The sequence below is a fragment of the Piliocolobus tephrosceles genome, chromosome 4 (assembly GCF_002776525.5).
Source record: "Piliocolobus tephrosceles isolate RC106 chromosome 4, ASM277652v3, whole genome shotgun sequence".
Lineage (NCBI taxonomy): Eukaryota > Metazoa > Chordata > Mammalia > Primates > Cercopithecidae > Piliocolobus > Piliocolobus tephrosceles.
Window position 1 is genome coordinate 159,072,339 of NC_045437.1, and position 72,089 is coordinate 159,144,427.

The window sequence follows — 72,089 nt, forward strand, 5'->3', positions numbered from 1 at the left end:
CAATGCAATTGTGTTGGGAAGTGGGGCCTTTTGGGAAGTATTTAGGAGATGAGGGATCTACTCTCAGGAATAGATTAATGTTGTTATAAAAGGGCTTGACAGAGGCAGTTTGGCCTTCTTGCCCGTTTATTCTCTGCCATATGAGGACAAAGTATTCCTCTCCTTTAGAGGACGCAACATTTAATGCACCATCTTGTAAGTAGAGAGCAGCCCTTGCAAGAGGCCAGACCTTGATTTTTTGCTTCCCAGCCTTCAGAATCATGAGAAATAAATTTTATTTCTTTATAAATTACTTAGTCTGTGGTATTTTGTTATGGCAGCATAAATGGACTAAGACAGTGATTTACAAATAAATGTACAGGTTAAAGGAAAATGGTAGCAAAGGCCAGAGTCCACCATCCTTAGCCATTACTTTTGACTGAGTTTTATGCTTTGTCACTTTTCAGCCCTCTCTGCAGTGAACGGGCTGTAGACTGTCTGCCTTCTGAAAAAGGCTTTAGTAGTTTTTTTTGGTCAAATTTGAGTAATGTACAGTCTTTTTTTGAGAAAAATTGTAAATATCCAATGTTAAACTATACTCTGTATTAGAATAGTACTTAAATATAAACAAAATAGAAATAAACAAAACTCTTCTATTTGGTTCACTGATATAACCCAGCGCCTAAATTAGTGTCTGGCATATATTAACTATATCAGTTCATTCACCGGGGAATGAATGAGTGGAGGAATGATTTTAGTTCTTACAGAACTATGAAATTCAAAGCAAATTTCAATATTAAATGTATGAAAATCCAATAAACTGAGATATTTAATAATTTTAATTTGGTGTATGATATTGTTCTATAAAAATTAAATTTCTGCTTTCAGTCTGAATATGGTACTGTTGTTACAGTTCAAAAATGTTTGACTTTAGCATTTCTGTTAAAATCGCATGACTCAATTCTTTTCCAGTTTTATTTTATCCTGAATTACTATAGCAAAATCTATATTCACATGTTGTCTTTTGGTCTTTAGTTTATATCAATGCATTATTTTAATGTACATACATCCAGTGGTGTGGTGGCAAATGTTTACTAGCTCTTTGACAAAAACCAAAGTTTGATAACATAAAGGATGTGTAGCACACATAATCTTTATTGTAAATTTTATATAGCTAATTGATTCTCACAGAATTTTTTTTTTATTTTGGGGGAGTTCTTTTATCTTATATAATCGATCTGTGCAATTCATGAAGTGTAGTTCCTATGTGAATATTGAATGGTATTTTTGTTTACATTAATGTAACATCAAAGTGAAATGATAAAGATGTATGTTGGAAGTTCACTTTTAAAAAAATCAATACTGTGAGCAACTTACTTACTGAATCAGCTAATAGTGTTTGAATACTGGAGGAATATTTTTTAATTAAAAAAATTTAAGACACACTTTGAAATTTAATCTCCATTGTTAACGTTTTTCTACCACTTTCTTAGGTCTAGCCAATCAAGAAGCAGTAAGTCAAATCCTGATTTGCAATGTTTGCTGATTTCAAGCTACCAATGTGATGTCACTGAATAAAGAATGGGAAAAAATGAGCAATAGCACACCATTCCATGTGTTTCTACCATACAGACACATTAGATGTAAATAATCTCAAGGGTATATATAATAGTAAAATAATTAGGAAGTGATAAGCTTTGAGTGTTTATTACTTTTCCTTTTAATATAATCTATTTAATTTTAAGTTTATGCAATTTGATTTTTAATAAAAGTTCTGCTCAAAAATGAGATCTACCATAATTATGCACCTCTCTCACTATCTCATGATAATTAAAGTGATATTATTAGATGCTAAAGAGACCATAAATGCAAACAAAGGCAATACTGTGGGGCAATACTTCATAATATGGTGGTCATCCAGAGGCTCTACAATGTGCCTATGTAATTCTTTTTGGAATTTAAAAATCGTATGGGAACTCTAGAACCCCAGGGAATACATGTATGAATCCCAGGGCTCTTTGGCTTCTCACTGGCCCAATGCTGAATTTTCCTTCAGAAGGCAGAGGAGTGCTATAAGGGGACTCACATGTGAATGTGATGCAGCAGCATCTCCCTTTAATGCTGCTGCCAGGGCATCATCTGTGGAATTTAGAAGGGCCCAATAGTATCTTACACTTTGAAGCAGCCAGAAATCCCATTTAACACCCTAATCAATAAAGAAACTCTTGAAAAGTGAGAAGGCTGTGGCAAAAGCCAGGTGAAATTTAAAAATTGCATCCTTCATAAATTATTATCCCAGCATGTCATTTCTAGGACAGATTCAGATATACGAGCTGAGTTTTTTCTTACAAATTCTTTGAACTAGGGATCTAGATCTCAAGATTTAAAAAAAGTGACGGGCATTCCTAAAAAGGAAGTGATGGGCATTCTTCTTGCAAAGAAAAGGAAGAAAGTGGAAGTAAGAGGAACTGTTTATAATATGGACAGCTTTTAGGCAACGTCCTTTCTGCCTGGAAACTACCTATTTGCAACTGAATATTTGATTCAGAATAGTGTGATGTGTGATATACTCTGGTGAAGATCTTTTCTTGGAAAGAAGAAGGACAATGGATGGTTGCCTATGATAGAGAAGTAATTGTGAATATGCCTATGCTTAAGTAACTTTATATTGGAGGACTTGGTCACCTAGATATTTAGATTATTTGCTTTAATGAGAATTTTAAAATCACTAATAGATTTTTGAGAGTATACATTTTGTATGCAGTCTTGAGGTTGGTGATTTATATTCCTGCATCAGCACTTCAGAAGATCTCTTAGCATCTTCAGGAATATGACTCAATTTTTAAAATGGTATTTTGTATTAATTTTTATTTTTAAATACATTAATATGTCAAATTTAGAGAAGAAGATTTCAAACTTACTAAATAAAATCAGTGCCCAGTTAGGGTTACAAGAAGGATGGAACTTGCTTTCTCTGCCTTGAACACTTTTTGCTCAGATGTCTTTCATGGCTAATTTCTTTACCTCCTTTAGGCTTTTGCTCAAATGTAGCTTTCTTATTCAGACTTTTCTGCTGTATTAATCTGTTTTCATGCTGCTGATAAAGACATACCCAAGACTGGGCAATTTTACAGAAGAAGGAGGTTTATTGGACTTACAGTTCCACATGGCTGGGCAGACCTCACAATCATGGTGGAAGGCAAGGAGGAGCAAATCACATCTTACGTGGATGGCAGCAGGTAAAAAGAGAGCTTGTGCAGGAAAACTCTGCTTTATAAAGCCATCAGATCTTGTGATGCTTATTCACTGTAATGAGAACAGCATGGGAAAGACCTGCTCCCATGATTTAATTACCTCCCACTGGGTCCTTCCCACAACATGTGAGAATTCAAGATGAAATTTGGGTGAAGACACAGCCAAACCATATCATCTGCCTATTAAGAAAGCATATACCCCCAGAAAATCCTGTTCCCTTCCATGATTGATTTTTCATCTTAGCATTTATTACCACGCAATGTACTATACCCTCTCTGTCACTCTTTCTTATGGTCCAGATATAGGAACATAAAAATACATTTTTAAACAAAATTATATTTAAATAATAAATATCAGTTTGTATTTTTTTTACTGAATGATGTAACTCTGGGTATTTGTCCATGTTTGCAAGTCACTATTCCTAACTGCTGTTTATTAGTATTCCCAATAAAGATACACCATAATGGTTTATTTATTCTCTTGCTGATGAACATTTCTCCCCAGTTTTTTTGCCGTTGCAAAAAATGTTGCAATAAAGATCACTTTGCAACCTTCCTTTTACATAGTCACAGGTTTTTCTAAGAATATTTAAAAGGGAGTAGAATTTTGGGGTCTTGGGATATTGTTTGATTTGATCTATTATCCGTAAAGAAAAATCACTTCAAAACATCCATTTATTATTACAGTTATATTAAAATAAATTTATTATCTCTTATAGTTCTCTTGGTTGCTTGTGCTCACTTGAGTGATTCTCATCTGAGTCTTCTTGTGGTTATAGTCAGATGGCTATTGGGTCTGGAGTCAGTCATCTGAAGGCTTGAGTGGGCTGATAGGCAAGAAGGCTTCTTTATTTACATGTGTGGAGCCTCATTTGGGATGACTGGAACTGATGGGCGTTAGTCAGACATCTTTCTCTTTCCATGTGTCCTCTCTACATGGCTAGCTTGTCCTTCCTTATAGCATGGTGATCTGAGGATAGTCAGACTTCTTAGATGACAGCTAGCTTCCCCCAGAGCAAGTGTTCCAAGGAATAATGTGCAAAGATTCTTATATCCTGGACCTGGAAGTCCCTCAACATCATTTCAGTTGCATTATATTGGTTAAACAGGGAGAGAGGGGAGGGGACTACATAAAGATGTGAACAGTGCAAGATAGGGCTCATTTAGGGGCCATATTTGGAGATTAGCTACCAAGGACATAGGTTTCTCATTATATTTTAGCAGGTTGGGATTAGAACTAATGTCAAATTAAAATGGAGATTTAGTGAAAAACAAGTGGCAAATTAATAGAATAGGTGTATTTAACCTTGTAATGCTACTTATATAGTGACTTCCTATAGTCCCTGAAATGATTTTGTGTTCCCAGTTGGTCCACACAAGGTGTTTCCAGGGAATTAAGCAATCTAGATCCAAGAGTCTAGACATGTCAGACCTGGAAATGACCTATATGTGTTTTTAGTTTCCTTTTAACACTTTATAGATGAGGGAAATAGGGTTCAGAGAAGTTAGGGTAACAGTTCAAGGTAATTAGTATAAGCATTTGTAGCAGGACCAAAAAGTAGTACTGAGGACTCTTTCAGTGTTCTTTCCCTTATATTTTATTTTATTATAAATCAGCTTCAGTGAGTAATAGTGCATCTACTCTAGGAAGATGTTTGTATTCATGTAAGTTTAGTAATACTGGAAGTGGTGTAGGTGGTAACTTTTATTACTTAGTAAGTAGGGTGTAAGTTTAATCCTTTTTTATAAACTATTTGCAATGTTTTTAAAATGACCTATCCCTTAGAAATACTACATGCGTTGCTTCATTTCACTTGGTAATATGTTCCAGGGAATAAAATAAAAGTTTTAACATATGTTTTGTGGTTGAAAAACCAGGGATCAACTTGTTTCACAAAACTGAGTCTAGAAGCTGGCTGGGAATGATTTTTGGGTCCCAGTTCATGGTCCACCACTGGGTGGTGAGTGTTGGAACTGCCAAAGAAGCAGGGATGCTTGGTACCTGGGATGAGAAATAATTGAAACATACCTGGCATGATACTTCTAAGAAATCTGTTTTGGTTTTTGGAATACAAATATATTAATTTCTTCTAAAACTTTCCTAGGAGATATGATGCAGATGTTATGGAGGATAGGTGGGCACTAGGTGAGTTCCATGGTTCTCATGGAGTTCAGATGCTATTCATTGGCATATCCCAGATTCAGAGCTTGAAGTGGAACTGAGCTATTGAGCTCAACTACTCATCAGGAATTCTGTTGGACTGGCAGGAGATAAACCTGGATGATTACCAGAAGCAGCTGTGGGCCAGATGGGACTGGCAATGCTTGCTGCAGCCTAATTCCCAGGACCTTCTGTGCTCAAGAAGAAAGGCATATGCTTTGTCTCCCTGCTGCCTCCACCCAAGACCAAGCTAATTCCACCCTTCGTTCCCTTCTCTGTTCTCTGTCTTCTCATCCCACTCAAACTTCATTCAGCATCAGTGCCAACTTAAGAGTTCCTTTGCAGCTTTCTCTGGCAACTCCGTCCTGCACTCTCAAATCTATTTCACCTGTTAGATTTTTTTTTCAAAACAGCATAAAAAAGTGAGTATTTAATCATACCAGCTCATAATAGAGCAAATTGATGAATAGATTAATAATTCATGCTCCAGCATTAACTGGCAACAGAGAAAGTTGGTCACAGGAAGGCAGAAGAACTTCATTTTCTAAGAGTTAGAAACTCTTAGAAACTTAGAAAAGGGGCTCCATAATCATTTGGCATCTACTTGATGTTGTATCTGTGTTTAGAAATCTTCTAGGTTCCTTAAGGTCTCGGTCAACTGTGGCCACAATGTAACACAGTCGTTTGGGGTTACTCTCTGTACTAAACTGTCATCTGCATAGGTTCCTTTGTGTGTGTGTGCAAGGTAATCTTGAATCCTTGATGATCCTTAGAGCCACCCAATACTTCTGCCCCATTTCCCAATTTTAGCCATTACACAGTCAGTTATACAAGGGATACACTTGGTATAGACAATTCATCATTAACTGTGCTAAATCTAGTTTGGCATTAATGGAAGAGTTGATAAACTTGGTATCAATTAGGATGTGCTAAGGTGGGCCCAGCTGTGTATTATATTGTAAGAATAAGCAAGAAGAGGGTTGGGAACTTCTCTTTTCTTCAGCGTGCTGGTATCTTTCTTTCCTTTCTTTTTAGGTTTTAATCTATCCTTTTTTTAAGCCTCTGATCTCTGAGACTAAGCATTCACTTTATAGTTGCATAATTCCTTGCTTTTTGTTGCTTCTCTATGTTCACGCCATACTCTTACTTCTTCCAGAATCCTTACCTGTTAGATTATTTAGGAAAATGTTTGGAATAACTTTTCCCCTTGGGTTAATAGTTGCTCTACATCAGTGGTTCAACTCAGTGGGTGTGTGTTAGACTCATCTGGGCAGCTTGCAAAAATGCCTATTTCCAGGCTATGGTCCAAATCAATCAAATCGTAGTCTCTGAAGGTGAGACTCACCCACTTGCATATTAAAAAAAATAAATAACTGCCTAGGCACTTTGGGAGGCCGAGGCGGGTGGATCATGAGGTCAGGAGATCAAGACCATCCTGGCTAACATGGTGAAACCCCATCTCTACTAAAAGTACAAAAAATTAGCCAGGCATGGTGGCGGGTGCCTGTAGTCCCAGCTACTCGGGAGGCTGGGGCAGGAGAATGGCATGAACCCGGGAGGTGGAGCTTGCAGTGAGCCGAAATCGTGCTACTGCACTCCAGCCTGGGCGATAGAGTGAGACTCCATCTCAAAACAAAGAAACAAACAAAAAACTCCCCAGGTGATTTCAATGTTTAGCTAATTTGTATACACTGTAAGTCCGAAGGGGGAAAGGATGGGAGTTAAACTCTTTTTTGTATGCCTCATGGTCCTTAGCACAGGCTTGGTCACAGAGTGGTGATTCACAAGCCTTAGTGCTTGGTTCATTGCTGGGAGAGCTCAGTGCTCACAGGTGTGATGAATAAGGTACTTGGTTGCCACACTTCTTTAGCAGTCCAGAGAGGTAATGACCAAGGTGTTAAGATGTAGGCTCTGGATTGAAATCTGGGTTAAAATCCTGGGTACCACTAAGTAGCTATATGACCTTGGGCAACTGAATTGAACTCTTTCTGCTTTAGCTTAACCATCTGTAAAGTGGGGAAAATTATTCTGTTTACCTCATACAATTCTTTTGTGGATGAATTTTTTAAAATTGAGGTAAAAAACATAAAAATGGACACATTTTCAATTGTATATAGTACAATATGTTTAACTGTATGGATATTGTTGTACAGCAGATCTCTAGAATGTTTTTCATTTTTGCATGATGAAGCTCATACTCATAGTATGGCAATTCCCCGTTTGCTCTTCCCCTCAGCCTCTGGCAATCACTATTCTAATTTTTGCTTCTGTAAGTTTCACTGTTTTAAATACCTCATGTAAGTAGAATCATTTGTATTTGTCCTTCTGTGACTGGCTAATTTCACTTACCATAACATCCTCAAGGTTTATCCATACTGTACCATATGATAGTATTTTCTTCTTTCTAAAAGGCTAAATACTATTCCATTATATATTTATACCATCTTTTCTTTATCCACTCATCAATTGTCAGTGGACAATTAGATTGTTTCCATCTCTTGCTTACTGTGAATAATGCCACAATGAACATGGGAGCTCAAGTATCTCTTGCTGCATTCAAAATTTTCTCTTTGTCTTTGACTTTTGACAGTTTGATTATAATGTGTCTCATTGTGACCTTTGGGTTCATCCGTGACGGACTCCGTTGGGCTTTGTGAATCTCTATGTCCATTTTCTTTCTCAGATTTGGGAAGTTTTGGGCCATTATTTCTTCTACTTCTTTCTTTCTCTGTTTTTCTTGTGAGACCTCATTATGTATATATATTGGTGTGCTTGCTAGTGTGCCATAGTCCTTGGCTTTCTTCTCTCTTCATTTTTCGTTTTGTTCCTCTGTTAGGATAATTTTAAATGACGTGTCATTGAGTTCACTGATTCTTCTGCTTCAAATCACTCTAGTGAATTTTTAAAGTCAGTTATTTTATTCTTCAGCTCCAAATTGTTACATCTGATACTTTGTAGTATTTTCTATCTCTTTGCTGTTTTCCTGAGCTCATGGGGCATCCTTATGAAGATCATTTTGAATTCTTTGATAATTCATACACCTGTGTTTCATTAAAGTTGGTTTCTAGAGATTTATTTTATTCCTTTGGTTAGGCCGTGTTTTCCTGTGTCTTTAGATGCCTTGTTATTTTGTGTTTGGATGCACACATTTGAAAAAACAGCTAACTCTCCTAGTATTTACTGGCTTCTTACGGGGACCTTCACAAATCAGACTGGCTAGTGATTCTGGTGACCTCTCAAAGATTTTTTGGTGATATGTCTTCTCTGGACTTGTGCATGTAAATTCTTAATTACCAGTTTTCTTTTTTCTGAAGGTCATTATCTCTTCCTCCCTCTGGTGTTCATCTGGAGTACTGCAGGTTCTCTGAAGCTGCCTTTGGTCACCCAGGTTTTATTCTCAGTGGCACCCTGTCAGGGTCCCAATAGCATTCTGAGTCAGGTTAGGCAGAAATTCATTTCTCAGGCAGATGCTGTAGAAGCTGGAGCATTGGACACATGTTCCACTCCCTCCTTTACCCCTGAGGGAGAAACTACCAAGTTGCATCAGCCTCTGTCTTCTGCACCATACGTCCTTGGAGTAGCAGTAAGCTACTCAGCTGTTTTTTGTTCTTAGTGATTCCCAAACGTCGAAAATATCCTGCATCCCACAAGTACCCAAAATGGATGGAACAGAAGCCAGGCCCGCAGGCAGCCCTCTGAAAAGCTGGAAATGTCGGATAGAGACGGTAACTCTTTTCCTCCCCAGCAAGAACTCAGGAGTTAGGAGTTTCTCCCACTTGTGCTGTGCTGAACTGGGGGTAGGAGAGAATGGCGAGTGAGTTTGTTATAATTCTTACCATCACCTTTGTGCTTAGTGGCTCCCAACTTGGTGCTGTTTCTTGTCCATGCTCATATTCATGAAAGACAGAAACCCGTCCCTTGGGTAGCCCCACAAAATGTCTGAATATTAGGCCTATGTTCCAGTCTTCTCTTTCCTTCCCCAGGAAGATGCTTGGAGTTGAGAATTACCTCATGATCACTCTGGGCTATGCTGGGGATATGGGCTCTGTTGAGTGATTGCCACAAATTTTCCTGTTGGTCAGTGTGACTGATTTCATGCTTCCCCAGAGTGCAGGAGCCTCTGATCTAGTTTCTGGATTTCTCACAAAGGGATCTGGTCCATGTGTTGTTGTTGAATCATTGTCTGTAGGGGAGAAGAATGGTTTGGAGCTTCCTATTGTGCCATATTGCTGATGTCATCCCCCAAGGAAGAGTGTTAATACATAAATGACTTAGAACAGTTCCTAGGATTTAATAAGCACCCAACAAATCTTAGCCACTTTTATTCTTCTGCCTTAAGAAGGCTGAATTTTTTCTTATATGCTCTATTACCTATGTTACTTTGAAAATTGATAAAATAATGTAATGAGAATTATAGTGTTAATAAAAAAGTACTGGTATGTTGACTACAACTTCAAAAGAGAAAACAGAAGAACTAAAATGAAACCATATTTGTTTCTTTTGAATCATGAACACACTAGTCAGTATAATTACTGGCTCTTTTAAGATTGACATGAGAAGTATTGATGGGCAGTAAGTAAACATCAATGCTGCTTTATGACAGTTTCTGAACAGCAGAAATTTTTGTGGTCTACAAGTACTGTGATCCAGAAGGAATTAGACTAACAAAACTCATAAGACCAATAAATAATACCATCAAACCAGAACCGCTTGGCAAGCTATAACAGTGTCAGTTCTTTTTTTTTTTGAGATGGAGTCTCACTCTGTCACCCAGACTGGAGTGTAGTGGCACAGTCTCAGCTCACTGCAAACTCCACTTCACGGGTTCAAGCAATTTTTGTGCCTCAGCCTCCTGAGTAGCTGGGACTATAGGTGCATGCCACCACGCCTGACTAGTTTTTTGTTTTTGTTTTTAGTAGAGATGGAGTTTCACCATGTTGGCCAGATTGGTCTCGAACTCCTGACCTCAGGTGATCCCCCTGCCTCGGCCTCCCAAAGTGCTGAGATTACAGGCATGAGTCACTGTGCCCAGCCTAGAGTCAGTTCTTATTGAAGTTACTTAAAATGCCACTGGACTTCTATGGTAAGACAGGCACTACCTGGTTTCAAATCTTTGTTTAGAAAGGGTTTGTAGATGGCAATAGTGGCCGTATATATTCATATTCCTCTATAGATATAATATATGTCATTATAGCAGTTTCTAAAGCATTGCTATGGTTAAGACACTATATCTGAACTGAAGTACTTTTGAGAGTAATAGGGCGCCAGGATAACAGGTCTAGAGCACCCCAGAACTTATAGTCACCCTATGATCACCAAGAAACATCAAATCCTTTCATGGTAGAAGGAAGATGTTAAAGCCTATGAGATTGCCCCTCTCTTGGCTCTCATCTGAAGGCTTCTCCATTTTGGCCCTGTTTTCCTATGTGTCTGGACATTTATACACGTCCGGCAGTGGCTGGTTACCATAGATAAGTACAGTTCTTGATTTTGGGCATGGGTTAAAAAACGATTGTAGCAGCTCTGTGGAGTTGAAAATTAAATATACTTTTCTCTGAAGGGAAATAAATATTACATGAAGGATGTCCTTTCCTTCAATTGTAATGAAGAGTGTATTAGATATATTTATATCTATATTTCAATTTATATATGTATCTGACCATCTATTTTTTCTCTTGACCTGATATGCTTTGGCTCTGTCCCCACCCAAATCTCAACTTGAATTGTATCTCCCAGAACTCTCACCTTTTGTGGGAGGGACCCAGAGGGAGGTAATTGAATCATGGGGGCGGGTCTTTCCTGTGCTGTTCTCATGATAGTGAATAAGTCTAATGAGATGTGATGGGTTTATCAGGGGTTTCCACTTGCTTCTTCCTCATTCTTCTCTTGCTGCCACCACGTAAGAGGTGCCTTTCGCCTCCCGCCATGGTTCTGAGGCCTCCCCAGCCATGCGGAATCAGAAGTCCAATTAGACCTCTTTTTGTTTCCAGTTTCGGGTGTCTTTATCAGCAGTGTGAAAACGAACTAATACGTGGTCCAAACATGTTAGAATTTCTTCCTGAGCCCTGCACTCTCTCACTAATTAGAAAGAACTATTCTTTGGTGATAATCTAAAGAGACATCAAAAGTGAGCAACACAGTCGGGGGAAGACCATGCTAGAGGCTTTTTTCCCCCAAATTTTTCTGTGATGTGACATTAATAGCACTTAATCACTTAAAAAATTGTCCCAAAATCTCCCTGGAGCCTCTTAGGATGCTTTTATTTAAAACTAGTAGCTTCTGGAACATTTTCCATGGTTCAGCTCCCATGGGTTCCTATGTGTAGTGCAGAGCTTGAGAAATATGTCAATACTTCCCTTAAGTCAGAAATTAGTTTAGCTTCTTGAGGTCACAGACCAGATGTACTGTTGCAGTTTTATGAGATTGTACTTCTCTGCATGGTTTATGCTCCTGTTTTTAATTTTTGGAAAAAAGATTCTCTGGTTGCTGCTATTCCACACCTGACATGCTGAGTCCTGCTTTTCCTTCTTCACTGTTTAAAACAGGGTGATGTTTTTCTGCGTTACACAAGTGACCTTGAAATGGAGACACTGATCTCAGGGGTTTAGGTTCTATGTATTTTCTCCTGTTAAAACCAAGAAATCTAGTCATGGAATGCATTGGCTTACTGAAAGTTCCCTGGGGCTTTTGACTATGCTGCTTTGAATTTCCTGCATTCTTTGTTTTTAAACCGTATGTGCGCGCGCGCACGTGTGCGCGTGGATGTGCATGTGTGTGTTTTGTGCACCTTGAATATAGCATCAAGGCAAAATTTCTGGAGAGAACAATGCAAAGAACGTACTTCTCTAGAAAAAGGAAGTCTAGATAAAATGGTTTTTCTGGGTTTCCAAATGCATTGTGTTTTATATCTTTTGTTTGTTGAAAATTTTTGCTTCCTAATAGATTACCTCTAAAATCTTTTTATATAAAACTAGCTGCAGCAAGGGCATTAAAAAATCTCACATCTGTATGGAGTTATTTTGGGGGAAGTCAATTGAAAAGCAGAATAATAATTAAATAACCTTTGAATAACTCTTACATTCTGGGTTAATCTGAATCTGCTTTCCCCTGTGTCCAGCAGTTTGAATGTTTTGAGTCAAGTAAAGGCAGTGTGAAAGAGTGATTAGCATGGGTGAACTTTTGGACATGCAAAGCTCTTTTAGGTCCAGATAAGCAGTATGACAAAGTGGTGAAGAGTCCTGGCCACAGCTGGACATTTCCAAGTTTGAATTCCTAGACCTGCTCTTACTGGGGCTACCTTGGACATGTTACATAGATTTCCTGGGTCACAGTTCTCTAATCTGTACAGATAATGATACCTAATTCACATGGTTGTTGTGACGGTTAAATGAAATAAAAGCATAAAGCCAATTAACTGACACATTAAAGTATTCAATAAGCAAAAGACATGTTTTCTCATTTATGACACCAGTGAGTACAGGGGTGCAGTCTGACCTTGTAGAACTACTCAGCTCATTTTTATTCTGCTGCTTTTGCTTTCCCAGTATTAGGAAAAGCAAACCTTCACATCATGATTCAAATGAAATCTCTTGAAAATGTGAGGATCATTGAAATCACTAACCTATGTTGCTCTTTTCCAATACTTGCTCATAATGCTTATACCCTTCAAATAGTGGGGATACAGTTATAGGGCCTTTGTTAGATAAAGTACTTTCTTCCAAAAAAACCCCCACTAAAACTGCAGACAAATACAATTGCATAAATCAACATAATACCTATTTTTATTACCAAAGGAGCTTGTACGTTTCTTTTCAGTATCTTTAAAACTCGTATTACATATTTTACAACATTGATTTATTAAAAGTAATATTTAATATAATTTTGTTCAACTCTGCAATGATAATGGCTAGCATAGGATGCTATGTGTTGGGCATTGTACTACGTGCTCCATGAGGCCTGGGGTCTCACAACTATATTCCTTATTATATCACCCAATTAATGAGTAATAAAATGGAATCTAAAAGAGGCCTAGCAAAACTCCCAGCAAAAGGCAGAACTGGCATCTGGAAACTTGACCTTGAAATGTTCATGGTGCTAATAAGGCCTCTTTACCAGTCTGCCTAGATAATAAGATTGAGGATGACCACCTACCTGCTTTCAATCTGGTAGTATAGAATTTTAGTTGTTGTGGCTATGCAGAGAGTGCCTGTGTGACCAGTCCCCCTATAAAAACCTTGAGATCAGAGTCCTATAATGGCTTTACTGGCAGAAACATTATACATATGTTGCTGTATTTCACTGTTGGAGGGGCAGTGAGCTCTCTGTGGCCCTTTCTGGGAGAACATAGGAAACCTGCATGTGAATGCAACCAGACTCTGTCTGCTGTATTCTATGCCTTGTTGATTTGTCTGTGTAGCCTTACTGTGTTGTAAAAAATCTTTGCCATGAGTGCAAATCTATACTAAGATCCATCAGTTCTTCTAGGGAGGTGCCAAATGTGTGGTGGTTGTAGAATTGCTGAAACAAGTGGTAGTCAAAGTCTGACACAGGTGTGGATGTGACTCTTGAGAGGACAAATTATCCATCAGTTAGGAACTTTATTTACATCATCTTCCTAAAAATTGCAAATGGTATTAGTTAGTAGAGCTGAAGTTATAGCCCTTTTAGGAGCCTCAGCTCCAACACCTCATCTTGGGTCATTGTATGGAGTATAATATGCACTTTGTAAACTATATGCATATAGACATACAATGGTTAAAAATAGGCCACTATGTCCAATGTCTGTCTTCTTTTTGTGTGTATCCTGTGTTTTTATTGTTTTGCAGCTGAATGCCAAACATAGAAGATAATTACAAATATTCAGCTGTGTGAAAGTGAAGATAGGCTTAAGTACAAATAAGAGACATGAATTTTTAAAATAAATGCTTAAATATGACTTGTGTTCTACAAACATCTGGAAGCTAGGTCTGCATAGCTGAGCTGTCTCATCTGTGGGCCCATGATGATGATCATGATCCTTCCTCCCACACAGTAATCAATGCATGGGATCAGAATGCCAATGGCTAAAGATGATCATAATGAACCCCCTTTCTAGAGCTTTTCCTATTCCTCTCCAGACAATTGTTTATCTTCTTAAATGAGATTTTAGATGGTTTTATTTTTTTCTTTGAATTTCCCCCTTGCTTTTAAGCCATATGCAATGTGTCTATATTATTCTTACAATAAAGAAACCTGACATTTATAATCAGTATTATAACATTTTGAATATACCAGTGATATGGTTTGGCTCTGTGTCCTCACCCAAATCTCACCTTGAATCGTAATCCCCACATGTCAAGAGAGAGACCTGGGGAGAGGTGAATGGATCATGGGGGCATATTTCCTTCTTGCTGTTCTCATGATAAAGAGTGAGTTCTCATGAGATGGTTTTATAAGTATTTGACAGTTCCTCCTTCACATGTTTTCTCTTGTCTGCTGCCATGTAAGATATTCCTCCTTCCCCTTCTGCCTTGATTATAAGTTTCCTGAGGCCTCCCCAGCCATGTGGAACTGTGAGTCAATAAAACCTCCTTTGTTTATAAATTACACAGTCTCAGGTAGTATCTTTATAGCATTGTGGAAATGGACTAATACAGTAAATTGGTACCACAGAGATTGGGGTACTGCTATAAAGATAACCTGAAAATGTGGAAGCCACTTTGGAACTGGGTAACAGGCAGAGGTTGGAACAGTCTAGAGGGTTCAGAAGAAGACAGGAAGATGTGGCAAAGTTTGGAACTTCCCAGAGACTTGTTAATGGTTTTGACCAAAATGCTGATAGTGATATGGACAATGAGGTACAGGTTGAGGTGGGTCTCAGATGAAGACACGAAACTTCTTGGGAACTGGAGCAAAGGTCACTCTTGCTATGTTTTAGCAAAGAGACTGATGGCATTTTGCCCCTGCTCTAGAAATCTATGAAACTTTGAACTTCAGAGAGAGATGGTCTGGAATTGAAACTTATGTTTAAAAGGGAAGCAGAACATAAACGTTTGGAAAATTTGCAGTCTGACTATGCAGTAGAAAAGAAAACCTCATTTTCTCGGGAGAAATCCAAACCAGCTATAGAAATTTGCATAAATAATAAGAAGCTGAATGTTAATCACCAAAACAATGGGGAAAATGTTTCCAGGTCACATCAGAGACCTTCATAGCAGCCCCTCTCATCACAGACTTGGAGGCCCAGGAGGAAAAAATGGTTTCATGGGCCAGGGCCTTGGGCACATGTGCTGTATGCAGCCTTGGGACTTGGTGCCCTGCGTCTCAGCCACTCCAGCTTTAGCCATGACTAAAAGTAGCCAGCGTACAGCTTGGGCTATTGCTTCAGAGGGTGCAAACCCCAAGACTTGGTGGCTTCCATGTGGTGTTTGGCCTGTGGATGCAGAGTTTAAGAATTGAGTTTTGGGAGCCTCCACCTAGATTTCGGAGGATGTATGGAAATGCCTGTATGTCCAAGCAGAAGTCTGCTGCAGGGGCAGAGTCCTCATGGAGAACCTCTGCTAGTGCAGTGCAGAAGAGAAATGTGGGGTTGAAGCCCCCACACAGAATCCTTGCTGGGGCACTGCCTAGAAGAGCTGTGAGAGGAGGGCCACCATCCTCCAGACCCCAGAATAGCAGATCCACTGACAGCTTGCACTGTGTGCCTAGAAAAGCCACAGTTACTTAATGCCAGCTCATGAAAGCAGCTGCAGGGGCTGAACCCTGCAAAGTCACAGAGGCAGAGCTGCTCAAAGCCATGGGAGCCTACCCTTTGCATCAGTATGCCCTAGATGTGAGACATGGTGTCAAAGGAGATTATTTTGGAGCTTTAAGATTTAATGACTGCCCTGCTGGATTTTGGACTTGGATGACCCCTTTGTTTTGGCCAATCTCTCCCGTTTGGAATGGGAGCATTTATTCAATGCCTGTACCTCCATTGTATCTTGGAAGTAACTGACTTGATTTTGATTTTACAAGCTCCTAGGTGGAAGGGACTTGCCTTGTCTTAGATGAGACATTGGACTTGAACTTTTGGATTAATTCTGGAATGAGTTAAAACTTTGGGAGACTGTTGGGAAGGTATGATTGTGTTTTGAAATGTGAGGACATGAGATTTGGGAGGGGCCATGGGTGGAATGCTATGGTTTTGCTCTGTGTCCACACCCAAATCTCATCTTGAATTGCAATCCGCACGTGTCAAGGGAGGGACTTGGTGGAGGTTGTTGGATCATGGGGGTGGTTTCCTCTATGCTGTTCTCATGATAGGGAGTGAGTTCTCATGAGATTTGATGGTTTTATAAAGCACTGTTCCCCCTTCACTTTCTCTTCTCTCCCCTGCTGCCTTGTGAAGAAGGTGTCTCCTTTACCTTCTGCCATGATTATAAGTTTCCTGAGACCTCCCCAGTTATGCAGAACTGTGAGTCAATTAAAACTCTTTTCTTTATAAATTACCTAGTCTTGGGTAGTGTCTTTATAGCAATGTGAAAACAAACTAATACAACAGAAATCACAACTAATTTGTACACATCCACAAGATTGTGAGGGGATAAACAATAGCAGATAGGATCTCTGAGTTATAAAATTGTGAAAAAACTGTTCTCACTTGCTAGTTTTTTGTTTTTCTCAATTTCTCAGAGCAAACATTACTTTCATAATGAGGTAATGTATTAACGTTTATTATTTATTTTGAAATTTTGAAAGATGCTGGGATCTTGGGAAGGTCAAACCCGTTCATCAAAATATTTCTTTTTGGGAAGAAGTTTACAAGACCGTATGTTCAAGAACATTTAGGTGTTAAAGTCATGAAAAAGGTTGGGGTGAACCCCTGAGTCCAACTGAGGAGGTGGCAAAGAATGTCCACACTACAATATGTGAATATCCAAGTGCTCTTCGTAGTGTAAGGTAGTAGGATTGATTTTATTGATGAGGTATCAAAATCATACTATTTAATAAACACACAAGCACTTCTAGTCATCAATTAACTACTTTTATTTTGTAGAATTTTATAGTAGAAGCAACTTTAAGAAATACTTGTTTTAGTAAATATTTCTTCCCAAGATGAGGAGGCTTAATCCTAAATAAGTAAAGTGACTTTTTCCTGAGTAGTAATGAAGGAGTGGAAAAATCAGGGTAGAAGTCCATTTGCCTAGGTTCTGGGTCAGTACTCCATGGCTGTGTTTAACTTTCCTTAAAGTGACATTTTCCATTAATTAAATGTCAGGTTTTGGCTTAGCTATCTTTTCTAGGCATTACAAACCCAGCACAGTAAAGTAAATCTGTTTGCTTCTAGTTGCTCAAAGAAATTAGATTAAACATTCTGGATTAACTTTACTCTTTTTGTAAGAGACTACCCAAGAGACATTGTAAGAAACATTAGAGCGAGACTCCGTCTCAAAAAAAAAAAGAAACATTTCAAGTGTGAAAATGCTTAAGCTGGACATCTAGAGAAAGTAGGAATGGAAAGTGAATCTGAGAAATAGTTAATAGATTTTAGAGAAGTAGATCAAATAATCAATTGGACAACTATTTGATGAGTTGTTGGAGTCAAACTTAGTGAGCATATTTCCTGTGAACCCCCAGTTATTTCCAATAGCTCTAGGACTGGCTTTACAGGTACTCCATTTCCAAGACTACTTTTTTTCTTTTCTTTTCCTTTCTGTTTTTGCACAGTGAGAGCTGCCAATGCCAAAGCAATTGACAATGTTTCATGGAAAAAATAAAAGCTCTCTGTAGTGGATATTAATGGTAAATTATTTTCAATGATTTTTCAAATTACAATTGAATCAGAAAAATTATTTGACTTGTCCTGTTGAGTAAATATTAAAAGAGTTACACTACATCTGTCTCCACCACACTTTCTGAACCTTGACAGTCAATTTCAAATGCATTTTCTATTTTGTCCTTATTCTGGGTGTAGGAAACTTACATGGCAGAGTCCCTGGAACTGGACTCTCTTTCATTTCACCTCTCTCCACACCGATTTGTTAGCTATTTAAGTATTTAATAGCATATAGATTTTTTCATTTCTACCTGCCAAAGAGAAACTTGAGTGGCTAAAAAAATCCAAAAAAAACCAGAAATAATTAAATGTAGCTTTTGAGAGCTCATAAGTAAAATTACAATTTCAATATAAAAGGAAAAAGGAAAGGCCTTGAATGAAGTGACTATGTTTTCCTCAAATATGTAAGCTAAATCACATATACATCTTTGATACCTAGAATAAAATTATTTCCTTGTAAGTTCACAAAAAAGCAATTTATAAAATAATTTTAGGTTTATGTTAGAGGACATCTGACCAAAAATAATACTGCCATGAGGCCTGAAAATTAACTTGGTGTTCATTGTGAATATCAAGTCTTTGTAGACACTGTCTTGTGTGTTGTATGCCTGACCTTCCATAGGCTGGAGAGGTCCATTTTTTTGTCCTACTTAGGAATGAGTTCAATTCCTGTGCATCAGTTCAACTCCTACTTTTGTGAAGATAGGTTTGGAAGCTAAGCAACTACCTGTTCTTCCGATGTGCAAGATTCAGCTTAATGATGGCTGGTGGGATGTCATGAGACTACTTTTGTTCATCTGTTTTGAATTTAAAAGAAACATATTCAAATTTATACTTTCAGTTGAATCATGGAATCACGAATGTTAGTGCTAGAAAGAAATCTATTGAGGTCCAATCTTCACTGCTATCCAGTCTCCCTCATTCATACCTAAAAGAATTGACAATGGTGACATCCAATGATGACTTTTTGTTTCTAATTTGGGATACCTCTTTTATTCATAGAAGCATTAGAAAGTAAAAAAACATGTCAAATTCCTCAGGACTTAAACAATTTTGAAAAATAACCCAAACTTTTCCCCTTCCATGTGTAACTAATATAAATTACCTCTTAGAAATGGAATGGCCATATTTTGAAGCATCATTTTCTTGTATTAAATCCATCCATTTCCAGATGAAGACGGTATTGTCTTGTAGAAAATAGCCAAGATTTCTCTCCTAAGCTGGTGAGACAAGATTTTCCAAGTATCCTTTTAAATATATTCCATAAGTGTTGGCTTTTTTTCTTTATAAATTATAAGAGTGATGCATTAATACACAGAGAGGGAGGGGAGGAAAGGAGATAGAAGGAGGGAGGGAGGGAGAGAGAGCAGGAGAGAGAGGGGGGGAGAGAGAGAGAGAGACACTAATTTTAAATTTTAATCTGCTGTTTACTGAATAGTAAACTATTCAAATGTGATTTAAAATTTCTCTTGACATTTATGGCATTTTGCCTTTCTATTATATTTGGTTTAATAGAAATACATAGTCTGGGGTCAAGTCACCTAATCTCAACCTTGATCTGAACCTTTTAAGTCACTTTCACAAGTTTCATAAAAATATACCATGAGAGTTCAAATAGACAATAAGAATTTTCTAATAGAGGATATTCTTGTATTTAAAAATCTAAGTCAGGGATGGGTGCTAACATTCCTCTTTCTAAGGTTATGTACAGATTTTAGATAAAATGGCCAGTACCTGTTCTGGCAGACCAGAGAAGCATCCTCTTTATGTGAAGAATGTGATCCTACTTTCACAATCCAGGGATGACCATGAGAATCTGGATGATCTTGTCCAGAGACCAGGCACCATTCATAAATTTCTCTCTGTTTTCCTTGCTTATGATTTCCTTCCTCATGGTAAGTGACAGAGCTCCAGGTTTTATACCATCAGTCAAGCAGCAATAGGAGGATGGAGGAATGAAGCGGCATGGCTTCTCCTGTAAGAACAAGTTCAGAGGGGGTAGGCATCACTCTTTATTACAGTCTGTTGCATAAAATTTAGTCACATGGTGATGTGCAACAAAATACAGGGCTGAGAAATTTAGTTCTTATTCTAGGTAGCCAGGTATGCACCAGAAATCAAGGGTTCTATTCCTATAAGTGCAAAGGAGAGAATGGATCTGAGGGGAGTCATTAACAGTCTCACCAATACTCTTTGGTAGTTAGAGTCATCTTGGGAACTCTAAAAATATGTTAGTTCTTATGTAAAGGAGGACTTATGACTAATTTCTTTCAGCACTCAGACCCAGGTAAATACATTTATTTTCCTACACACTAATTTTGTTGTATTAGACAATTAAACCTGTGCGATCCACTTATTTTTTCTCTTTGTTTCAGCTATAGAAAGCAAAGAGCTTCGATGTTCAGGTGTTGTAGCTTTTCTTAGAATTTGTGCAGATAATTTCTTCTGTCTTCTGACAAAAATAATAAAAATAGGAGTTTCTAAGTTTTGTAAATTTAGAATACATTGTGAATAATGACAATAACATTTAATTTTCCAGTGCTTATTTTGTGAGATGCACTATGCTAATCATCTTGTAACATCAACCTGGGTGTATCACCAACTTGTATAATCCAATGTGGTTCGGTTTCTACATAGTGCAACTTTCAAATAAACATTGTCCAGCCCCTTTATTAAATAGGGAATCCATACCCCATTTCTTGTTTTTCTCAGGTTTGTCAAAGATCAGATGGCTGTAGATGTGTGGTATTATTTCTGAGGACTCTGTTCTGTTCCATTGGTCTATATCTCTGTTTTGGTACCAGTACCATGCTGTTTTGGTTACTGTAGCCTTGTAGTAGAGTTTGAAGTCAGGTAGCATGATGCCTCCAGCTTTGTTCTTTTGACTTAGGATTGTCTTGGCAATGTGGGGTCTTTTTTGGTTTCATATGAACTTTAGAGCAGTTTTTTCCAATTCTGTGAAGAAAGTCATTGGTAGCTTAATGGGGATGGCATTGAATCTATAGATTACCTTGGGCAGTATGGCCATTTTCACGATATTGATTCTTCCTATCCATGAGCATGGTATGTTCTTCCATTTGTTTGTGTCCTCTTTTATTTCACTGAGCAGTGGTTTGCAGTTCTCCTTGAAGAGGTCCTTTACATCCCTTGTCAGTTGGATTCCTAGGTATTTTATTCTCTTTGAAGCAATTGTGAATGGAAGTTCATTCATGATTTGGCTCTCTGTTTGTCTGTTACTGGTGTATAAGAATGCTTGTGATTTTTGCACATTGATTTTGTATCCTGAGACTTTGCTGAAGTTGCTTATCAGCTTAAGGAGATTTTGGGTTGAGACGATGGGGTTTTCTAAATATACAATCATGTAAATGGTGCTGGGAAAATTGGCTAGCCATAAGTAGAAAGCTGAAACTGGATCCTTTCCTTACTCTTTATACAAAAATTAATTCAAGATGGATTAGAGACTTAAATGTTAGACTAAAACGATAAAAACCCTAGAAGAAAACCTAGGTAATAACATTCAGGACATAGGCATGGGCAAGGACTTCATATCTAAAACACCAAAAGCAATGGCAACAAAAGCCAAAATTGACAAATGGGATCTAATTAAACTAAAGAGCTTCTGCACAGCAAAAGAAACTACCATCAGAGCGAACAGGCAGCCTACAGAATGGGAGAAAATTTTTGCAATCTACTCATCTGACAAAGGGCTAATATCCAGAACCTACAAAGAACTCAAACAAATTTACAAGAGAAAAACAAACAACCCCATCAAAAAATGGGCAAAGGATATGAATAGACGTTTCTCAAAAGAAGACATGCATACAGCCAACAGACACATGAAAAAATGCTCATTATCACTGGTCATCAGAGAAATGCAAATCAAAACCACAATGAGATACCATCTCACACCAGTTAGAATGACAATCATTAAAATGTCAGGAAACAACAGGTGCTAGAGAGGATGTGGAGAAATAGGAACAATTTTACACTGTTGGTGGGATTGTAAACTGGTTCAACCATTGTGGAAAACAGTATGGTGATTCCTCAAGGATCTAGAACTAGAAATACCATTTGACCCAGCCATCCCATTACTGGGTATATACCCAAAGGATTATAAATCATGCTGCTATAAAGACACATGCACACGTATGTTTATTGCGGCACTATTCACAATAGCAAAGTCTTGGAATCAACCCAAATGTCCATCAGTGACAGATTGGATTAAGAAAATGTGGCACATATACACCATGGAAAACTATGCAGCCATAAAAAAGGATGAGTTTGTGTCCTTTGTAGGGACATGGATGCAGCTGGAAAACATCATTCTCAGCAAACTATCACAAGAGCAGAAAACCAAACACGGCATGTTCTCCCTCGTAGGTGGGAACTGAACAATGAGATCACTCGGACTCTGGAAGGGGAACATCACACACCAGGGCCTATTATGGGGAAGGGGGAGGGGGAGGGATTGCATTGGGAGTTATACCTGATGTAAATGACGAGTTGATGGGTGCTGACGAGTTGATGGGTGCAGCACACCAACATGGCACAAGTATACATATGTAACAAACCTGCACATTGTGCACATGTACCCTAGAACTTAAAGTATATATATATTAAAAAAAGCTATAATTGCCAACATCAGGAATTAAGAATGGAACATCACTTTAGATCCTATTGGTATTAAATTATGTATGAGGATACTATAAAAATTTATTCCAATGAATTTTAAAAATGGCACAACTTAATTACTAGTAAAGAACGATTTAACAAACTGACACCTATTTCTGACATGAGTAGAAATAGAATATATGAGCCATCATTTTGTAACTCACCTATTCATATTCTCAGTCTGTATTCAAATGGGATGTTTGTCTTTTAAAAAATTGATTCATGGAAAACAAAAAACAAAAAACATTGTCCAGCCGACAAATGTAATTAAACACAACACTCAACTTTTACTTAGATCTCTCAGAGATGAATATTAAGAGGAATACAGCTAATTAAACACACTAGAAGGTCCTTAAGTGTCTTTCTTCTTAATCTCTTGAATCTTTTATGACTCAGCAGTTGCCAAGTTTCTCCAACTCTCTCTGACATTCATTGAGTCTTTTTCCCTTTTCTTTTTGTCATTCCTTTGTAGTAACACTTTGCATTATCTTTCTGTGACAGGGGACAGAACTTTCACTCTCAACTTCTGTTGGCTGAGCAACTACATTCTAGGATGGCTGGAGGACCAGGCAACTCCAGGCTTACTGGTTCTTCCCCACTTCCCACAGATGAATTTTGTGGATCTTTTTGAATGCATTGATCTCCTCTCAATGCATTTTCTACCTGGCTATGCGTTTGAGGTATCCCCATGAGAAGACATGGAGGTTTTGTAAAATTAAGCGACTTCTCCAAAGTCACCCAGTTAAGAATCAGGATATTGAAGTCCAAGGAGTGTGACTTCAGTGTCTATATGACTAGACACTCTGTTCTCTTCTTATACTTTATATGGCTGGGACGACAGCACAGTTACTCTTTGCATAGTTTGAAAGCTTTTCCAATATTATCTTCTAGAAACAGTATTACCTCTTCAGATTACTTATCAGAATTTATTTAATTGCTTATTTTTCTTCCAGTCTGCCATTGCAATCATCATAAGCTCAGTGAGATAGTTTTGTCTTTTTCACTACTAAATTCAATATTGTGTTCAGAGTAAGCAAAAAATAAATACCCATTGAAATAATGACTAGGTCACTAGATGAAACGAGTGAGTTACCTTTCCCTACAACTGTGGAATTTTTTTTTTGTCACTAATAGTGTACCTATCTTTATAATGTGAAGTTTTCTTGGAAATGAAAAAGTTACTTATCACAAAAACCTGAGACCTTTGGTATGTAGTAATGAGATAGCCTTCTTTCATGGCTCATAACTTGAAATTGAAGGAAATTACAAAAGGATAGTTAAAAACAAAGTTTTTGTCTGTGGCAACACTATATGTGACATAGTGAAGAAAACAGAATTTTAGAGCCAGAAAAGAAAGGTATAAGTCCTAGCTGTCTTATCCAAGACTGTGGCCAGTCTTGAGTAAGAACATTAAATAATTTAAACTTCAAATTCCTCATTCTAAATTGGAAATACTGCTTATTGAATGTCATTGTTTATTTTTTAGTATCCAATATGAGATGTATGCAAAAGGTCTTTGAAAAATCTGAATATGTTTATTAAGTAAATTATTAAAATTTTAACTTGTTAAATGTCATGAGTAATGACTGCATCATCTTTAGGTTAGAAAGTACACAATAGTGTCCCAACTGTGTTCTCTGCCTTTTTCCATTAAAATATCAGAAGAAAGGAATGTGTGGGGCTTTATTTTTAACTTTCTTCATTATTTTTGAACAATAACTATGCCTGTTATCAAATGCATTTCCATTGAGGAGTTCATAAACTGAACAATATGCCTCTCACATCCCACATTTCACAGACTGTTGCAACATTTTGGGTTTTATAAATATGGTTTGGTAATGTTGTTCTATAGTATTATACAAGGTTTTCTGAAAAAATGAAATTTATTTCACTAAACAATTAGCAAGATAAAAGTTATTTTCTAATCATCTTGTCAAGAAATAAAATTTGAGCAATAAACAAAACATAATATCTCCATTTGGTTGAATTAAACAGTTACAGATCTAATCTTATCAAGGTTATTAAAAATCATTATGTATATTATGTATTAAAGCTTTATCATAATGAAACATTTTTAACTAAGATTCTCCAAAATGAACAATAACTGCACTTTTGCAATGTCAATAATTCAAAATATGAGTTAAACAAAATTAGGATCCAAGACAATTAATTCTAAATATATTACAGAATATAAACCATAGGGAAGTGGCAAGTCTCTATGGTTATATTGCATATATATTAGCAATTATATTGAAAAGTTCATTTGAAAACAAATATATAAAAGCTCTAACAAAAAACCCTAGACGTTTCTTAAATACAAATTTTGATGAGTTCCAGTTGCACAGTGCTGATACTATTTTTCCAATGGATTCCAAGAGTCTGTTTCCACTTTTATTCTGTGTATTGCAATGAAATAGTCAGCTTTACCATAACACTTGTGGAAAGCACGATTGCAAAGAATGGCTGATATCCTTGTAACTTACGTTTAAAACTTAAGGTAAGGTTTGAAAATGTATTTTGCCAGCATAACATACGTTGAACTGGTGCACATGTCTAAGAAAACTATCTTGCAAATATATATTCATTAGATCATTGCCTTCTTGGCGTCCACATATCACTTGTGTTAAAGATAAGCACCATCTGTTCAGAATGTTTTAAAATAAATGCACAATCTCATTTCATTGTGTTTTCTCCCCCATGATCTTCATCATTCGACTCACCTAATTTATTTACATCTGTATTATCTGCATGACTGTAGACACTCCAAATAACAGTGTCTCTTTTGGGCATCATTTTGATCTGGACTCTCTAAGTGTTGGAGAATAAATTTGATTAACTCTTTGAGAAGAACTAGACCCAAACTCCAGTATAAAGTACATAAAATTTGTAAATCATTAACTTAAGCACAAACACAAAAAGACCACATATAAATATACCTTCTATGTGCCTTTTGGTCCATTAACTATCTCCTAATGAGGAGTGAACAAGACTAATGTATGTTTCCTACTTCTATTTGGAACTTTGCGGTTAGAGTGGGGCATTTCATTTAGCATCATTTGCTCAGTCGTTTCTGTGGCTCACACCCAATTGTATCTCACATAATTCCATGACATTGATACTGTACAGATGTATTGGGCAAGGCTTGCTTTATTGAAACCAATAGAAAAAAAAAATGACTGGGTAATTCCAGCAGAAAATGGAGGTAGCTACACAAACCAAAAAAAAAAAAAAAAAAAAAAACAAACCATGCCCCAAACCAAGCAATTATGGTTTTGGGAAGCAGGGACAAAGTCTAGGTCTGGTACCATAGTAACTGAAGTGCATGGAGCCAATGTTAGGGTGCTGCTCTTTTTGTGAGTCAGCCCATGTCTCCATGGGACCCCGTGTCTTTCTGTTTGAACTCCAGATTCTCAGGAGAAAGGCATGGACTCATCCAACTTTTTTTCTAGTGTTTTTAACCTCTATTTTCACCAGTCATGAGCAGCAGGGTAGTGGAACAGCACAAATGTGGTGTTGACATTGCTGTGAGCCAAGATGTACCCTAATTTTGTGTTTGTCACAGTTGGTCACTCTCATCAGGGCTGATATGATCATTGGAAGAATTTTTTCTCTTTATACTAGTAATTCCCTAAAGTTCAGCATTCAAGCACAGAATCTTTATCAGGTTTACATCTACAGCTTTGCTTATTTCTACTTCCATTAGTTCTTGCTCAGATTGTGCAATGCTACATTTATGACTGCTGATGCCCAACTATGACAAAATGTTCCCTTCTGTACTTCTGGAGCAGGATGGACTCACCCACCTTTTTACAAAGAAGAATAAACTTTTGAGCTGAATGAATCTTTGAGAGATTCTCCTCCAGTACGCACAAGTAATTTACTCTGCAGTTAAGTCCTGTCTCCACTACCAAATATTTTCCTCCCCATTTCTACAGATCTGTTAATAATGGCCTATGGGCCTCCTGGAGTTTTGCTATTTAATTATTTTATGTTGGTTAATGCAGAAAATGAATCTGGACAGTACTTTATTTCAATCTGTCTTCAAGGTCCTGGAGAGATTTACTGAATATGGCAAGCTTTGTTTAATGTTCATTCAGTTCTTTCACGTCCACTTACTGTGGAAAAGAATGACTGAGATGAATGGTGACTCCATGGCATATTTACTTGCCCAGCTGGAAAATTGTTGCTGCTGCTTTCCGAAAAACTTTCCAACCTAAATTAAGGCCATGTTCCTTGAAGTTAAAATGGCAAAAGACAAATCTATACTATAAAATATATATTGTCTTTTTTTGAAATCATACTCTTCGATATATTTTTTCAATTTTATAGCAGTAAAGTTTCAATGAACTCAAAATGATATTTTTGTTTCTTCATTTAAGGAGTAGTGCCAGCAGACATAGTATCTATTTCTAGTTTTGACTCATTGTCTGACCTTAAGTAGGTCATTTGAGCTTTTAGGTCCTTCATTAATGAAATGGGACTATTAGTATTTATATTCTTCATGGAAACCAACGGAATTTTTATATGAAGAATAATTGGCATGGTTGAGAGGGTGTTGGTTGCTCCCACCACCCAAAGGATTCACATTTTTACCATGTTTTCAAATTACTTGAAGATTTTGACTATCTTCCAATCTTTTCTTGTGTTTAAAAGACAGTTCTGATGATGACACTTCATGTTCTGATCATTGCGGTACTCAAGGATTGTACATTAAGGCTAGCGCAGTGGCTTATGCCTATAATCCTAGCATTTGGGAGGCTGAGGTGGGCAAATCACTTGAGGTCAGGAGTTCGAGACTGGCCAACATGGTGAAACCCTGTCTCTACTAAAAATACAAAAATTAGGTGGGCGTGGTGATGTGCATCTGTAATTCCAGCTACTAAGGAGGCTGAAGCACAAAAATTGCTTGAACTGGGGAGGCAGAGGTTGCAGTGAGCCAAGATTGCCCCACTGCACTCCAGCCTAGGTGACAGAACGAGACTCCATCTCAAAAACAACAACAAAAAAAGGATTGTACATTAAGCATTGGCCACCTGATGCCTCAGATGCCTTCATTATGGAATCACGATTGCCTAAGTGGGCTAGAGACTATAGGCTTAGTTTGATTTGTGCAATCTAGGAAGTTATTTGGGGTACTAAAATAGTTTCTTAGTATTATGAAAACCCTTTCCTTATTCCAGAGTCCATTGAACCTGATCATATTGATTATATTTGAAATGTTTCCATAATTCTCTCTATTATAAATGGAGGTTAAAACAAAGACTATAGGACACAATCTGATACCAGAACTATATTTTTCTGGAACTTTCTTCAGCTGCATTCTTTCCCCCTTACGAATTTACAGTTGAAAGACATTTATATATTTTTACTATCCAATCACACAAAATCTAATTATATATTGTTTTGCTTCTGCTCTTCTTCGCTGTAGATGTTGTAGAAACTTGAGAACACTCCAAAACTAAGTATGATTCAAGAAAGGCTAATGCTTTTCACCTTTAGTTTTCTTTTACAGTTTTTGTTTTTAAGAACGGTATATGCCATGCATACTTTGCTTATGTTTTAAAGTGACTTTATTTATAATGATCACAGCTACTATATCCCAATTGCCAAGAATTTGATAGGAATCATGCTAATAACAAAATACATATTATCTAACATGTAGCATCAGTATCTCAGCTGTCATAAGACAAGGTTGTTATTCCATAGGTATTAGATATGTGCTGATCATTACATAAAAATATTGCTTTGTGATTGTAACATCATTGTAAGTGGATAATATGCTTAATATTGGAAGTGGAATAATTTTCTTCATTATTAATTTGTTCTATTATCTATGTCTCATAATAATTTGAGCAATACATAAAGTTTTATGACATTTAAAATTGTAGTCATGCAGAAATTTCTTGGTTGTTCCTATAAAGCTAAGTAGGTAAACAGACATGTTTTGAATAAAAACTTTAGGGACATCTAAAATACTAATCTAGACTCAGAAATGTTTAATTTCATTCTGTTTGGAAGTCATGTTAGTAGTGGTTAAGTACATAGATTCTGGACTCCAACTGCTAATGTCTAAACACATGCTCTGCCACCTTCTTACTATATGACTTTGGGCAAGTTACATAACTTCCCATACCTTAGCTTTCTCATCTGTAGAACAGAAACAACAGCTTCTTATTAATTGGTCTCCCTTATTCTGCTGCTCTTTTTAATATGTACTCCAGTGTCATTGGCTTCTTATGTCTCTCATGATAGAGTCTAATATACATTGTACAACTGGATTATCCCAGGAAGTACACCCTAATTAAAACTTTTGTGTCAGTTTGAGTTCAATGAAGTGGAACACTATGAATGATGCAGAATAAGAGATTATTCTAATACTAATTTAAGATTGTGTTTGAAACAAATGGGCTTTGAATTTTAGCCAATGTTTTCCTGCTTGTTTTGAGATTTTTTTTTTTTTTTTTTTTAGAAATGTAATGGATTAGGGTGATAGGATAAAACAGCAGAAATGTCCCAGGCATATTTGTATGGCAAAGTTGGCATTTCATATCAGTGGAGAAAATATAAAGTATTCAATAAGTGGTTTTGAGGAAATTGGTTATTCATTAGGAAAGAAGTCAGGTTATATGTCTAGTACATGCTATTCACAAAAATTCTACGTGTGATAAGGATTTTTATATCAAAATCCTGAACTATAAAAGCAGTGATAGAAAACATATGACTATGATTATGACTTAGATTATTATAAACCGTATTAATCAAGGCACAAAATAGTGATTGAGATTGATAAATATGAATTTGATGTCAAAATTAGAAGCTTCTTCAAAATAAGCAACACAATAGGACAAAATGTTTTCAATGTATATAAACTAAAATTGGATTCATATCAAGAGTATATAAAATTTCTGTAAGTTGAGAAGTGGTATAGCCTGAATGTTTGTGTCCTCTCAAAATCCCCAAGGTGATGGCATTAGAAGGTGGAGCCTTTGGAAGGTGATTGGGTCATGAGGGCAGAGGAGTCCTTGTGAGTGGAATTAGTGGTCTTATTAAAGGAATTGCAGATATATAGCTTGCCTTTTTCACCATGAAAAGTTACAATGAGAAGACAGTCTAGGAAGTGGGCCCTTGGCAGACATCAAATCTGCTTTGATCTTGGACTTCCCAACTTTCAGAACTGTGAGAAACACATTTGTGTTGTTTATAAGCCACTTAGTCTACGATGTTTCGTTATAGCAGCTCAAACAGACAACCAGAAAAGAGAAAGAAAGAAAACCTGTAGAAAAGTGGAAAAAAGGCTACAAATGTGGTAATAGTGGTTTGCCTCTTCAGAGAGACCTGGCATTTGGAGTGGTAATAAAAGAGGGATTTAGTTTTATATATAGGATTATGATTTTTTCAAAGATAATCTACTAATGAATTATTTTATCTTCATATATTCTAGGTATTAATTTTTTTCTTCAAATGTGGAACAAATAATTTATTTAACTATGTTTTTCAATTAATGGGATATTTATTCATTTCCATAGTTTTGCTATCCAAAGACTACTGTAATGAGTATCCATTATGTATCTCCCTAAGAACATGAGGGAGATTTTTCTTCAAGATAGATTCCACGAATGGAACTTCTGGCTCATGCCTGACACTCAGGTTTAAGTTTAGAAAGTATAGATAAATTGCTCCAAAGCACATGGGACAATTTATACTTTCACAATCAGTGTATACCTGTTCTAGTTTTTCTGTGTCCTTGCTAACAATCAATACACTCATTCAAAGTGAGAAATATGACAGCTCAATAGAAATATAGGCAAAGGCTATGGATACTCATTTACTGAACAATAAACATAACAGCCAGGAAAAATGAAATTATGCTTGTTCTCACTCATAATCATGAAAATACAAAATATAACAACCGTGGGGTACCCTTTTTCAATCATCTGTTTGGCAAAAGTTAAAAAAAGGTTGTGTGAATTTTAGGAAATGCATGTCAATATTTTCACCATCCAGCAAAGTAAGATAAAAGACTTCTAGGTAGGCTTTTGAAATTAGAAAAAAAAAAGTTCTATTTAACGTAGTAGACAAATGACCCAGGGAACTTGTGCAGAGAAGTGAATAAGGATGGATCCAATGTTGAAAGTCAAATATAGCCAAGCTCTGTCAGCAACCTGATGGCAGCAGAGGCTTCCACAATATTCCTGTTATTACAATTAGATTGGGTGGAAACAGAAAAGGCCGAGGCTTCTAAAAACTGGCAAAAATCCAGAATCGAATAGAAGAGGTGGGGCCCCTTGACAAAACTCAAGGCCTAGTGGTCAATGTAGAAGATATGTGCAGTCAAGTTGAAATATGAGTATCCCGTGGAAAAAACTGGAGAGTGAGAACTCCTGAATTTTTTAAGGGGTTAGGAGAGAAATGTCCCTAAGCAAGTTCAGAGTGCTTTCTTCAGCAGTAAGGGCTTGTTTCTGTAACCATTATAAGAAGAATATACATTTAATGGAGCACTGCATGTGCCTGGAGAATCATAGTTTAATGTTGAAAAGGTTGCAGAAAAATTAGGGCCATTTGGAAAGTGAGCTTGGTCCTAAGGCCAGTATCTTCCAGGCACTGTACTGTTAGATTAAGCCTTGTAAAAACTATCTGGGACCTTTTGCTTGGAATTATGATCCAGAATTATCAGGATATTTCCCAAGAGACCTGTGGAGCCATAGGTTACACTAAGTAGGGTTGTGCTAAGCAATGTTGGACAGTGGATTCTAATATACTCTAATTTTCCAAGTCAGAGGTCACTCTGTATCTTGGGAATATCGTGAACTGGAATTTCCAAAGGGAATTGAGGGAGTGAGTTAATTAGGCACACATCTGAGATAGTGTGCTCAAATTTCTACAGACCAGATAGGAATAGGTGTGCTCATTGTGAACAGTGTGAGCCTCTCCTAAGTAGTCAGCCAATTTTGCTACAGGCAGACTGAGGAGCAGTGTGTGTCTACTCCCCTGATATATTACCCAAGTACTAGCATGAAGCTACAAATAGAAGGAGGAAAAGGAAACAGCTTCTTATTTGCCCAACCCAGAAGTGGGGAATGAAGGTGTGGTTAGAACTCAGTTTAAACAAGAGGAGAAAGACCTCCTCTATCCATAAATGGAACATAGGTTGTACAAAGGTTTTGAAGCACTGAATAGAATTATAATGTTATAAAAATTTCAGATCATTATTTAGAGGATGAGTTTTCATTAATCTGTGAATCAAGAAAACATATATTGGTATTTCAAAATCTTTTTGTGTATCTGATACATGTGGGTTATTCTGAACTGAATGAAAGGAATAAGACTGGGGACACCATGACTTGAGCTCAGGATACCCATTGCCAAGGAGTGAGAAGTGGTAGCTTTTAGTGTTGTGTTTAATTTTAGGGAGTGGGTATCATCAGTTACATTTGGCTAAGGAAGGTAAGGCAGCTTTCCTCAGGTTCATCCCACTGGAATACATTACATAAGATTTTTCTAAAGTGAGGTTATGTTTCATTGGTTGATGAAGAGGAACATTGGGATCTAAACAGTTTTGGAAGTAGTGGTGTAATTAGATAAAATATTTGTACAGTACTTGGAAGACTATGAAGGAACCCTGAGAGAAACAACTTCTAAAGATGCCAAGGTGCTTCCAGGAGAGGGTCATTCCTGCTACATATCTGCGAGGTATGCATGGAACATAGAGTTCTCTAGTAGGAAAAAAGCCAGTTCCTAAAGATCCTTTGGCTTCATCCACAGCCTCATCCAAGTAGCATTAGATAACTAAAGCTGTTTATGAAACTCAGTACACATCATGGATCAAAGAAGACCCTAGATAAACAAAAGCATATTGCTGAGTTAATTCAAGGATTCCATCAGTGTAGGGGCATCTTGCAAGTCTGCATCCAAGACATTGAAGATAAGATCCATTTGATGGGTATAGAATAATTTACATACATGAGTCACATGATAAAGATTAACAATTTTTTAATACACTTAAAAAGCTATTTGTTTTAATTCTCTTGCTTTTTCCCCCTCAGAAATTTGCTATCCCATCCCTCCTTTTCCCACAAATAATCCATATTAACTACATACAATCTCTTCTTTCAAATTAGTAGTATTATATGAAGATATAGGTATATGTGTGCAAGAATACAAACATACATATATAAATATACATGTATGTAGATATGAAACCTATCTTTTGTTACTGTTTTGTAACATACTTTTTCATATGGAAAATGCTGTGAATTTGGTACAACTTTCTGCCAGGACCAGGGAGGAGTGAGAGAGAGAATCCCCTTTTGGGAAGTGTTTGTTTCACCAGACACTAGAGAAGGTGGCGGTCATGTGCAAGGCTTAGAGTCTAGAGCGAGGAACTTGTACCAATTAAGGGCCTGAGTTTTGAATGAATGGCAAGAATGATCCACTCCATAACATGTATATCCATGTACATTTTTAAGAAGTTGGAAGATGGGCTGGAATCTGAATGAGATAACTGTTTTATAAATTCTTCTGGATTTAGTGTGAATCGTGATCAGCCAGTAGTAAGGTTGTTTATTAATGGATAACCCTTTGTGTCTTCTAAACCAAGTGCAAGTGCAATAGTCATTATGCTCACTGGGGTAGACCCCTGCAACCTCAAATGGTGGCTGGAAGGGCCTTGGCATCCCAATAGAGTGCCCAGGTGCACCAGAGTTGTGGTAGAACCCCACAACAATATTCTCTTTGTTCGGTGGCATTGAATTTCTGAGCATAATATTAGTGTCTCAGGAAATCCTTCCCAAGAAGTTATTTCCAGCTGGCAGCTAGTAATTTATTCCAAATGTTTGAATGAGCTGAAGAGAGTTTCCTCTGGTCTGAAGTTGCTTGTCCTGGCAGACAGATGTCTGTACTGCTTCTTACTTTTTAAAAAATTTGTCTCTGCTACACAAGGCTTAAAGATTTCTCACCTTTGTGTCGTTTGCCTGGAGACAGCAAAATAATGAATCTGAATAGGAAACAGATCCTATCACAACTCCTCTCCATAACTCTCTTATTTATTTTTCCTGACACAATGATTTTATCTTCATTTGTATCCCTCATTATGGATTTTTCTTTTATTTTACACTCAGTGTTTGGCCTTGGCAGCATCAACTCTACTGTTTGGAAAGCTCTTTGAATTTGAATTTGAGGCTTAAGCCACAGTTGAAGTTGCCTTTGGCAACTTCTCTTTCAGACAGACAGATTTCTTCAGTTTCCCTAAAGGATGTCTAGGGCACCGAGATGAGACCACGTCCTGGACAACACAAAGACCTCTCAACAGATGTGAGGTATGCTCAAAGGCAGTCTAAACCCCAAATTTTTTAAATGGAAGGAAGTGAGTGATCTTAAGTGATTTTCTAAAAACAATCATTGCCTTACAGCTCTAGGGATTCAGCAAGCAAAGTATTTAATGCTTGTCATTAATAAGATATACCTAGGTAATTTCTGATGCTTTTGAGATATAATAATAGAATTATTTAATTGGGAAAGTTTCTAGGATTTTATTGAGATGTTGTAGAGTGGGAGTTTTGAACAAGTATTATTGCATAGAGATGGTCTTTGACTTATCATGGTTTGACTTGGGAATTTTCAACTTAATGATGGTGCAAAAGCAATACTCGTTCAATAGAAACTCTATTTTGAATACCCCCACAACCATTTTGTTTTTCATTTCTTAGCACAGTATTCAATAAATTACATGAGATATTCAAAATTATATTATAAAATATCCTTTGTTTCAGATGATTTTGCCCAACCGTAGGCTAATGCAAGTGTTCTGAGAATGTTTAAGGAAGGCTAGGCTAAGATATGATGTTTGGCAGGTTAGATGTGTTAAATACATTTTCAACTTTTTTGGTATTTTCAACTTATAATGGTTTTTTTTTTGGTGATGTAACCCAATTGTAAGTCAAGGATCATCTGCATACTGATTTGTTAATTAACATTTTAAATTTCCTCTAATTAAATATTAAAAAGTGTGTATCTGATTTATTTTTGTCTTTTTAGCCCTAACAGTACAGAAAAGTCTAACCAATTCATTTAAAAAGATCTTGTCACCTGTAGGATCCTGTTGGGTCCCTGCAGAATGCTTCTGATGGATGCCACTGCTCAGGTCTTCCTCAATAATTACCATTTCCCATGCTTAATTTTTTCCTTGAAAACCTTTCCAGGGGCCCTCTGAGGCTTTTGTCCATAGTAAACGAGGCTTACCACTATGTGTCCTATTTTCTGTAATGCTTTGTCCCATTATTACTTTAACTTAAACCTAGTTCTTGAGGACCTTTCCTCTTGCGTCTTTCTCAAGTGAATGCAGCTCATTTTCCTGGTGAAGTTCACACATTTTAGCTTCCAGTGTCATTTCTGATTCCTAATTTTTCCACCGGCATGAAAAAAAACTACCTCTTTGATGTTCGTACTCTTCCACACAATAATTGCTTATTATATGGCTACTCTCTGTTGGCTAAAACACTTTGGGCATCCTGCTTACAAAATTCCTCTCTGCCCGAAATTATGCCATTGTGCCGAATGACTTCAGAGTTTACGGGGCCCCATTTACTATGGTTTGAATATGCACTCCAAAGTACATGTTCTGGAACCCTAATTCCCAATGCAGCAATGTTGGGAGGCAGAAACTTTAAGAGGTGATTATGATATGAGGGCCCTACCGTCACAAATGAATCAATGCCATTACTGTGGGAGTGGGCTCATGATAGAAGGATGAATTTGACCTTATTTCCTCTCTCTGTCTCTCACACTTGCTGTATGCTGCCTTCCTCTATGGGATGATCCTCACCAGAAGCTAATGGCATTTTTTTGGACTTCTTAGCCTCAAGAGCTATGAGCCCAATAAACTTCTGTTCTTTATAAATTATTCAGTATGTGGTATCCTGTTATAGCAGCAGAAAACAGAGTAATACAGAAAATTGGGGCCGGATGTGGTGACTCATGTCTGTAATCCCAGTACTTTGGGAGGCCAAGGCAGGTGGATCATTTGAGGTCAGGAGTTCAATACCAGCCTGGCCAACATGGTGAAACCCCATTTCTACCAAAAATATGAAAATTAGCTGGGCATGCTGGCATGCACCTATAGTCCCAGCTAGTTGGGAGGCTGAGGTGGGATAATTACTTGAACCTAGGAGGTGGAGGTTGCAGTGAACCGAGATTACCCCACTGTACTCCAGCCTGGATGACAGAGTGAGAGGCCCTGTCTGAAAAAAAAAAATTGGTACAGAAAAGTGAGGCTGTGGCTATAACAAATGCCTGAAAATGTGGAAGTGGTTTTGAAGCTGGGTAATGGGTAGAGGCTGGAAGAATTTGGAGGAGCAGGTTAAAGAAAACCTGTACTGCAGTGAATAGAGCAATAAGAGTGATTCTAGTGAGGGCTCAGAAGAAGAAGAGACTTTCTCTTCTGGAAGAGGAGAAGTGGAGAAAGTTGGAATCTTCTTAGAGATTCCTTAAGTAGTCATGGCCAGAATGTTGGTAGAAATATGGACAATAAAGGTCATTCTGATAAGATCTCAGATGGAAATGAAGCACAATGTATCAGAAAGGGAATAAATGTCATCTTTCCTATACCGTTGTAAAGAACTTGGTGGAATTGTGTCCATGTCCTAGGGCTTTATGGAATGTAGAACTTATGAGCAATGAACTAGGGTATCTGGTGAAAGAAATAGCTAAGCAGCAAAGCATTCAGCCTGCTGCATGGCCACTTTTAACTGCATACAGTGAGATGTCATTTCTTTAATTTTAAAGGCTTAAACTGTCTTTCCACATCACCCATACACTTCCTTATTCACATTGTGGATCCTGTGTCACCCTGAATCCCATAACAGTAATTGTTTTACCACCATAATACCTAACACATATTAAGCACTTACTATGCACCAGGGCACTGAGCTGTAATTTTTAGATTTATTGTTTTATTTAATTTTGAAGTCAACTCTGTGAAGTAGGTACTATTTCGGTCCCCATTTTACTGAGAGAGAAAGTGAGGCTCTGAGTGGTTGAGGAAAGTATTCAAGACCGTACAGTAAGAAAATGGTAGAGCTTGGATTAAAAACAATTATATCTGTGCAAAGTTCAAGGTTTTAACTCCCACAATATAAACATTATGCTCTCTACGCTACCACCCACTCTCAGTACCTGTAATTCAGTGCCATTACTCCTGATCCTTAGTCTTATGGTGAATTCTAAGAGCTCCTTGGGCTGCCTGATTCTTCTATACATCTTAGCTTCTCTCCGTTTTCATTTTCTTTATTACTAAGTGTAGATCCTGTGGACTATCATTGAACTATGCTCTCTTGATAGGTTCTCCCACTTTATTTCCTGTTGTCCTTCACTCACACCTGCCTGGAGAATCTCTAACCCACTCTACAAATGGGTGGCCAAGCATTTGGGAGAAAAATCACCCAAAAGTGTAAAAATGCAAATCTTACTTCCTTTATTTAGTATGTAGTAAAAGTAACTCTTCATTCTGCCATAACAAATTAGTTTCTCATTTAAACAACTACTGACTGACAGAAACTCTATCTTAGTCAATTTAGGTATTTTCCCTCTTTTTCTGAAATTGTATCTAATTTTCAGGGAATTTACATATCTTAAAGTGAAAATTGGGAGGTGAGGGCGGGAGGAGAAAGACCTTTCCTTGTAGTTGTCAAAAAACCTCACTGTAATCCATTGAGATGTCTGCATTTAGGTTGGTTTTTGGCACAGGAGGGAGGTGACTGCTTCATTCTGCCTCATTGCTTACTTTTAAAAAAATTCAGTAGCTTTAGGGGTACAAGTGGTTTTCGGTTGCAAGGTGAAGTCTAGAATTTTGGTGTCCCCATTACCTGACTAGTGAACATTGTACCCAATAGGTAGTTTTTCATCCTTCCCTCACTTCCCACCCTCCCCTCTTCTGAGTCTCCAATGTCTCTTATAGCATTCTGCATGTCTTTGCATGCCCAAAGCTTAGCTCCCACTTATAAGTGGTATTTGGTTTTTGATTCCTGCGTTACTTCACTTAGAATAATGGCCACCACAGGGCAATCAGTCAAGAGAAAGAAATAAAGCATATTCAAATAGGAAGAGAGGAAGTCAAATTGTCTCTGTTTGCAAATGACATGATTTTGTATTTAGAAAACCCTATTGTCTCAGCCCCAAAACTCCTTAAGCTAATAAGCAACTTCAGCAAAGTCTCAGGAGACAAAATCAATGTGTGAAAATCACAAGCATTCCTATACACCAAGAACAGACAAACAGAGCCAAATCATGAATGAATGCCCATTCACAATTACGACAAAGAGAATAAAATACCTAGGAATCCAACTTACAAGGGATGTAAAGGACCTCTTCAAGGAGAACTACAAACCACTGCTCAATGAAATAAAAGAGGATACAAACAAATGGATAAACATTCCATGCTCATGCATATGAAGAATCAATAATGTGAAAATGGCCATATTGCCTGAAGTAATTTATAAATTCAATGCTATCCCCATCAAGCTACCATTGAGTTTCATCACACTTTGAAAAAACTACCTTAAATTTCATATGGAACCAAAAGAGTCCATGTAGCTGAGACAATCCTAAGCAAAAAGAACAAAGCTGGAGGTATCATGCTACCTGACTTCAAACTATACTACAAGGCTACACTAACCAAAACATCATGGTACTCGTACCAAAACAGATATATAGAATAGAACAGAACAGAAACCTCAGAAATAACACCACACATCTACAACCATCTGATCTTTAACAAACCTGGCAAAAACAAGAAATAGGGAAAGGATTCCCTATTTAATAAATGGTGTTAGGAAAACTGGCTAGCCAAAAATGCAGAAAACAGAAACTGGACCCCTTCCATATGCCTTATACAAAAATTAACTCAAGATGGATCAAAGACTTAAATGTAAAATACCAAACCATCAAAACCCTAGAAGAAAACCTAGGCAATACCATTCAGGACATAGACATAGGCAAAGACTTCATGACTAAAACACCAAAAACAGTTGCAACAAAAGCAAAAATTGACAAATGGGATCTAATTAAACTAAAGAGCTCCTGCACAGCAAAAGAAACTATCATCAGAGGGAACAGGCAACCTACAGAATGGGAGAAAATTTTTGTAATCTACCTGTCTGACAAAGGTCTAATATCCAGAATCTACAAGGAACGTAAACAAATTTACAACAAGAGACAAACAACCCCCGCAAAAAGTGGGCAAAGGATATGAATAGACACTTATCAAATGAAGATATTTACACGGCCAACAAACATATGAATAAAAACTCATCATCACTGATCATTAGAAAAATGCAATTCAAAACAATAAGATACCATCTCATGCCAGTTATAATGGCAATTATTAAAAAGTCAGGAAACAATAGATGCTGGCAAGGTTGTAGAGAAATAGGAACACTTTTACATTGTTGGTGGAAGTGTAAATTAGTTCAACCATTATGGAAGACAATGTGGCAGTTCCTCAAGGATCTAGAGCCGAGGAAATACCATTTGACCCAGCAATCCCATTACTGGGTATATACCCAAAGGATTGTAAATCATTCTACTATAAAGACATATACACACGTATGTTTGTTGCAACACTATTTACAATAGCAAAGACTTGGAACCAACCCAAATGCCCATCAATGATAGAGTGGAGGGAGAAAATGTGGCATTATGTACACCATGGAATAGTATGCAGCCACACAAAAGAATGAGATTATGTCCTTTGCAAGGACATGGGTGAAGCTGGAAGCCATCATCCTCAGCAAACTATACAGGAACAGAAGACCAAATACCACATGTTCTCACTCATAAGTGGGAGTTGAAAAATTCAAACACATGGACACAGGGAGGGGAACAACACACACTGGAGCCTGTCGGGAAGTGGGGAGCAAGGAGAGGGAGAGCATTAGAACAAATACCTAATGCATGTGGGGCTTAGAACTTAGATAATCGGTTGATAGGTGCAACAAACCACATGGGACATGTATACCTATGTAACAAACCTGCACATTCTGCACATGTATCCCGGAACTTAAAGTAAAAGAAAAAACAAACAAACAAACAAAATAATGGCCTCCAGTTCCATTCAGGTTGCTGCAAAACACATTATTTTATTCTTTTTTTGTGGCTGAGGAGTATTCCATGGCATATTTACCACATTTTCTTTATTCACTCATTGGTTTATGGGCACTTAGGTTGATTTCACATTTTGCAATTATGAATTGTGCTGTGATAAACATATGTCATCACCTACTTAAAGGCACCTACAATTCTGTCACTTACTGGGCCATTTTTTATGCTAGGCTGTGGCACTGAGGGATTTAGCAACATCCAGCATGATGTGGTTTCAGAAACAATGGATAAGTTATGTGCCTGTGCCCACCAGCCTAAGCAACCTCACAGAGTCTCCGTGCTCATAGAGACTCTCACAGAGTCTCCATGCACCCACTGTGCATGCCAAACCCGCGTGCCAGCTTTCTAAAACGTTTGACCTCAGCTGCACTTGAGATATCTCCACATTCCATCTTATTTATTTCATTTATGTGAATGTCTCAGGGAATTGTGGTGATAATGGTGAGAGAGGAGAGGATGACAGGCTGCCATCTTTTTGAAATCCCCTGTGGGTATTCTTGGCTTTTTACTCTTTCTTCACTTTCCATCAAATTTAGACTCTATCATTAAGGTCTGTTGATTTTTATCTTGAAGTCATCCCTTAATCTTGGACCTACTCCCTAAGATCCCATTCATACTGCCACTCTACTAATAGATGCCCCTAAATGACCCTATCGTGTCTCTCCCACATTGATGCAGCAGCCTCCGAATTTGCACCCCCACTTCTGGGTCTGTCTGCTTCCCACAGCAATGTATCCTACATATTGCAGCTAGAAAACTCTTTGTAAATTGCAAATCCAATCACATAACTTCTTTTCAAGAAATCTTTTTGTAGCACCCAAAATAAAAAAGTTCATATGCTTTATGTGGCTTACAGAGGTCCCAGTAACCCAGGCCCTGGCAAACTCTCTAGTCTCATCTTCAGATACTTCTTCCTATCATCCACTTTGGGCTTTAGCCATGCACTTAGACCTTTTTATAAGCTGTTCCCTTTGTCCTTAATTACAGATTCTCACTTATGCACCCATCTGGAGCTTATTTTTTCTTTATGTCTAAACTTAGACTCAATTTCCAGACCTCCTGAGACAGGATCAGTGCCACCCTATATGCTTCCATAAATGCTTATCAGACTGCCTTGTTAATGCCTGTTCATTGACTGCATCTCTTTCCTGACTGTGAGATCCTGGGGATCAGGCATCATGTGGGTGTTCATTATCATTAAGTTCTTACAGAGAATAGTAGATAAAAATCCAGTAATTTAGACTCTCCTGTTTTTCAATGACACAAAATGTAAGATAAAACTGTCTTATTTTTTACATAAGCATCCATGTATTTAATAAAAAACTTTTGCCCATGAGGGTTGTTAGAAATTGAAATATGTTTTTTTGGAGAATTGGTATGTTAACTTCTGTCATATGTCTTTTATATTACATATTATTAAAACAGCAGTTAGATGCCACTAAACCTCAGAATAGCTAAAAATAAGAAGATTGATAATACTACATACTGGTGAAGATGTGGAACTGCTGAAACTTTCATACATTGTCGATGGCATGTAAATTGGTACAACTGCTTTAGAAAACTTTAACTTATCTACTAAAATTGAATATTTGCATACTTATCAGTTAGTCATTCTCATGTACTGCAAAAGATATGATGATAATGTTCACAGAAACATTATTTGTAATGGCCCCCAAATGGAAATAGTCCAATTGTCCATCCACAATAACACAGATGATATGTTCATTTAAAAGTAAAATGTTGTATATTTATCCTGTGAAATACCATATAGCACCAGTAATGACTAAACTGTAGCTACACACATAAACATTGCTGAATCTTATGGCTGTTTTTATTTATATAAAGTTCACTATAGACAAAACTAACTTATAGGATTAGAAGTCAAGAGAGTAGTAGCCTTTGAGGAAGAATAGTGATTGGAAAGGTGCATAAGGGGAATTTTGGGGTATTAGAATGTTCTGTTTCTTAACTTGGATGGTAGTTATATGGCATATTTATTTTGTGATAATTTGTATTTTATGATTTGTGTACATAAATGTATAATTTGTGCACATTTCTGTATGTGTGTTATACTTCAACAAAAATGTAGGCACCTCCCCAAACCAAGCTGATAATTGTTTATCTGCATAAAAGCAGAAATATGATCAAATATAAATTAGAAGAGACCACCTTTACTGTGTTCTTTACCTAAGTATACAAGTTTTACCAGCATAAGGCCAATACTGTCCTTCTGGAAGCTCCATAAAGGCTCCTTTAAGCATTATAATTTCAAAGTAACCTATCAGGAGAGCATTACTCCAAAGCAGAGATTCTTAACTTTGTAGTTCCATTGGCAATTTGGTATGAGACATAAATTTCTTCCCAGAAGGAAGAAATGTTTCTAAGTGTATAAAATAAAAAGAATGCATGTAAAATTACAAAGGAAATTCATTATAGTGTAATTATAAAAATATAAATGAATTTTAGTTAACACATTAAATAATATGACAGCACATTTATGCTGTGGTTTGGATGTTTGTGTCTCCTCCAAATTCATTTAATCTTCAATGTTATAGTATTAGAAGGTGGGGCATTTGGGAGGTAATTAGGTCACTAGGGCTCCACCTTCATGAACGGGATTCATACCTTTATAATAGAGAGGCCAGAGAGATAGCTAGCCCCTTCTACCATTTGAGAATGCAGTGAGATGTATCCTATGAATGAGAAAGTAAACCCTCATTAGACATTGATTCTGGCAGTGTTTTGATCTTGAACTTTCCAGCCTTCAGAACTATGAGCAACAAATTTCTGTTGTATATAAGCTACCTAATTTTTGGCATTTTTATTACAGCAGCTGAATAGATCAAGACAATTTAAATATAGGCAAATTACAGTTAAAATTTATTTTTAAGAGGTAGGTCAGGGTGAAGGTTATTGACACACTGCTATGTCACTTTACAAAAGGGTGCATCTTACAGGAATTTAAGCAATCTCAATGGAATTGTCCAGTTTTGGGAAACTTGAAACAGTGATGAAGATGACTTACGTCTGTCCATGTCTTGATGAATAAACAATTGTAGATAGAAAATATCAGAAAGCAGAGTAGATGCCTGGACCACAAACATAAGATTGCCACCATTTTGGTGATGGAATGACTTCTAGGTGCCAAGTAGTTGCCTAGCCATGTATCCTGAGTGGCTATAAGTAGAAAGATCACAATTGCATATCATCTGGTGGCAGTTCTAATAGCCACTGTAAATTTTTTTTTGTCTTTAAAAAATTTTTTTTATTTTTTTATTATTATTATACTTTAAGTTCTAGGGTACATGTGCATAACGTGCACGTTTGTTACATATGTATACATGTGCCATGTTGGTGTGCTGCACCCATCAACTCGTCAGCACCCATCAACTCGTCATTTACATCAGGTATAACTCCCAATGCAATCCCTCCCTCCTCCCCCCTCCCCATGATAGGCCCCAGTGTGTGATGTTCCCCTTCCCGAGTCCAAGTGAGCTCATTGTTCAGTTCCCACCTATGAGTGAGAACATGCGGTGTTTGGTTTTCTGTTCTTGCGATAGTTTGCTGAGAATGATGGTTTCCAGCTGCATCCATGTCCCAACAGAGGACACAAACTCATCTTTTTTTATGGCTGCATAGTATTCCATGGTGTATATGTGCCACATTTTCTTAATCCAGTCTGTCACTGATGGACATTTGGGTTGATTCCAAGTCTTTGCTATTGTGAATAGTGCCGCAATAAACATACGTGTGCATGTGTCTTTATATCAGCATGATTTATAATCCTTTGGGTATATACCCAGTAATGGGATGGCTGGGTCATATGGTACTTCTAGTTCTAGATCCTTGAGGAATTGCCATACTCTTTTCCATAATGGTTGAACTAGTTTACAATCCCACCAACAGTGTAAAAGTGTTCCTATTTCTCCACATCCTCTCCAGCACCTGTTGTTTCCTGACTTTTAATGATTGCCTTTCTAACTGGTGTGAGATGGTATCTCATTGTGGTTTTGATTTGCATTTCTCTGATGGCCGGTGGTGATGAGCATTTTTTCATGTGTCTGTTGGCTGTATGAATGTCTTCTTTTGAGAAATGTCTGTTCATATCCTTTGCCCACTTTTTGATGGGGTTGTTTGTTTTTTTCTTGTAAATTTGTTTGAGTTCTTTGTAGATTCTGGATATTAGTCCTCTGTCAGATAAGTAGATTGCAAAAATTTTCTCCCATTCTGTAGGTTGCCTATTCACTCTGATGGTAGTTTCTTTTGCTGTGCAGAAGCTCTTTAGTTTAAATAGATCCCATTTGTCAATTTTGGCTTTTGTTGCCATTGCTTTCGGTGTTTTAGATATGAAGTCCTTGCCCATGCCTATGTCCTGAATGTTATTACCTAGGTTTTCTTCTAGGGTTTTTATGGTATTAGGTCTAACATTTAAGTCTCTAATCCATCTTGAATTAATTTTCGTATAAAGAGTAAGGAAAGGATCCAGTTTCAGCTTTCTACTTATGGCTAGCCAATTTTCCCAGCACCATTTATTAAATAGGGAATCCTTTCCCCATTTCTTGTTTCTCTCAGGTTTGTCAAAGATCAGATGGCTGTAGATGTGTGGTATTATTTCTGAGGACTCTGTTCTATTCCATTGGTCTATATCTCTGTTTTGGTACCAGTACCATGCTGTTTTGGTTACTGTAGCCTTGTAGTATAGTTTGAAGTCAGGTAGCGTGATGCCTCCAGCTTTGTCCTTTTGACTTAGGATTGTCTTGGCAATGCGGGATCTTTTTTGGTTCCATATGAACTTTAAAGCAGTTTTTTCCAATTCTGTGAAGAAAGTCATTGGTAGCTTAATGGAGATGGCATTGAATCTATAAATTACCTTGGGCAGTATGGCCATTTTCACGATACTGATTCTTCCTATCCATGAGCATGGTATGTTCTCCCATTTGTTTGTGTCCTCTTTTATTTCACTGAGCAGTGGTTTGCAGTTCTCCTTGAAGAGGTCCTTTACATCCATTGTAAGTTGGATTCCTAGGTATTTTATTCTCTTTGAAGCAATTGTGAATGGAAGTTCATTCATGATTTGGCTCTGTTTGTCTGTTACTGGTGTATAAGAATGCTTGTGAGTTTTGCACATTAATTTTGTATCCTGAGACTTTGCTGAAGTTTCTTATCAGCTTAAGGAGATTTTGGGCTGAGACAATGGGGTTTTCTAAATATACAATCATGTCATCTGCAAACAGGGACAATTTGACTTCTTCTTTTCCTAACCGAATACCCTTGATTTCTTTCCCTTGCCTGATTGTCCTAGCCAGAACTTCCAACACTATGTTGAATAGGAGTGGTGAGAGAGGGCATCCCTGTCCCGTGCCAGTTTTCAAAGGGAATTTTTCCAGTTTTTGCCCATTCAGTATGATATTGGCTGTGTGTTTGTCATAAATAGCTCTTATTATTTTAAGATATGTTCCATCAATACCGAATTTATTGAGTGTTTTTAGCATGAAGGGCTGTTGAATTTTGTCAAAGGCCTTTTCTGCATCTATTAAGATAATCATGTGGTTTTTGTCTTTGGTTCTGTTTATATGCTGGATTACGTTTATTGATTTGCATATGTTGAACCAGCCTTGCATCCCAGGGATGAAGCCCACTTGAACATGGTGGATAAGCTTTTTGATGTGCTGCTGGATCCGGTTTGCCAGTATTTTATTGAGGATTTTTGCATTGATGTTCATCAGGGATATTGGTCTAAAATTCTCTTTTTTTGTTGTGTCTCGTCCAGGCTTTGGTATCAAGATGATGTTGGCCTCTTAAAATGAGTTAGGGAGGATTCCTTCTTTTTCTATTGATTGGAATAGTTTCAGAAGGAATGGTACCAGCTCCTCCTTGTACCTCTGGTAGAATACAGCTGTGAATCCATCTGGTCCTGGACTTTTTTTGGTTTGTAAGCTATTAATTATTGCCTCAATTTCAGAGCCTGCTATTGGTCTATTCAGGGATTCAACTTCTTCCTGGTTTAGTCTTGGGAGAGTGTAAGTGTCCAGGAAATTATCCATTTCTCCTTGATTTTCTAGTTTATTTGCGTAGAGGTGTTTTTAGTATTCTCTGATGGTAATTTGTATTTCTTGGGGTCGGTAGTGATATCCCCTTTATCATTTTTTATTTCATCTATTTGATTCTTCTCTCTTTCTTTCTTTATTAGTCTTGCTAGTGGTCTATCAATTTTGTTGATCTTTTCAAAAAACCAACTCCTGGATTCATTGATTTTTTGGAGGGTTTTTTGTGTCTCTACTTCCTTCCATTCTGCTCTGATCTTAGTTATTTCTTGCCTTCTGCTAGCTTTTGAATGTGTTTGCTCTTGCTTGTCTAGTTCTTTTAATTGTGATGTTGCCACTGTAATTTTTAAGTATTGGCGAAAAAAATATTTGAAGTATATGTAATAGCTCTACTGTGATATGAAAATATCTTTGGTTTGTATTGATGATAAAGTCATAAACACTGCTAATGCTTCCATGGTTTGTTGCCCGTTTTTATGATGAAGGAAATGTTACATTTATTTAGAGGTTAGAGGTTAGCGAAGTAAAGATGAAAGTAAAGATGCCATTTTTTTCCCATCCAAGTATGAGTTCCCTGAATGATAACCTAGGTTAAGAACTGCTGCTCAAAAGTGAAGGCAGAAGTTATAGGAAAGCGGTGAAACAAACAAAGATTGTCAGTAATCACAAGCAACACTTTAGGCTTTTTTTTTTAAGACCAAGTAAAGAGCTGAGGGTAATATTAAAGGTAAACAAAATGTTTCACATATTCCGTGCTCCCAGGAGAGCAAAACCTCTGAATAAGAAGCCAGCTGTTGACCCCATTCCTTTATTGTTTATGCTAAGTCATCTCAGTGGGATTGGACACTTGGAAGCGTAAACTGACAGATAGAAACATTTGAATTTTTTCTTATATAAGTTATCTCCGCATACATGTAGATTACAGAATAAAATGGTTTAATAACTCCTGCTCATTATTACAGTCTTAGATCAGCCTAAATGTCACCTTCTTTAAGAAGCCCTTCCATGGTCCCTGCTCCCTCTTCCCAAAGCACCTGAAATTATGCTATATGGTGCGCTCACCACCCTGATAGTTTTGTTGTAGGATTTGTTCTTTTTTTTTTTTTATCTGTATAAAAATCTTTATTTTTATTTCAAGTAATTTCTTCAAACTTCCAGATGCAACTTATGAGTAAAATCTTCACTCAAAGATACAAAGGGTTAATTAATGGTTCATGCAGTCACAAGAGAATATTTCGGATGTAGGCCTATTTCTGCAAGGCCAGTCTTCCGAGATGACATCTCACACCTGCTGTGTTCACATTGGAAGGAAATAAAAGGCCATAGTTCACCTCATTCCATATTTACAATTATAGCACTTGGTGTAATTATACCTGCTGTGTTATACATCAGGATAGGACAATAAAGATTATACAGTGTGAGGTCAATTTATAAAATATTTCCTTGAACAAAAGGACTATCCTGGAATTTATTTTACAGACGAATTTTTTTTTTTTTTTTTTTTGACAGAATCTCCCTCTGTCACCCAGGCTGGAGTGCAGTGGTGCAGTCTCCCTCCCTGCAACCTCCACCTCCCGGGTTGAGGCGATTCCCAATTCCAAGTAGCTGGTATTACAGGTGCACGCCATCACACTTGGCTAATTTTTGTATTTTTAGTAGAGACGAGGTTTCACTATGTTGGCTAGACTGGTCTTGAACTCCTGACCTCAAGTGATCTGCCTGCCTCACCCTCCCAAAGTGCTGGGATTAGAGGGGTGAGGCATCGCCAAAACAATTTTTATTTCACTACCTTCTAAGCTCCATACAAAGGCACATATCTGTCTTATTCTTGCTTTATCCCTAGCAAATAGCAGTGTCTTAAATATGGTATGCACTCAACAAATATCTATGGGACAAACAAGTGAATAAGTAAGTTAGTGAATGCTTTCTCAATCCATCTCTCTCCTGTTTGTTAAAGTTAGTCATGATGGAGTGATGGGGAAGGGAAGAAAGAGTAGAACAGTAGGATTTCTGATTCATGGAGAACACTGACTTAATGCAGAATAATCACTGCATAATAGGACTTTCAAAAATTTAGAGGTTGGGATATCAACATAGCAAACAGATAAAACGTCCCTGACTAATAGAAACATTGACAAAAGCGAAAGTGAAAATGCCTCTTCTTTTGTATGGGCAAGCCTCTTAACTCCTGTGTGTGTTCTCCTCAATTTTACGTAAGAGATCATAATTTTTATTAACCTTTTAAAGTTAGGTAGCTAACCTAGTAAAATACAAGAAGTGCAGTTTGATGAAAATAACAGTTTCCCAAGGCTTTCTGAGAATTACACTGCTGATTAAATTAAATTCACTGTAGAGGAGATCAGCTGTGACTAATCTAGATTTTTTTTCCATATTATTCTTGATTTATTTTCCCCAAATCCACCAGACAAAACCAGCTTTCCTTCTGAGTGACTGCAATCTATGTTTTAATGCAAAATGATGTTTGTATTCCAAAAGTAGCTTGTGTAACAGGAATAGGGTAGTTTTTTTTCACCCAGTTTGGCACTGCTGAAAAGGCAAGATTTGTGGCCTTGATATATATTCTTGATTATTGTTGCACATTGTAAAATACGTGTTTTTATAACGCCACAAGGACTAGGGCAAAGAGGAATGACCATCAGCACTACCCTTGTCCTTTAATTTTATTTTATAGCTTTATTGTTTGATAGTCTTCTTAGACGAACTGAACTTATGTCCCCAATCCTTACAGAACAGGAGACATATGCTCCTATATACTGGCAATATTGTTCACTATCATGAGATAGTAATAAAATCAAAAGATAACTGGCCTTGCCATTCAACTACTGCCATAAAGAATTCTACAACATAATTTTTTTAAAAGAAAACAAAACAAATAATATTTACTATGGCATATGTTCTTCAATAAAAGAAAAGTCAGTAATGGATAACTCTACCTTGCAAGGAAATTAGTTTTCTGATCAGAGAGTACATTTTGTAGCTAATTAATTCTGGCTTGCAGGTGCTAAAAGGGGAACAACCAGAGTTTGCCCCAGTCTATGGGTTCATGAGTGGAAGCATTCTATATCAAAGCATTTCTTGGTTAAATAAACTCCCATGTGATCCATGAAGCTGGTCTTTGGGAGTTCATGCAGAAACTTTGTTGATCAATTGCTGAATCAAGGCCAAGAATTTTTCCAAAGGAAAATCTTGTTCATGTGTGGAGTTACTCCTGAGCTGCACCTTCATATAAATGTTCCATGAGGTAACATTAGCTATTTTTTTTTTTCAGTTAGCAAAATGTAAACTCTACCACCTGTTCTCTTGGTTTCCAGAATATACAGATCTCTTCTCAGGCATCAGTAAGCAACTCCACTGTACTCATCAGATTATCGAAACATATAGATGACTGCACCACCTACTCTTCATTTGGCTGAGATAAATTTCATTTGGGGAAAGATTTTGAAGGAGAGATACCATTCGTCTCCTCCGGGTGCTTTTGGTCCTATTCTAGGCTCTATTTAGAAATGAAATAACTGTATATGAGTACCATACTCATTTAAGCCTTTATAGAATCATGACAATTTGCTAACTTGTACATTCTTATATTGCTCAACTTATTATTCAAAATTGTTTTAAGAAACAACTGAATGGTACCTGTGTCTACTTCTGTTGCTATATTAGAAAATGTATGTTAACAGTTAACTTTTGCAACGGAATTACCTATATAATGCTTCTGGAAAGAAATTTATTTTAGGATTTACTAACAAAGAAATCACCTCAAAATAAAATAAAACCCAAACTGTTTTCTCAGAAAAAAAGTTTTGCTTTTTTCTTTTAATGTACATTGTAACACTATATTTGTTTTCTTTCCAGCTGCATTCTAGGAGACTCAGAATTAAATCTGAGGCATAATTATGGCAATTATATTAATCCTTGTTTAACACATTTGGGTACATTTTTTCTTAGTTTCCATTTTTTCATTTTCTATTTTATTACCCAGGCATAAATCTTTTATGACAATCTTTATCAAACAATTTTAGAAAGAAATTAAGTTCATTATATTCAAACAGCCAACTTCCACAACAGAAAGGAGACATATTTACTTAGTGCACAGAAGAGGGACTGACCATGTAGGCACTAATTGGATAAATACAGATCAAATGGACAAAGTCTATAATCAATACACAAGTATATATGTCCATAGAAGATTGCTTTCCCGGGTGGGAGAAATGAATTATAGTTTGCCATTATCCTCAGCAAACTAATGCAGGAATAGAAAACCACATACCACATCTTCTCACTTATAAGTGGAAATTAAATGATGGGAACACAGGGACACATGGAAGGGGGTGACATACACTGGGGCCTAATGGAAAATGAAGGGTGGGAGGAAGGAGAGAATCAGGAAAAATAACTAATGGGTGCTGGTCTTAATACCTGAGTGATGAAGTAATCTGTACAACAACCCCCCATGACATGAGTTTACCTGTATAACAAACCTGCACATGTGCCTTTGAACTTAAAAGTTATAAAAAGACCTTTGATTGGTAAATTTTGTCTGATCTGATGGGAAATCATAATTCTGGCCCTCCATGATTGTGATGATTCCTGTAGTTGGACATGTCTCTGTGGGACCTATGGAACTATTACTAGTAATACAGGCTCCTGTGGGGCAGGAGGCATTTTAGCTGGTGTGTTTCATGCCTCCTTGCACCTGCGCTGTTACCTGGGGGTGACCACGACAGCCTTAACATTCCCCTCAGTGTGACTGAACTTTTCATGTTTCTTCCTGATTATAGGCTTCTGATTATATGATTATTTGCATTTCTCTAATGATCTCCTTCTTCTTAGAGCATTAACTTCAGAAAGCTTGCACTCTGTCCCTTTGAAATGTGCATCTTTTACAACCTAAAAATGCATTTCCTAAGGGTTTAGGAGCCATCCCTTTGAAATGTAGTGCTCAAGAAAGATAGGACTCCTCTCTCCCAGTGTTTGTGGAGAGGTAGGAGACTAACTCTTATAAGGGGCAATTAGTAAACAGAGATAGCCTAATAACATTGACCAACCTCCCCACTAAAGTCCTCCAGTACTTTTCCATTAGCTCATCACAATATTTAAAAATCCCCCTGCCTTTTATTCCAGAGGAGTTTAGTTCAGTCTCTGTCCATATTGCAGTAGTCTCGAATGAAGTCTTCCTCGCCATTTTTAACAGGTTTCCAGTGCAATTTTTTCTTTTACAGAGGGGAGGTGAGGGAGCAATGAGAACAGCTCCTGGATGTCTGTGTAGACCATTGCATAAACTGCTGCAAGGATTTCACTTGAAGAATTCTGATGCTACACTTCCACGCTGGCAAACTGTGGTTCCTGTCCTATGTCTTTCAGAGTCAGCTAAGGCCAAGTTTGGCCTGTGATAGTCTTGTGAGTCTGATTGTTTAGTTGAACATGAGAAGATCCCTCTTACTGGATGTCCTCTTATGATGACCTCATTCTGCTTTCTTGATACTAGTTTTCATTTTGCTTTCTGGTAGAATTTGTTTTCAATCAAAAGGCCAAGTAGAACCAGAAAGTGAAATAATGAGTCCTTATTAACTTGCTCCATAGTTTTCAGGAGTCCATTCTGTTTATTTCTGCCATTAATTATGCGACTCTAAATTATTATTTTATGGTTTTTGAGAAAATTCTCTTAGACTTACTCTTACAATGGGGCTACTTACTTGTGTTGGGACTGTTGAAGAATAGCTTAGGCATTTTAGTCAGTTACTTGCAAGGAAAATAGCTTATTCACATTTAAAGAAGATAACTGGTATACAGTCAGCCCCCTGTAACTGTGGGTTCTGTGTCTGTGGATTTCACTGACTATGGGATCAAAAATATTTGAATAAAACAGGGATATATATATACAGATATTATATCTGTATATACAGATATATACAGATATTTTCCTTGTTATTATTTACTAAGTAATATAGTATGACAACTATTTCATAGCACTTTAATCATATTAGGTATCATAAGTAATCTAGAGATAAGATTTAAAGTATGTAGGAAGATGTGTGTAAGTTATCTGCAAATACTATACCATTTTATGTAAGGAACTTGAGCCTCTGTGAATTTTGGTATCCATGGGGGGGTCCTAGAACAAATCTCCCATGGCAGGGATCACTGTACTGTCATCAAGGAACAGGAATTATAGGAATGTGGGTAAAGAAAAACAAAACAAAACAAACCATAGGAATTCTGGGATCAGTGGAGTTAGTATCTGCATTTTTTTGAAGTGAAAGTGGGGTAAACTGATTACCTGGCAGCCAATAAGAAGTCACTGTGATAACACGCCCTTGAGCAGGCTGGCTGGAGTTATCTTATAAAAAACCCCAAACCAATTTTAGCTGTATATGGATTCTTTGAAAAACTGTGAGAATTTATTGTGGAGTACATGCAATAGTCTCACTGTATTGTCTAGCAGGGTCTTTCATCAGTAACTTTCCCTTAATTATTAGTCCAGGTTTGCAGCATTTCCTCATCAGAATTTCTTAGCACATTCAGGTAGCCTCAGCTTGGGCAGGATGATGGTAGACGCTCCTTCCTGAGGACTAAATGTATTTTTCAAAACAAATTACATAGGTTCAATTGATCAAGCCAGAGACACTTTTCAGAGACCTATAGATAGAACAGAGAAGCACCAAATAAGGAAAGGAGGAAATTTTGGACTCATTTTAATCTTTTAAATGACCCTTTAAATGCATGTCACATATTTGAAGGGAAGTACATTTAGTACTTGGAAAAATTATTCCAAATATATTATACCTCAAATTAAAGCACATTCAGTCAGATAATGGATTGCTGCAAAATTATTATACATACTTTATCTAAAGAGCTGTCACAAATTTACAAATGAATATCACATTTTTGAAGTACTTAGAGAACACAGACGGCTTCCTTGGACTAATGCTAGCTGTCAGCTGTTAACACATAATAATCATGTCTTCACTAACAGTTCTTCCAAGAAGTTGTTTTCTGTATCTACTTATTGTGATTCTAACCATCTTATTCTACCTCCTCCTGTTTTTATCCTTACCTCTTTGATTGTTAATATTAGGCTATGCAAAGATGAATTTTCTAGAATACGAAAGAATTTAACAAATGATAGAATTTGTAGAGTCATGAATAGCACATTAAAAACTACAAACATGGCAGAAACTTAAACAAGAAAAATAAGAAAAACATCTCTGGAACTGTTCCAGACATCTTTATAAACTAAACAGGACTATGAAGGATTATATGGTATTGTAGAATAAATTTGAACTTAAGTTATGGGGAAATATAACACTGGAAGAAATTCAGTTAAATTCAGCAACATTGCATTAAATATAAGCTTAGTTCAGGTGCCATAGGAGTTACAAAGGTAAGACCTCTTGTGTCCTCATGAAATTTATGATCATGCAGAGCTCCTTATTACTTAGAAATCCTGTCCTTGAGAGAAGGGTGACTTCTAGTTATTTAAAATCCCTAGAACCTAGTATAGGGCCAGTAAATGCCCAGGAAATAGTTATTGAACTGAAGCACACAAAGGCGCCTTACGGGAATAAAAATGCGAATTACCTAATGCAGTGGATGATTCATAAGAAAATGGTCATATTAATTAATCAAGAAATCTTTCTCTGCAGCACCAATAGCCCTTTAAAAGTACCTCTCAACTCTTTTCCTTTGAGTTATAAGAAAGCATCATCTCTATGTGGCAGAGAAGCACAAACTAAAATGAAATAATAACCTCTTACTGAGCTATTGAGCCCTTGCAGCTCCCTGAGTGTTGCACAGGCTGCTTTACATGTTTTATCTCACTTTATTCTCGCACAATTCTATGAAGACAATAGAGTAAAACAACTGAAGCTTTGAAAGGTGATTTTTTTGTTTTGCAATTATATGGCAAGTATGTAGAGAAACCAGGACTGAGGCTCTATTTTGTTTAACTCCAAAGCCCATGTTATTTCCCTTGGTTTTCACTGTTTCTGAAGCACGAGAAAATTACCTGCAGCCACTAGATACATGCCTTCAAAGAGCCAGAAACTTTGACAAGTGTTCTTAGTTGAAGGTTAATGCATTCAAGGCTGACTGGGAATTGCTCACAGATAAAAGGTAAGGTAAAGTTTAATTTTCCTAAGTGAGTAATATTTAAGACATCTTTTTCTCTCATTTCCAAATCCCATTTACAGTACATGTTATGGAAAAAATATATGTGAGTTTTTATTGTGACTTCCAAATATATGTGAATTTTTATTGATTTTTTTCTAGGTTTATATATCAACAAAAAAAGGAGGAACAGAAAGAAAATTGGAAATTAATATTTTAGATGTTGATATGGTTCGGCCGTGTCCCCACCCAAGTCTCATCTTGAATTGTAGTTCTCATAATCCCCACATGTCACGGGAGGGACCCTGTGGGAGGTAATTACATCACAGGGGTGGTTACCCCCATGCTGCTGTTCTCAGATAGTGATTCAGTTCTCAAGAGAAGTCATGGTTTTATAAGAGACTTTTCCCTCTTTTGCTCAGTACTTCTCCTTGCTACCATCATGTAAAGAAGAATGTGTTTGCTTCCCCTTCCACCATGATTGTAAATTCCCTGAGGCTTCCCCAACCCTGCAGAACTGTGAGTCAATTAAACTTCTTTCCTTTATAAATTACCCAGTCTCAAGTATGTCCTTATGGCAGAGTGAGAATGGACTAATTCAGTGAATTGGTACCAGTAGAGTGGCTGCTGCTGTAAGGATACCCAAAAGTGTGGAAGTGACTTTCGAACTGGGTAACAGGCAGAGGTTGAAACAGTTTGGAGGGCTCAGAAGAAGAAAATGTGGGAAAACTTGGAACTTCCTAGAGACTTGTTGAGTGGCTTTGACCAAAATGCTGATAGTGATATGGACAATGAAATCCAGGCTGAGGTGGTCTCAGAGATGAATAACTTGTTGAGAACTGTAGTAAGGATGACTCTTGCTATGCAAAGATACAGGCAGCATTTTGCTCCTGCCCTAGAGATCTGTGGAACTTTGAACTTGAGAGAGAATGATTTAGGGTATCTGGCAGAAGAAATTTCTAAGCAGCAAAACATTCAAGAGGAAGCAGAGTATAAAAGTTTGAAAAATTTGCAGCCTGACAATGTGATAGAAAAAAAAAAAACACCCATTTTCTGGGGAGAAATTCAAGCCAGCTGCAGAAATTTGTGTAAGTAATGAGGAGCCAAATGTTAATCACCAAGACAATGGGGAAAATGTCTACAGGGCGTGTCAGAGACCTTCATGGCAGTCCCTCCTATCACAGGCCTGGAGGCCTATGAGGAAAAAATGGTTTCATAGGCCACTCCCAGAGACCCCTTGCTCTATGCAACCTCAGGATGTGGTGCTCTGCATCCCAGCTGCTCCAGCTCCAGCCATGGCTAAAAGGAGCCAATGTACAGCTCATGCCATTGCTTCAGAGGGTGCAAGCCCCAAGCCTTGGTAGCTTCCACATGGTGGTGGGTCTGTGTGTGCACAGAAGTCAAGAATTGAGGTTTGGGAACCTCTGCCTACATTTCAGAGGATTTATGGAAATGCCTGAATGTCCAGGCAAAAGTTTGCTGCAGGAGTGGAGTCCACATGGAGAACCTCTGCTAGGGCAGTGCAGGAGGGAATTGTGGGATCAGAGCCCTCACTCAGTCCCCACTGGGGCATTGCCTAGAGGAGGTGTGAGAAGAGGGCCACTGCCTTCAAGACCTCAGAATGGCAGACCCACTGACAGCTTGCACCATGCACCTGGAAAAACTATAGACACTCAGGGCCAGCCTATGAAAGCAGGCAGGAGAGGGGGCTGTACCCTTCAAAGCCACAGGGTCAGAGATGCCCAAGGCCATGAGAGCTCACCTCTTCCATCAGTGTGACCTGGATGTGAGACATGGAGTCAAGGGAAATCATTTTGAAACTCCAAGGTTTAATGACTGCTCTATTGGATTTTGGACTTGCATAAGCCTGTAGCCTCTTTGTTTTGGTCAATTTCTCCCATTTGGAATAAGTATATTTACCCAATTCCTGTACCTCTATTGTATCTAGGGAATAACTAAGTTGCTTTTAATTTTACCAGCTCATAGGTGGAAGGGACTTGCCTTTTCTCAGATGATACTTGGACTTTTGGGTAAATGGCAAAATAAGCTAAGACTTTGGAGGACTGTTGGGAAGGCATGATTGTGTTTTGAAATGTGAAGACATGAGACTTGGGAGGGGTGAGGGGTGGAATGATATGGTTTGGCTGTGCACCCACTGAAATCTCATCTTGGATTGTAGTTCCCATAATCCCTACATGTCATGGGAGAGACCCGGTGGGAAGTTATAGAATCACAGGATGGTTACTTCCATGCCTCTGTTCTCATGATAGTGAGTGACTTCTCATGAGACCCAGTGGTTTTATGAGGGGCTTTTCCACATTATGCTCAGCACTTGTCCTTGCTGCCACCATGTGAAGAAGGATGTATTTGCTTCCCCTTCCATCATGCTTGTAAGTTTCCTGAGGCCTCCCAAGTCCAGTGGAACTGTGAGTCAGTTACACCTCTTTCTTTTATGAATTACCCAGTCTTGGGTATGTCCTTTTAGCTGTGTGTAGATGGACTTAAAGAGATGTTTGCTAAGTACTAGATATTTAGTAATATCAGCAGAATTTAATATTTACAAGCCATTATTTTCTGACCCTGAATTCCATTTATTTTCTCTCTACTGTGCTAATTTCCCCAAAATTATCAGTAGATTTGACAATTAATAGATTGTATTAGCTTCATTATAATCTAGCAGCAAATTTTGGGCAAATTTCTCCAAGCATCAGTTTGCTAATCTATGAAATAGGGATGATGATAATGATTACCTCATAGAGCTTGAGGATTAAATAATTTAATTTTCTTTTATGTCTAACAAATATAAATGTTGTCCATCTTTTCATGACACTAATAGTGTAAGATGTCATATTTTACATTTGTCTAAATGAAACTAAATCTTAATATACTCATATGCCAAGTTTGGCTATGTCTTTAATATCAGTAAAATCTGAGGCATCACTCCTTCATTATATAGAAATAAGTTCCAGAGTATACTCAGTTTAAGAAAAAAGGCTAAGGGGCATGGTCTTCTGTTTCTTTTGGCCATGATGCCTGGCTTCTTGTGTTATTCAATGCCTGGTCCATCACCACGTGCTGTCATAGCTGTGGCTGCAGGGAGACCATGTTCTCAGCTTCAGCTATAGGAATATCACTGGAGTGCACAAGACCATGATTTACAGTTTGCAGCCCATGCACGCATTCATGCATCTGTCACCATCAGAGTTCCTGCCATGACCCAGGGGGATGCAAGTTGCTAATTTCATCTCTCCATTTCCCCAACAAAACAGCTCCTTCTCTTAAAAAGGGACTTTGTGTCCCAGCACGGTGGCTCACACCTGTTATCCCAGCACTTTGGGAGGCCGAGGCAGGCAGATCACGAGGGCATGAGGTCGAGCCCATCCTGGCAAACACGGTGAAATCCCGTCTCTGCTAACATAAAAAAAAAAATTAGCCAGGCGTGGTTTTGGGCGCCTGTAGTCCCCGCTACTCCAGAGGCTGAGGCAGGAGAATGGTGTGAACCTGGGAGGCGGAGCTTGCAGTGAGCCGAGATCGCACCACTGCCCTCCAATCTGGGCGACAGAGCAGGGCTCTGTCTCAAAAAAAAAAAAAAAAAAAAAAAAAAAAAAAGGCGGCGGGAATACTTTGTGCGATTTTTTTCTGCAGGGTCGCTCAATGTCACTTTTCTATTTCAGGCTTGAAACCTGGAGAGGCTGTTAACAAATACTTCCTTTCCCATCTCCCACACAACAACAACAACAACAACACAGACATACAGATGCGCGCGTGCACACACACACACACACACACAGTAAAAGTCTAGAAGTCAAGAATTCAAAGTTATAGTCTCATTTTTGGGTAGTTTGGTGTGGGGGTGAATAACAGGAAGATGGAAACAAGCACTATTTACCAGGTTCTTATAAATATTAATAGGGATATTTTATATTTGTAAATATTAGTGTGTATCTTGTATTTTTGTAGACAATTAGGTATCAGTACTTCTCAAGCTATCTGTAGTGAATGACCAGTTAAAAAATTCCAATCAGATGGAGACCAATAATTTTTTAAAATATAGTAAAAAGGTTGTGGCAATGCCAATAAAGCCTTCTAAGTTTTATTTTTATTTATTTAAGCTTTCTGAGTGTTTACTCTCAATTCTCTGACCTCATGATCAACTAGTAGCACTGGTCTACAATTGCATTTTGAGTGTAGTACTGTTATACATAGCTTCTTATTATAATATACATATTTTTTCATAGCTTTTTTTTGTCTATTTAATATTATATCTCAAAGATCTTTCAATGAAAGGACAATTTAGAGCAATCTGTAGATAACATGAAACTGAGTAAGAAAAAAACTTGTTTTTGTAAGGTACCCAGATGTTTGGGGTGGTTTGTGGCACAACATTACCTGGCAGAAGCTGACTTATATTTCTACTTATATTTTGCTATCTCATTTAGAATTAATCAATGTCAATTATCATTCCGGATAACTTTTTGAGCTATCACTTCTTTGTCTTGGATTCAGCATTGCCAGTGAGGAATCTGATGTCAGTCTTATTCTCATGAATTTCCTATTTTTGGTAACATATGTCTATTGCTGTTATACTTGAAGGGTAACTTGGTTGGGTTAAATGATTGGGTGACTTTATTTTTTTAATAATCTTGCTTACATGTCTTCTTGACTCCTGGCATGGACAGTAGCTACAGAGAAATCTAAAGTAACCTGACTTTTTCCTCTCTATGTAGCTTCCTTTTATGGGGGGTGGTCATACTTTTTCCTTCAACAAAGCTTTTTCATCATTTAAGTTCACCCAATTATATCTTGGTGCCTATCATTAAAAAAAGTTTTTTTTTCTGGCCAGGTGAGGTGGCTTATGCCTGTAATCCCAGCATTTTGGGAGGCCAAGGAGGGTGGATCGACTGAAGTCAGGAGTTCGAGACCAGCCTGGCCAACATGACAAAGCCCCATCTCTACTAAAAAAAATGCAAAAATTAGCCAGGCATGGTAGTAGGTGCCTGTAATCCCAGCTACTCAGGAGGTTGAGGCAGGAGAATCACTTGAATCAGGGAGAAGGAGGTTGCAGTGAGTGGAGATTGTGCCACTGCACGCCAGCCTGGATGACAGAATGAGAGTCTGTCTCAAATAAATAAATAAATAAATAAATAAATAAATAAATAAATAAATAAAATTTCTGAGACACTTGGGAAATAGAGTGTTCTTTAGACATTCAGATTAAATTTTTTCTATATTTTGAAATAAAAACTTTTTGGTGTCTTTGCATGGTATGTTCAGTTCCATTCATTATAAATTCTGCTTCATGAGTATTAATTATATGTATGCTGGATCTCTGCATGTGGCATTTGATCTACCATCTTTCCTATAACTATTCCTATATATTTATTTTTTCATTGATCTATATTCATAATTTTTCTAGGCTGTCAACATGTACTTAAGTGTGATTTAGGTCATTCTATTTTTAGTTTGTTTTGTGGTGAAGACACTTAAGATCAGCTCTCTTACCAAATTTGAAGTATACAGTCCAGTACTGTTAACTATAGTCACACTGCTATACATATTTCTAGTTGTCTTTAATATATATATTTTTCTTTGTGTATTTATTTTTCATTTTATTTCTGCACTCAACTAGCTCACCTTTCCTCTTCTGCTGTCTTATCAACTCTTTCTTGAGCTATTTGTCTCTTTTGTGAGCTCTTCTTTTAAGTGCAAGTAATATTATCTGAAATTCATTTGAGATAATGAAGAATTATTTGTTTTAACTGCTAATCTGTTGGTGAATTATTCTTGCAATGTATTCTCTTCATCTGCCTGATTTTAATTTTCTCTCCTGCTGTGGTCTGAGTGTTTATGTTCATATGTTGAAGACTAATGCAAGGTAGGGCCTGTAGGAGGTGATTAGATCATAAGGGTAGAGTCCTCATGAATGAGATTGGTGCCCTTGTGAAAGAGGCCAGAGGAAGCTTGTTTGCCCCTTCTACCATGTGAGGACAGAGCAAGAAGGTGCCAGCTATGAGAAATGAACTCTCATCAGACACTGAACCTGCTGGTACCTTGACCTTGGACTTCCCAGACTCCAGGCCTGTGAGCAATCTATTTCTGTTGTTTATAAATTACCAGTCAAAGGTATTTTGTTATAGCAGCCTAAATGAACTAAGATAACTTCCTACATTTTTGTGTATCTATTTATATTTTAAATGTTTTTGTTCTGCTTTTATTGGGTCTAATTATTTGAAGGATATAGTTGGATAACTGGGCAGAGGTATATGTGATGTGCTTTGGGACACTGTAGGTTTGATTTATGTTTCTCATCTTAAAAACCCTATTAGAAAGCTTGTTATTTCCTTTGCCTCAGGACTCTTGGGATCTCAGCTTTCAGTGTCTTAGCACTTGATGACATATTGAAGTCCTTTATGTCACAGCTCTGCTGCTGAGATCTGGTGGTCTCTCCTCCATTCCCATCCATGAATAGTCTAGGTTGTAGACCAGAGAAATGGCATATCATCATGAGTATCCATTCTCTTTCCTGTGGTTCTGTTTATAGTCCCTATTACTTTTCTGACGCACCCATCCTCCTAGATCTTATTGCTAATTTAGGACAGAATTATTTTCTTTTACACAAGTGTTTCTTTGTTCAAGACTTAAGCCTGTGTGTGCCTGTTCTCAACGTCCCACCTTGTTTTGGTCTAGATTTTACAGTATTGCAAATATACCTCAGTTTTATAATTTAATTGATGATGATTTTTCCCCTTGCATTCTTTTGGTTGTTTTTAGTGGGTTTCACAGGATTGGGAATACAATAAAAAGAGTCATTTCTCCATCATTTTCAACTGAAAAGCCAAACAGCTTTAAGATTGAATTGACACAGTGAAAGCGCTCTCCTAATAATTTTCATTGATATGAAGTACAGAGATATTTAAGAGATAGAATCAACAGAACTTGCTGATTTGTGGGAAATAGGAGCCAAGGGAAGGGGAGCAATTAAGGGCAGTCATTACATTTTCTTGGCTTGAGATATTTGGATGATGATGGTGCCAATTATTTGATGGAGAAGGTAGGAAGACCGGGTTGCCATGGGAGGATATATTAAGGGTTACATTTTGGATTTGTTAAAATTGAGAAATATCTGAAATATTCAACTAGGGATTTCACATATACTCTTGGATATGAGTCTGGAACTCTGAGCAGAGGTCTGGGCTTAATATGAATTTGGGATGTGTTAGCTTAATTAACACATTAAGCTAATTTCATTAGGATAATTTCAGCCTTGGGGATGGGTAAAGGAATCTTGGATGTAGGTTGTATAGATAAAAAAGAGTAGAACGTAGCTCTGAGATTCCCTTATCCTTAGAGGTCAGTTATTAGAGAACGTGCAAAGGAAGCTGAGGTAGAAGAAAAACAAAAACACAGTATCTGTGAAGGGAAGAGGTGATACTATTTCAAGACAGAGGGAATAGCTGATCATGTTAAATGAGTCTGAAAGGTGGAGTAGATGAGTGAAGGAAGTGCCCACTGGATTTGGCAACATGAAACTCAGCAGTGACCTTGACAATGGCAGCATCAGTACATTAGTGGGGTGAGACACCAGATTGCACTGGCTCAAATCAGTAAAGCGGAAGTGAGGAAGCAAAAGGAAAGCAGGTGACATGTAAAAATATTTTATTTTAAATCAACAATTCATAATTGTATATATTTATGAAGTACAAAGTGATGTTATGATTTAAGAATAAAATGTGAAATGCTGATAATTACATTAAGCTAATTAATATATCCGTGGCTTCAAATACTTATTTATTTGTGAGGAAAACATTTTAAATTTACTCTCAGTAATTTTAAAATATGCAATACACTATTATTAACCATATTAACCATGTTGCACAAAAGAATTAAAAAAATACCTTATTACTCCTGTCTGATTTTGTACCCTTTGGCCATGATATTCCCATTTCCCCCACCCCAGCTTCTATTACCACAACTCTCTGCTTCTGAGTTCAACTGTTTTAGATGTCACATGTAGGTAAAAATATTAGGTATTTGTCTTTCTGTTCCTGGCTTATTTCATTTAGCAGCCTGTTCTTCAGTTTCATTCATGTTGTTACAAATGACAGAATTTTCCTCTTTTTTTTTTTTTTTTTAAGGCTGAATAGTATTCCATTGGAAAGCAGGTGACATTTTTGAGAGGTTTAGCTATGAATGGTGGCACAGAAATAGGGTAGTAAGCCAGCCTTAAGAACAGAGCATTGCCATCACTTTTGAAGCCCTTCATCCCCTCCAGGTGCAGCAACTACACTTAATTCTTGTTAATCATTACTTGTCTTTTTAGCTTTACCATAAACTCTTAAAATGCAAAAAAAAAAAAAAAAAAAAAAGAAAGAAATATAGTTAAAAAGTAGCATCAGTGTTTTCTGTTTATTTTAGTTTAATATAAAAGGTACTAAAGCATGTTTGTGTCCTGATTGAAATTATATATAGAAGAGATTAATCATACAGGAGAGAGATGGATGATTGACATTGTATGGGCATTAAAGAAAGTATGAGGGAATTTAATTCAGAGCAGAAGTGGAGTGACTGACCTTGGACAGATGTATGGTCATATCTTTTGTTGAACAGAATAGAAGATGGGAATACGGGTATTAATGCAGGAAGGTTTTTAAATTTGGGGGTGGAAAAATGATGACATTTTTTCTGATGGCTTCTGTTTCCTCTGTGAGATTTGAGGGAAAGTAATCCAGTTGCTTCTTTTGTGAGGCTTGAGATAATAAAGGTATTAGAAACCTTTTCATTGTTGTTAAGGATTCAAAACATCTGCCCTGTTGTACTTGATGTACTTAAATTATTATATTATATTCCAGGTTTCTTTTTCTAGAAAATAATTAATGAAACTATAAATCAAGGCTAAATGCCTACTGATACATTACTGTTTGAGTTAATGCCTACTAGCATATCTGTTTTACAGATTAAAAATCCTGAACCCTACAGACATCAAATAATTTGCTCAATATGACATAGGTGGGAAGTGAGGGAATTGGATTGCAGTCTAACCTGACTGATTTTAGAATCTGTGCTATTAATCACCACACCATATTGCCTCTGCTCATTATTACATTTAAATTACACACATACATACATAATGAAAGGATAATAACATGGACTTTTTTCTCATACTGTCCTTGTTTTTGTTTCAAAAGTTCCTCTACTCCACCCACCATTTTTAAAAAGATTCTTGGTAAAATAAACACCTCATTTCTACATTACTGAAGTCAAGAGGAGTGGAAATAAAACTATACATTCTCACCTTAGCATTTTCTGTACTATCAAGAATTTTTATTTTAAATCTTTAACAATCAGTGATGACAGACCTTGAAACTTGACAGCATTGTCTTCCTCCCAATCTAATGTTAACATTTGCTTTTATGAGCATGTAATTTTCTACATGACATTTTCCTTTAACATTTTTAATAAGATAGAAAAAGAATTCAGAGATTTGACAGAGTATCTATATAAAGCAGGGAAGAACAAAAATATGCTGTCTAGGTACTGAGTTAATGAAGAATTATATTTAAAAGAATCGTAAAAGATGTTGTAATAATGTAGGTATGCTTTTCCTCAGTGCAGTTTAGTTCTCTTATGTTTCTTTGTGTAGGAGTACTGTCTGCAATTTGAGTGCAAAAGTTTAACACTTCATTTATTAAAGAAAACTTAATACTTCCAATGGTATATTTGTACCCATTATTAGTGTTCAATAAATCAAGAAAGTGACCATAGTTAACATGAAGCTATTGAACATTTCAAAATAGCTAGAAGAGAATAATGCAAATGTTTCCAGCATAAAGAAAAATTAAATTTTTAAAGTGATGGGTATCCCAATACCCTGATTTGATCTTTTCACATTATATGAGGGTATCAAATTATTACATGTACCCCCAAAATATGTACATTTATTGTATATCAATAAAAAGTAAATAAAAATAATTACAGAAGTGGAAAGCAGATCCTTAGCTAGAGAGGAGAAATGTAATAAAATGGAAGAAAAGATTGACATGGAGGGATACAAAAGAAAACATTAACGTGGGAGGGATACAACATTTTCTGTGGTTCCTGAATTTTCTAACATATTGATCATTTATTACAAAATTCTGTGAAAGAACTATTTCATTGAGAAGAAAATGAAATATCAAAAATATGTATAATTTGTTTTGGGATAAACAGTATATCAATAATGTATAGCATCTAAAATCATGTCTTTTTTCTGACATTCTTCTTGCTTACCTCAATTCAAGAAGTGTTGGCTGTGTAGAGTTACTGTTGAATAAAATTAATGCTTAAAATTCATAGCTATATTTGGAAAAATTTAAAGATAATAATTAAAATGCAAATGCAACTGGAAGAATTTAACTATGAATTAAGTTCATTCTGAGACTTCAATGATACCCTGACATATTACCTGACTGTAGGATCAGCTTTTGTTGAGGAGAGGAGAAAGTGAATATCCACACACAATTGGAGGAAACGACACAAGATGGAATGTTTGGCTACAGGCCAGAATGACAACTTTGCTTACTTGATTTTTCTTCTTTACAGAATGGCCCTGTCTGAGAGATACGTTACCCTAAACTCCAAGACTCAATATATATGACTTAAGAAAAAAAAGATCCTTATGCCCTATCTGAAGGTGATGCTTCCTGATTTTTGCAACAAGTAATTCTTTTTCTTTCAATGGAGAGAACTACACTTTGATCACATAATTTTACTTTATAATATGGATAGCTTTAGGAGAAACTAAGTAAAACTTATATTACTTGTATTTTCAAAAAACCCTCATGTAGTGCAGTAGGTGATTAATTAGCTCTTGTCATTTGGTAGAATGAGACTTGTATTGGCTCTCCAATAAGAATGAAAAAAGAGAGAGGGATGAATTATTGTAGCATATCTAGAACAATATGCGAATCTTTATTTTATTGCTTTTGGCCTCCCTGAGGTGTCAGACATGGCAGACATGTGTATGCTTTCCTTTAAGTTCATGACCATGGAAACTCCTTCTTCAAAGAAATGTTGAAAAATGCTTCGTTTTTGCCTTCTAAAGAATGGATGTCAGAAAAATTGGTGGACTAAATTTTTAGCTACTTCACTCCTATCCCTTACCAATATTCTTGATCCTACAACTTGCTGCTTGAAGTTGGATGCCCATTTTGAGAGTTAACATTTTATGCAAGGTCCTAGTTAACAGAAAGAAGGAGTTCCTTCTCATTGGAAGTGAAGTAATTTTCCTGAATCAATAATATATATTTCAACTGATGGTCATTTAGATTGTGAAAGTTGATAACCCAGAAACTAGGAAATGCTTCAAAAATGTGACATAGCCTAAGAGAATTATAAATATTATCTAGTAACGTTTGCATGTTCTAGAAGTATGGTTTGACTCCTGCGTCTTGCAGACAAATACTAGTATTAGAAAAAAAGGATTTTTTTCTTTTTGCCTGATGCTCTTTAATATTACAAAATTATTTCAATTTAAACATTTCAGCTATTTTTTTCATAGCAGTCCAGTGAGATAAACATAAATTGGCATTATCACAGATCAAATTCTTTTGAAATTCACTACTTTGAGGTAAATCACCTGAAGGAGCTGGTAAGAATTAGATGGCAGTTCCAGAGCATCACATGTTTGATATACTCCCCATGGCCTCAGTTCATATACTTTCTCCTCTATGATTTATTGAGGAACAAGTTATGAGTAAGCTGAAGAGCAAACTAGCAGTACTGGAAATGAAAGGGCCAAGGAAAAAATGATACATTTTAGAACATGAGCCTTGGGAGGAAATGGGTTGATTAAATTTCATCTTCTACCCCAGGACCCTGCCTCTGCTTCTTTGATAATTGAAATTGTATGGAGAGAGAGAGAGAGAGAGAGAGAGAGAGAGATATTGAGAGAGAGAGAGAGATTGAGAGATTGAGAGATTAAGAGAGAGAGAGAGAGAGAGAGACCCACATGGTAAAAGTTGAGACTAGCATCTGTGAGTTTAAGTATTAATTTAAAACAGCTGTAAAAATATTCAAATATTCACTTTAGGTAATATATTGGCTTTTTCCAGAAAAGAATGCTTTGTCTTCCTGTGCCTGGGGAGATGATATTCAAGCTGGCACACTGACAATCAATGTAAATTCATTAAACAAAACAGGAAGTAAACAGATATCTTTAAGTTTGTATCTCCCATTCATAAGTACTTTCAATCATACCTGGTTATCAAATAGTTTTGATGTTGCAAATCAATAAAACAAAAAACAAATAAATGAAACCCAAGGCAAAAAAAAAAAAAAAAAAAGAATGGAAAAATCCTCAAAGAAATAATCAGATTTTCCACCAGAGTATTTTGTTCTGTGAAATTATTCTGACTGTCTGCCTTTCCAAAATATCTACCACTTCACTTAGCTATTGCCATGTTTTATACATATCTATTTGCTGCTTTTATCTTGATTACCAAAATAAACATGTATCGTGTAGAAAAAAGGAAGAAATACACAAAAACACAAGGAAAAATTAAAAACAATTCATGCTCTTATCACTCAGATATGATCAACTTTTGATATTTTACAGAGTATTCTTTTATTTTTTTTCCTCTGGTTATTTTTTTTCCAAATCGCAGTGTAAAGCAAATACTTTTGTGTTTTCATTTTCATGACTACATACACAGAAACTCACCTAAAATAAAAATACAGTTTGATTTTTTTTTCATTTTACATAGAATGATATTATGTGTATATTTCTGTGACAGTGGTATATCATATTATTTCAAATAACTTATCATTCTTTTTATAGTCTGTAGTGACTGTTAGAAGCCTACTTAATATCCAGTAATCTCTTCTTTCTAAGAGAATCCCAATTTTATTGAAAGCAGTAATGTGCCCAGATGAAACAAACAAAATAAACAGGTTTATGTGTCCTTTGCATATGTAGCCATTTTGTTGACAGCTGATGGGATACCTTGGTTCTTGTATTCTTTGGTTTAAGAGAATTTAAACAAGAGACACACAGCAAAGGAGATACAGCATAGAGTAATTTATTGCAAAATAAAAAGAATATTTGGAAGTTAGGTGCAGAATAGACACTACACCCTGAGAGAGGGAGAGGATTCAGGGTGTGCTGTTCGTAAGGATGAGACAGCAAAGACTGGCACCTGGGCGACTCCTTTTGTGGGAGTCTTACATGATTATTCATAAGGAAGTGGAAAGAAGTGTTACTAGTAAGCATGTTTTGGGTGGTCTCCTGGGTGCACATGTGCAGTAGCTGTACATGTTTGTTCATACATTGCATGTCTCATTAACATCTTAAATATCCACCCAGGGGTGTGTTTTTTACTATTAAAATGAGTAAAGGGTCAGTTTGAGGACAGATAAAATCAAAGTGCGCATGCTCACTATGGGGAAAATCTCCTACTGAAGATAGCTTTGCTTGAATATGCAATTACAATGCACGCGTTGAGGCTTGTTGTTGACTGTATGGTCATAATGGTTGCTGCATCCCGAGAATATGGTCACTTACTTGACTACCTATCCTGCCTCAATTTGACATAATTCTAGCCATTTGTTTAAGCCCCTGCTTACTTAAAATTGTTACAATGGAATGCAACTGTTGTTATGTATGTAATAGTTAATAAATATGGATGCACCATATTTTAATGTTATATGTAATAGATAATAAATATGGATGCACCATAAATTATTTAAGAATTCAATAAGTAAATAAAATTTATAATATTTTCAATTTTTCACTATTAAAGCAATGACACAATAGGCATATTTTTATGTATCTATGCCAGTCAACTTTTGTACATATTTTTCATTTCTTTGCTATTTTGTACTTCTTTTTTGATGATAATTTTGTTTAATCTTCCATCTCACTAATTCATATTTTATATGGATCTCTTCTTATTTCCAGCTTGTGATTTTGTGTGTGTTTTAAAATTTCAGCATTTATTATGAACATATATGTATGTGTGTGCATCTACATACATTAAATATTTTAGATATATAAACTCTATGAATATATAGTAAAAATTATGTATTATGTATACATATATATTATGTTTAATCTCCAAGCTCCAAAATAATTTATTTCAGAGAAGCATATTTCTTATATAATGGATAAGAAAGTCTCTCTCTGAGGATGTTAATTATATTTATTTAAAGTTTTTTTCTGTTTTTCTCTACTATGTCTATTTAAGAGATTATGATACTATTTTTATTGTAATTTAGGTTTAGCAGTTCTCACCCCTGCAACCCCCACTAGGCTTTTGAGTTTTGTTCTGAATATCTGGAAATTCTTGGGAAATTTTAGATTGTAATTTGATAGGCAGAGAGTATTTGTTTGGTTTATGTGGGGATCTCTAAAGGCTTTGCAGTGAATGTAGGTTCTGACTACTGTAGACTCATCATGGCTACAGATATATAGTAGGAGTACCTGGGGAAAACATCCCTTGTGGGTTGCATATCTTCAGGATATTGGCTCCTTGAAGCTTCTTTGCAGGGTGGACCTGAAAGAGCAACAAAGTATGTCAGGTGCGGTCAGGCATTGATCTTTTCATTTATTTTTAGATTCAATTTTTATGTTTTGCCTGGTGCAGTGGCTCATGCCTCTAATCAGGAGGATTACCTGAGCCCAGGAGTTTGAGACCAGCTTGAGCAACATGGTGAGACTCCATCTCTATCAAAAACAAAAAATAAAATAATAAAAAAATTAGCCAGGCATGGTGGTGTGTGCCTAGTCCCAGCTACTTGGGAGGTTGAGGTGGGAGGACTGCTTCAGCCTAGGAGGTCAAGGCTGCAATGAGCCATGTTCGTGCCACTGCACTCCAGCCTGGGTGACAGTGTGAGACTCTGTCTCAAAAAGAAAAAAGTTATATATATTTTGCATTTACATTTAGAAATGAACTTGGCCGTAGAATTTCCTTTCTTGTAATTTCCTTTATGGTGGCCTTGTAAAATAAGTTGGGATTTTTTTTTGTATTTTTCTATTACCTCAAAAATTGTTTTAAAAATCGGCATTATTTGTACTGTAAACATTTTTTAGAATTGGGTGGTAGAGTCATCTGAACTTGGTTATATATTAGTTCATTCTTACGCTGCTATGAAGAAATACCCAAGACTGGGTAATTTATAGAGAAAAGAGGTTTAATTGACTCACAGTTTTGCATGACTGGGGGTCCTCAGGAAACATACAATCATGGTGGAAGGCACTATACACAGGGCAGCAGAAGAGAGAATGAGAGCCAACAGGGGAAATGCCAGGCCCTTATAAAATCATCAGACTTCATGAGACTTACTCATTATCATGAGAACAGCATGAAGGAAACTGTCCCCAAGGTCCAATTACCTCAACCTGGTCCTGCCCTTGACACATGGGAATCATTACAATTCAAGGTGAGATTTGGGTGGGGACACAGAACCAAACCATATCATTCCATCCTTGGCTCCTCCCAAATCTCATGTCCTCACATTTCAAAACACAATCATGCCCTTCCAACAGTCCCCAAAGTCTTAATTCATTTTAGCATTAACCAAAAAGTCCAAGTCCAAAGTCTCATCTGAGACAAGACAAGTACCTTTCATGTATGAGCCTGTAAAATCAAAAGCAAGTTAATTACTTCCTAGATACAATGGGTGTACAGGCATTAGGTAAATATGCCCATTCCAAATGGGAGAAAGTCGCCCAAACAAAGGGGCTACAAGCCCCATGCAAGTCTGAAATCCAATAGGGCAGTCAGTAAAACTTAAAGTTCCAAAATGATCTCCTTTGATTCCATGTCTCACATCCAGGTCACACTGATGCAAGAGGTAGGCTCCCACAACCTTGGGCAGCTCTGTCGCTGTGGCTTTGTAGGGTACAGCCCCACTCCTGGCTGTTTTCGCAAGTTGGTGTTGAGTGCCTGTGGCTTTTCCAGGTGCATGGTGCAAGCTGTTGATGGATGTACCATTCTGGAGTCTGGAGGATGGTGACCCTCTTCTCACAGCCCCTCTAGGTAGTGCCCCAGTGGGGACTCTTTGTGGGAGCTCCAACCCCACATTTCCCTTCTGCACTGCTGTAGCAGAGGTTCTCCATGAAGGTTCCACCCCTGTGGCAACATCTGCCTGGACATCCAGGAATTTCCATACATCCTCTGAAATCTAGGCAGAGGTTCCCAAGCCTCAATTCTTGACTTCTGTGTACCCACAGAAGACCACATGAAAGCTGCCAAGGCTTAGGGCTTGCGTTTTCTGAAGCAATGGCCCAAGCTGTACCTTGGCCCCTTTTAGCCATGGCTGGAGTTGAAGCACATGGAACACAGGGCACTATGTCCCGAGGCTGCATAGAGCAGGGGTCCCTGGGTCTGGCCCACAAAACCATCTTCCCTCCTGGGCCTCCTGGCTTGTGATGGGAGGGGCTGCTGTGAAGGTCTCCGACATGCCCTGGAGACGGACATTTTCCTTATTGTCTTGGTGATGAACACTTCACTCCTTGTTAGTTATACAAATTTTTGCAGCCAGCTTGAATTTCTCCCTAGAAAATGGGTTTTTCTTTTCTATTGCATCATCAGCCTGCAAATTTTCAAATGTTTATGCCCTGCTTCCTCTTGAATGCTTTGTGCTTTGTCACTTAGAAATTTCTCTAAATCTTCTTTCTTGAGTTCAAAGTTCCACAGTTCTCTAGGGCAGGGACAAAATGCCACCAGTCTCTTTGCTAAAGCCTAGCAAGAGAGACTTTTGCTCCAATTCCCAACAAGTTCCTCATCTGCATCTGAGACCACCTCAGCCTGGACTTCATTGTCCCTATCACTGAGAATGTAATGAATTAAATCAATACTGGGCAAAGTGTGTCTATGGTAGTAACAGAAGCAGGTAAGGCTACTGTGTACCTAATAGTCAGATGATATCTTTATGATAATGGTGAACTTTTGAAAGTTACTTGAAAATGTCCTTTCTAAAGAAATTTCCATGAATCTAAAAATAGTAAGGCTAAGAAATGCTTTTGTTTATATATACAAGAGCAGAATTAGATGTGATCATAATAAGTAAATGTGGTGTTAAAATGGCGGTCTTGTTCTTTTATAGGAAAAGGCATTGGAACAACCATTTTAAATGTGTCTTTTACTCAAATGTTGCCAAAAATTCTTCTATCCAAGTACATGTCCTTTTGCAAATGATAAAGCAATTAATTACTCTTCCCTATCATATCTGCTAAGTTAAATGTCACATTGATTGAGAGATTTTGAATTGTTTTATGCAGCTTTTGCAATCAGATCATATGTGGTTTTTATAAAATGGCATATTCTTTTTGACATTATACTTACCTATTAGAAAAGTCATAAAAGTGGAAAAAACTGATGAGGTTTGAGGCTTTTGGTTCATTGTATCTTTGTGGAGTCTTGACCCATATTCTCATGGAGCTAGAGGATAATTAATGTTTCCTGTGATTTATGATATCCACTGCTAGGAAACTACAAGAAATTATTCTTCCCTGCTACCATTCTCTGTTCTCTGTCTGCAGATATGTTGAAAGAAATGTAGGTTTTGCTCATAAATTTCATCATTTGAGATTGTTATTTCAGTTGAGTATTATCAGAAAGCATTTCTAATAATTAACTCTTATTGCATACCTGTAACCAGAAAGGGATCTTCTTTACTGCACTGCTGTGCTGTGGGATATTAAGCTGGCAAGCATGAAAATAGCTCTGTGAACAGCTGGGCTCATCACAGTGAATCTGGAGATCAAAGCTGCCAAAAATGGAGGGCACTTATATTCACCAACCCAAAAGACACGGTTTTGGCCTTGAGAGAACACTGCTGAGCATAGGAACAACAGATTAATGGGAAAACTGTTGATAAAGCAGTAACTATCATCCTCGAACTATTTAATCCACTGGAACAATTTTATG

General features: G+C 37.1%; 1 pseudogene; it reads right to left on the reverse strand.

The window, feature by feature from the left end:
- Window positions 1-5,963: 5,963 nt before the first annotated feature.
- LOC111530712 lies at window positions 5,964-25,654 on the reverse strand (annotated as a pseudogene).
- Between the last annotated feature and the right edge of the window lie 46,435 nt (window positions 25,655-72,089).